This window comes from Nannobrachium achirus, assembly GCF_963921795.1.
Source record: "Nannobrachium achirus genome assembly, chromosome: 9".
Taxonomy (NCBI): domain Eukaryota; kingdom Metazoa; phylum Chordata; class Actinopteri; order Myctophiformes; family Myctophidae; genus Nannobrachium; species Nannobrachium achirus.
In genome coordinates, this window is record NC_137818.1 from 4,383,789 (window position 1) to 4,455,877 (window position 72,089).

A 72,089-nucleotide genomic window follows, 5' to 3' on the forward strand; every position below is an offset into this window, starting at 1 on the left:
TTTCTGCACATATTTTGTACTTATCGGCCTTTACGCACCTTTCTAAGAGGATTGTCCGTGTATTGTGACGGGCGTAAACTTTTTCTTATGTCTGCTCGGGATCAGACTTGTATGCCTAAAACCTTCCTTAATATGTTAATAAAATGCCTTATTCGTAATGCATAATCGATTACAATAGTGCCAAACCTCAAATAAAATACCAACATTTTATAAATATTAATTATTGATTAAAATGATTATTATTAAATTACATGAAATTAAAAAGGTTGAGAATCACTGGAGTAGTAATAGAGGTGGTGTTTATGAAGGCAGGTGTACAGTAGTAGTAGGTGTTGTTATAGCTGGCAGCAGCAGGGGGCGTAGTTTTACTGCAGAGCCTCCCCAGCAGACCTGCCATCTGCAGAGTTGACCCCTTCTTATCAGACAGTGGCCTTTAAGCCTTTAAACACAGAGTTCATAGACTTCTCCTGACCAGCCTCACACTGACTGTTGAGCTGCACTGAACCCTATGATTGGCCAATGGATAGTGGATACATTATTTTACTTGGCTATTGTTCACAATTGCATTTAATAAAATAAAATACAAGTTTGTGCATTCAAGTACAGTAGGTGCAGTGCTTCTTTTTAGGACATGACTGTTGGTGAGCAGCATTCACCAACGGGGGGCGGGGGACTAATGGACTATAGGTTCTCTTAAATGAAAATGCTCTTTGATCAACTCTCCACTGAAACAAACCTAATTGAAGGGATATTGTTTTCTACAGTATGAACAATAACAGTTTTTTTCTTCTGTATACTTGGATACATCTCTGTATAACATGTGTACACAATATTTTACATACACGAGTGGTGACTTGCAAAACCACAAAAAAAGGGCCAGCTCCTTAGACAGAGACTAGAAAAATAACCTTAATTTTGTACATGCACATACCATCTTCAGCATGCAAGTTTACGTCATGGTACCCAGATGTCCTTATACTGTAATTCCCACCTGACCTGTTACTGTTTGCAAGATTAGCAGAGCGACAGAGCTGTTCCTGGTATGAATCCCTGTGTTGAAGTGCCCTTGAGCAAGACAATGAACCCCTAACTGCTGCTCCTAACCAGTAGGTTGATGTCATATAGTTCCTCACTGCCTGTGTGAACGTAATGTAGGCCTACATTGTCTTTGTCGTGCTTTTAAGGGTCAGATAGACTAGAAAGGTGCTGTAAAAATGATGTCCATTTATCATTTATAGGCAGAGTCATATTGTCAAGCCTAGCATTTGATCTTTTTAGGGACAAGGACACTTGACCTTTGGTCTTGTAAATGTTGTGAGGACTGTGGACACAAAGGCCAAATGCCAGGAGAGCATCAGTATCAGTTAAATAAATAAATGATTGATATTTACAAATTACCAATCTTCTTTACCCACTCAGTTAAAAAGTTCATACTCAGAGTCACTGGACTGGTTTAAAGATGGGAAAAAACTGTGAAATAGATTTATCTGTAGCCTAATTCTGTTCTCTGTCTGATGGCCTTATGGTCCTGTAACTGTTGGCCCAACAGCATAGTGCATGATTAGTGCATGTGATTGTATGTTCCGTTTGTCACGTACGCAGGGTTTCAAGAGTCACATCAACCGTCTGAGTTGCCCTTGCACCTGGCAGAGGCAGACCTTAGATTCTGCTATTTTTTATTTGCCTGGTTCCAGCCCATAGACCCGCCCACTCTTAGAGTGGACTGTTTCCTTTTTGACACCTTTTCATCAACCTACGCTCTTGTAAGGGCCTATAGTTCTGTGACCACAAACGTCCTGTTCTACCCCAGCAGGGTGTAGTCTCTGTGAAGACGACAGGAAAGAGACACAGCCAGCGTGCATATTAGTTGTTGTACGAAAGGCTACTTTAGGACAACAGCAGCCAGCAGTTAAAGGCACCTCACATGCCATCAGACCCGACCCCATCTAGTCTCTCTGTTCAGTAGAATGTGTTGGTTTTCAACATCAAGGTCCATTATTTGAGCCGGTCGCAGCATTTGAGCCACAATTGTGTTTTTTTTGTCCTCAATTCCAGTATTGATGTTGGTACCATAGGAGAGATAGCAGGCCAGCATTGATCAAAATAACAATTCTTCCACATTCTCTAAATGTTGAGGCTTCTTGTAAATTAAGTAATGCAGATGTTTAACAATAATCTAACTCTTGAAAGCTTAACATGATACTAAATGGACCCATAAGGGTTTCATATATATATTTATTTTAAAGTGGGCAGAAGTCCAAACTGAGGCATTCATGGCCTCCATTAAATCCCTGTCCATTGTGCCCAGTTATATTCATATAGTTATAATGTATATAATGTTTATAATGTGCAATGGTAAAGTAAGTTCACAGAGTGCAGATCAATGAAAACACAGGGGGCCTAAAAGGTAGATGGTGATCTAAAGGCTGTGCAGGACTTTAGCCTAGCTCTATGGTGCAGGATGGTAGCAGCAGGATGTGGGGAGCTCAGCTTGGTGATTCTGAATACACTCTGTTTCCTGTCTTAAAGAATACTTTATAAACCACAAACTGATCACATGCATCCTTGTCAAAATGAATAATACTATCATTATTATCTAATTGTTAGATAAAATGTTTTACTTTTCATGCAATGTATAAATAGCCTACTCTGTTACAAGTATAAAAGTCAGAAATTTAAAAAGTACAAAGGTTTTGGCATCAAAATGTACTTAAAGTACCAAAAGTAAAAGTACTCATTATGCAGAATGGCCCATTTCACTCGTTTTCAAATGTATAAACAATAAAACATCTTTTGATAATAGCAGATCTACAAGCTCACAATGCGTTGCGATGCGACCTTGTAGATTGGCTATTTTCAAATGGCTGAAATGTATACGATTGAAGTACAGTACTTAAGTAAATGTACTTAGTTACTTTACAACACTGTCTACAATACCACAGTGTCACCACCAACATGATATCTACTCTCTACAATCTGTTTCAAAATAACAATAACTTTATTGTCCACTTGTTAGATCAAGATTACAGCTTCAGGGGAGGAGAGAACTTTTGTTCACTTTCCCCGCCTGTGTGTGTGTGTGTGTGTGTGTGTGTGTGTGTGTGTGTGTGTGTGTGTGTGTGTGTGTGTGTGTGTGTGTGTGTGTGTGTGTGTGTGTGTGTGTGTGTGTGTGTGTGTGTGTGTGTGTGTGTGTGTGTGTGTGTGTGTGTGTGTGTGTGTGTGTGTGTGTGTGTGTGTGTGTGTGTGTGTGTGTGTGTGTGTGTGTGTGTGTGTGTGTGTGTGTGTGTGTGTGTGTGTGTGTGTGTGTGTGTGTGTGTGTGTGTGTGTGTGTGTGTGTGTGTGTGTGTGTGTGTGTGTGTGTGTGTGTGTGTGTGTGTGTGTGTGTGTGTGTGTGTGTGTGTGTGTGTGTGTGTGACACACACAGTGTTTTAAAGTCAGACTAGAACAGGCAGCAGTTCAGACTCAGAGTAACAACAGTGAAGACCAATGTAGAACAACACAGATATTGGACAATGTGAGTACCATAACATTTAACCCATTAAAACCTGGAATTATTAAGTTGTGAAAATGTGTGCAAATCTTTGAATATACTGTATGTATTTTTAAAGCAAACATTTGCAACTCTAATTTTGCTTCTGGGGGTTCCTGGAACTAAATATTTTGAGATGGGGGTTCCGTGGCCAAATACATATCATTTTGGGAGTCCTTGACATGAAAAGGTTTGAGCACCACAGACATAATATATATATATATATATATATATATATATATATATATATATATATATATATTTATATATATATATATATATATATATATATATATATATATATATATATATATATATATATATATATATATATATATATATAAAAGGATTTAGAAGACATTTATAGAATCATGTCAAAAATTAGACTTCCACAAATTATCACAACTTTTCAAAAATAGCAGATCTACAAGCTTGCAACGGCACTCTGTGACGCGCTGTGATCGTTTATAACTATGATTACATTTTTTGCTTTTAAGTACTGAATTATTCATGATAAGCCATTTGTATACATTTGTAAATTATTGTCACATTATTTTCAAGTAATAATATTTATAAGCTATTATAGTGCATAAATTAACTAATAATAGAAAAACTATTTATAACAACATTGTAGAAAATTTAAGATTGATTTGTGGTTTATTATAGATGATTCATTAAACATGTATTAATAAAATAAAGTTTGGTCCGTACTCTGTACACTAGATCATGATCCAAACGTTTCTGGCATCACGTATGTATATATAATGTATATAAAGAGTTTGTCTATAATTAGGTATTCATATTGCTTATAAATAGTGTATAACTAGTTATAAATAATTGAATAATCATTTACAAATGTATACATATGGCTTTATTAATTAATTAATCAATACAAATTGTAAACAGTTTTCTCATGATTAGTTCAACCCAGAGTCTCAATAAATGTCATGTTTTTTGTTTGTTTACTCATTATAGTATAGATCAGGGGTCGACAACCTTTCTGACCTGAAGTGCGGTGTTTTATTTTCTTGATAGTCAGTGTGCCATATCAAGTTTAAGTTTAATCATGAACAGATTTTGATTGTCCATATAGGTCCATATATTGTCCATATAACCTTTATTTTTAATATTTTAATTAGACTCATTAGAGCAATATCTATCTCCCAGACTCCCTCCTCAGTCAGAGTTATCAGTTTGAATGAATGTAGAATGAATGTGCAGAATGTCATCTTAACTTTAAAAGAAACAAACATCTCTCTCACACTTAATGCTAGTGTGCCCCAGTGATCACCCTCCTCTGTGCCAATTAATGTCTTCACCCGTGCCTATAAGGACACAAATGGCAACAACATTTTACTGCTAGTGCTTCAAAGTATGTTTTTCTTTAGGTTAGTTTACATAAAAAATTATGCTATTTTCAGTGTTTTTCATTTTGGGATTTGGATTCAGGATGTGTAAGAAATAAGAATGGCTTAACATTTTGATGAGACATTATTTCATTCTGGTACCTGGCAGAATCTTGAAATACACATTTCTAGGATTAAAAAAATAATAACAGGTGGCCCATGCGCATGGACCCCTCTTTCCATCTAAACTATTTTCTTTGCTAATAATATTTTGGATTCATATTGATGTTTAGCCTACTGTATATAATCACATCCCATACTGTATGTGCATGCATGCAGTGAGTTTAAACAGACAGAGAGCTCAGCTGGGCTGGCAAACTGAGCTCTGCTCTCCAGACATGAATGTCACTTACTGATCACCCTCTTTAGTAGTGAACCTGATCATGTCCAGCCTCCACTGATTAGCATACTGTTGTTGTTTTATGTCCGTACATTTGTTGTGTCCTTGTTTTTTTTTTTAATATATTGTGCTATGTGTGTTGATCCAGTGGTGATCCAGTGGTGATCCAGTGGATCACAGAGGACTCAGTAGGATGGAGGAGTCTGGGAGGAGAGGCAGGAGGAGGATGGAGGTGACCGGGGTGTCAGACAGAGTCACAGAGGAGGAGGAGGAGGAGGAGGAGGAGGAGGAGGAGGAGGAGGAGGAGAGAGGAGAGGAGGAGGAGTACGTCAATGCAGACACAGGACAAGGCTCACAGGAGGAGAAAGTTGATCAAGGTACTGTAGCCATGAACACACTTACAGTACAGTACACTGTTCCTCTCTCAGGTACCTTTGGACATGCACATTTACTGTAAAAAAGCTGCTTAGTTTGTAAGCTTGCTTTATTTTTCTCTAGCTCTATTTTGGTGTGAATGCAGCATATGTATCCATTATACTAAATCACTTAACAAACTCTTATTCACTGTTCTTTTAAATAGCCTAAACATTGAAAGCTGATTAATATGAAAGTATTGTATTGTTCTAATATCCTCCAGCTGCCCAGAGAGAAGTCCGCATCCAGAGATCACTCAGCATGGAGAGAGACATCGTAAGGAGCTGTGCAGTGATTCTTACTCTGCTGTGTGCTCTGATAGCAATGAGAACCACAAACATGGTCCTGCAATGTGAGTATGAATTGGTCAAAGAAAGGTCAAACTCACTCACTAACAACAATACAATGAGTCAGGATATTTAGAATAAATTCCTTACCAATAAATGTCTTCACCAATGTGTTTGTATAGGAATCTACATCTCACAAAGACTTCATTCAGTTTCCCTATGGTCAATCTGTGGCAGCTGCTGAAAGTTGGGGTGCCATGAACTTATACAGGAAAGAAAAAGAAAATAATCTGCTTTAAGTAGCATCTGAGGGGTCCAACTAAGGTTTTTCATCATTATGAATCCATTGCAACCATTTGTTTTGAACAAAAAACACACACAAAAAAGTGGCTATTAACTTTTTAACTGAAGTTATCTGGGTTGTAAGGCCAGATATCTTGGACAATATAATGTCCATTTAGACAGGATTGGTCATATTTCACAATGTCAATATGTAATACTAGTAAGACGCCTCAGGGCGACAATGGTAAGACGGAATTAATTTCCCAGTGGATTCCTCACAACTCGCGTCAGGGCAACCATCTCCCAGAATTGCACATTTCTAGTTATACATTTTGCGACCTATTCACATAAAACACACTTGACTGAGTATTCCTCCATGTCACTGAACTTACACTTCACTCACTCTGACATTTTGTCTGTAGAAAACTACAAAGGTCATCACAGCATTATAACCCAGACCCTGATGTCACAGATATGTTTTTAACTTAAAGCAAAGTACAGTTGTCTTCTAAAATATTTTTTTCCACACATATGCTTCACTTCTTCATCTGTTATACCTCAGTTATATCTCTCCACCACAACCATCACTACAGCCACCCAATCCACCCTCACCAACTGCCTCACAGACATAAAAAACTGGATGCAAAGGAACTTTCTTAAACTAAACTGCAATAAATCTGAAATCATCATCATCGGCCCCGACTCACTCACCCGTTCCACCCAGGATTTTTCACTCACCATCGATGGCTCCCTTGTCAAAACCTCCTCCCGCATCCGTAACCTAGGTGACCATTTTCGACCCCACCCTGTCATTCCTCCCCCACGTAAACAATATCACCAAAACAGCATTCTTCCACCTCCGGAACATCGCCCGTCTACGTCCCTCCCTGACTTTCTCCGCTGCCGAAACCCTCATCCACGCCTTCATCTCCTCCCGACTAGACTACCGTAATAGCATACTATATGGCATCACCTCCAAAACCATAAATAAACTTCAATATGTCCAAAACTCAGCCGCTCGCCTCCTCAACAGCACCCGCTCCAGAGACCACATCCCACCAGTCCTCCATGACCTCCACTGGCTCCCCGTCAAACAACGTATCCACTTCAAATTACTCCTCACCACCTACAAGGCTCTGCACAACCTGGCTCCCCCCACCTCTCCGACCTCATCGAACCATTATGTCCCAAAACGCTCCCTCAGGTCCAGTAAGGATGGCCTCCTCAAGGTCCCCAAGTCCAATAAAAAAACCTGTGGTGACAGGGCCTTCTCTGTAGCTGGCCCCACCCTCTGGAATGAACTCCCCAAACCCATCAGAGATGTCCCCCCTCCCTGCCTTCAAAACCGCCTTGAAAACCCATCTGTTCAAAATCGCCTTCCCCAGTTGACCTTTTTGAAATGTTGTTTTTATTGTTCTATGTTTTTATCTCTTATTGTACTCTCTTTTCTTAACAATTTTTCTTAATAAAGTTGTCGCTTTTAGTTTTCCCTCCCCCTAAACCCCGTAGGCCACAAGTGTAAAGCGTCTTTGAGTACTCAGAAAAGCGCTATATAAGTCCCAAATATTATTATTATTATTATTATCTATGTTTATCATGGCTATTTGTGTCCTTTGCAGATCAATCAGCTGATAATCGGTTAAAGAACAACTACAACAACGTAATCCAACTGATGACCAACCTGACGCTGGAGAAAAACCATCTAGAGGCCATCATCACCAACCTGACCCAGGAGAAAGTCCACCAGGAGGCCATCATCACCAACCTGACCCTGGAGAGAGAGCAGCTGAAACATGATGTAAACCAGCTGAGGAAACAGACGTCAGGTGAGAGATTAGACTGTAATCCTTTTGAAGGAATATGAATTTGTGTGTTATGAATCATTATTGATATTTTAATTATGTGCACGCATGTGTGCACACACACACACACACACACACACACACACACACACACACACACACACACACACACACACACACACACATATTCCGGGAATGTGGCTGGCTGACTGACTGGCTGAGGTTTCCTTATTATATAGTAGAATATAATGGTATATTAATTAACAATTAGCAAACATCTATTTAAATGAGAGATCTAGGTATTATTTTAAGTTTAATAATTAAAGATGAATATTACCACACAAGGCATTTTTAGTTTGTTTTGTGTTTATGTGTTAAGGTCAACCCCAGGTGATCGGGCCTCGAGCCGTGCTGGCCAAAGTGGGAGAGGACGTGATCCTTCCATGTCACGTTGAGCCACCAGTCAACATTGAGATTCATTGGGTGGTGTGGTCCAGACCTGACCTGAATCCAAAGTTTGTTCTCCTCTACCGAAGAGGACGTTACCTTCAAGAAAATCTTAACCCGTCGTACAGAAGAAGGGTGTCTCTGTTAGACGAAAAGTTGTTTCATGGTAACATCTCGCTGAGGCTGTCCAGGGTGAGGTCCTCAGACGAGGGGACCTACACATGTTTTGCTCCAGACTCAGGTCTGGAGCAAAACCTGAGCGGCATTGAGATCCAGCTCCTTGTTTGTAAGATTTAGTGGTCAATAATAATAATAATATTCAATTATGAATGGGAAAACAACAATGAAGGAAAGAGCAGGACAAAATAAACCTGCTTATCATAAAAGAATAGAGCCTGACCGATGCCAGATATTTTTGTCCAATGCCGATACCAATTTTGTAGGTTTATCCAATATTGATATTGAGAAGCAGGTTTTTTTTTAAACTATTTTCATACCAATGACGAGCGCTCGTCATTAGTCCCATAACAACACGGTGAGCTAACCCTGTGTAACTGAATCCTGGACTTTTTGACAGTCAAACCCCAGGTCACAATTTACATGATCTATGTAATCTATGTAATGCTCTTTGTCACAAGCTCACTTTGTCATGCTTGGGTGGCTCAAGGTGGAAGACAGAGTAGGCTACAGCAACTTGCATTGGTCTGGTCTTTAATATAGGCTACTCAAAGGAACAGCTCTCATGTCTAACCTACTAACTATTACTAACTACTCTATTAGAGGGAGTGATGCCCATGGGCATAACATCAGTGAGAGCTCATCTGACCCATTAGTAGCATCATTAGTAATAGTATAAAAAAGAAGGAACTATATTATTCCTCTCATGCTTTGATTGACTAAATCAAAACAACACTTTAAATGATTCCTGCATGTATTTCAGTTATTTTCAATAGATTTGTATTAATTTGAAAACTTGAAATGGGACCTTCTGCATAATGAGTACTTTCTACTTTTGATACTTTGAGTACATTTTGATACCAATACTTTTGTACTTTTGTAGTACATTTTGAATTCCGGACTTAAATGTAACAGTCTAACAGAGTATTTCTACATTGCAGTATTGATACTTTTACTCAAGTAAAAAATGTGAGTCCTTTTTACACCACTGCACACATGCTCTGATCAGAACCAGCTCTTTATTTGACCTTTAGAGAGGTGTGTTTGGGTGACCTCTGTTTAGTTGATCTCCCATTTCTGATGACTTCAAAAATATTTGCACTGATTTGCATAGTTTTACCAAATAATTACAAAACGGTTACACATCTCCATTCAGAAACATTGCCATTCAGAAGATTGACTTCCATTATTCTAAATGGAGGTGTCACCTAAACCTAACCCTAACCTCAGTGGGGGTATTTCTGAATGGGGATGTTTCTAAGTGGGTGTGTTTCTGAATGGAGGTCTGCCCCCGAACCGGATTAAATCACATGCACCATTAAGACAACTAAGAGTAAATTAATATCTAAGCTCAGATGAGCTAATGATCAGATGCCATCCATCAAAGAAACAGAGTCTGGCTCATTGTCACATACACCAACACTGCCACCTAGTGGCAGTCCTGTGAACAGTCAAGGAGTAAATGCTTGGACTTAATACTTATATCAGTAACATGAAGGGTGGGCACAATGACTGACTGGGCAGTGGGCACCAAAACATTCTGAGCACTGGGGAGAACTGGGCACAAGATAAATGTGGGCACCAGGCTTTGGCTTGGAAGTAGTGGGCACAAGGAAATGTGGGCACCAGGGGAAATCCAGGCACCAAAACAGGAATACTTTGAAGTGTTAGGGTTCGTGTGCACATAAGGCATAAGGGAAGACTGGGCACGTCCTATACGGTGCCCAGCCTTCCTGTGTTACACACAACTGAACATGTATTCTTAGGCCAATGTGTGAAAGGAGTTCTCCACACTGTGATGTTTCTTAAACAAAATGCGGAATTATGTTCTCTTTCCTTGCCAAAAGCCAAAATGGCTCCAACTTAGCTGTGCCCAGATTTTGTATGTTTTTCTTTACTGTGAAATGAAAAAATATATATATATTTTTTTTTTATTATTTTACACAGAAACAGACACATTCGTTGTGATTCAGTGGCAAAAATAATTTTGTCAATCAGACAAATGGTTCCAGAGATAGAGCTGAATGAATCAAAAAAAGTGTCCATCCACTAGAATGAACACACATTTTCTCAATCAGCCAAATGAGGGAGCCAACACACAAACAGAGAAAAGCATCTCTCTGATCTCAGTTCATTTTGACGTTTTTAAAAAAAAAAGGGAAAACTTTTCAAAAGACGTCACGTCAGATTCTAATGTAATTCTTGCTGTTTTTCATCCTGCCAACCAGTTGATGAGATCACAGATTAAGGCTTTAACCTTTGCTTTTATTAAATATCAGACACCACTTAGGTTTTGGAAGAGGCTTTAGAACACGTGTTCTATTTCTAGTTTGACCATTGAATCTTGTACAAATAAATGACTGGTGGATAACTTTAATCCTTACATCTTCCTTGTATGTACCTGTACACAAGCAGCACCAATAAAGAACCTTGAAGCCATACAACAGTGTTATTGTAAACATCTTTAATATCAGAATGTTATGGCTGAACATGGATCTACAGTATTTACAGAGCTGTGGTCCTAGCAGAACTTCCAGAGGTCTCAGCTGTTTGGAGGGCCAGTAAGAGCTTACTGTCCTGGACTGGGATCGTTCTAGAAGGGTTATGTCTGGTTTTGGGGGGAAGTTATCTGAATGTAGCTCACTGGTTCTCAACCTATAGGGTGCAGTGAGGGACCCCCAGGGGTCCTTGAGGGGGTCCCACCTCCCACCAAGCTAAATGACGGTTAGGAACCAAATGGACCCTTATGGATCTGTAACTCTACGAGATTAAACCAAGTTGAATTTAGAGTAAAAGGAGTAGGTTCACCCCCAAAATTACCTTTTTTTCTTTTGATTACTCATGCCATGGAGACTTGAGTTCAATAATATTTATTTGTATTTGTCGCAATCCTAAGACAAAATATTGTTTTAGTAAATGTACTCCCATTGATTCTGGATGGGGACCCGAATGCATTTGGGTCTCCATCTGGAATCAATGGGGGTATGTTTATTATAATCACATTTTTATCTTAGGAATGTGACAAAAAACTAAAATATATTATTGAACTCAAGTCTCCATGGCGTGAGTAATCAAAAGAAGAAAAAAAAAATGTCATTTTGGGGGTGAACTACTCCTTTAAATTAACACTTTAGGAAAAGGTAGATTGACTTCCCACAGATTGAAACTTGTAACAAATGGGGTTCCATGAAACTATAAAGGTTGAGAGTCACTGATGTAGTAATAGAGGTGGTGTTTATGAAGGCATGGTGCAGTAGTAGGTGTTGTTTCTAGCTGGCAGCAGCAGGGGGCGTAGTTTTACTGCAGAGCCTCCCCAGCAGACCTGCCATCTGCAGCAGAGAGTTGACCCCCTCACACACCTTCATGTGGGTGTAGCCGATCTCCTGCAACACAAATATATACATAACAAAGAATTAATGTGTGTTTCCTCATCATATAAAGATAAATACTCACGTTTATGGGTGCAACGGTTAAACTAAGGAATAAAAGAAAACAAATCGATCTTGGCAGAAAAATAAATTTGTCTTTCACATTGCATAAAGGGTCACATTGTGGCACATTGTAGATCGGCTATTTTCGTGCGAGTAAAATAAGGCTTCATTGGTTAATCAGACAAACCAATGTAAGCGATTATTTAAAGAAAAAAACTATTCAAATTTTCCTGTGTCACTCTTTGATGTATAAAAACAGCTTTGATTAATCTAAAAATATATATAGAATAATTGCAAATAAAATGATAGTTGCAGTCCTAAACGGTTTCCCAAACCTTTCAGGACGTGACCGCCCAAAATTTCACATTTGAATTGATCGATGGATAGATAAATATTGTGAAAATAGCCGAACTACAAGCTCAGAACGCGTTCGTCCCCCAAAATAATTTGGGCGAACCCCAAGGTTGAGAACCACTGCCCTAAACCAGTAGCTCTCAACATGTGGGACGGGACACCCCAGGTGTGCAACTTTGTTTTTTCAACAGTAAACAAACCAACATAAAGTTTAAGTGTATAGAGGGTATCTGCACATTTCTAAAGTGACAATTTAAGGACTTTTTAATACCTCTGAAATGACAAATCAAACATTGGCCAAATTGTCAAATATTAGAGGCAGAAATTGTGAAAATAGCCGTAGATCGGCTATTTTCACAACAGAACTGTGTTATACAAAATGCAATTCCTCAACTCTTAGTGCTCATCAGGGTGGGGGGTCCCCAGTTAAAATATGATTATTCAGGGTTTCACAGCCTGAAAAGGTTGAGAACCACTGCCCTCAAGCAACGACAGTGTTCAGATCATGCACCTTGATGAACTCCAGCTTGAGGTACTCTGGCATCTGGAAGGTCTTGCAGACTCTGAAGATGTTCCCTATGATGTCCTCAGGGGAGTACCCCAGCCTCCACAGCGTCTCCATGATCTTGTAGGCCTCGTCGATGTCTCCCTCCACGCAGTGTCCCAGCATGCTCTTCACCAGCAGGGGGTGGGGCTCGTCACACACCTTGAACACGTTCTCACTGTTGATGTAACCGAAGCCCGCGTGGGTGGACTGGAGGTTGTTGAGGGCCTGGACACACAGAGAGACACAGACACAGATAGATAGGGAGGTCAGAATTACATTTAAGTTGACGATTCACTAGTGGCGTTTCCAAAAAGCCTCTTAACTCATACCCTGCCAAGCCCGAGGAACCCGAGAATTTTGGGATGTCCCTCCCTGCCACGCCCGAGGAACCCGAGAATGGCCGCCATTTTGAAAAAAAAAAATTTTTTTTTTTTTTTTTTTTGGACCCCAAAAACGTTAGTAGGCATGATAGCGATCGCGAAATTGCTTGTTTAACCCCCATACAACCCCCATACAACTCAGGTAGCAGACCTCCAAGCTCACAACAGTGTAAAACATAGTGGCTGCTATCTCATGAATGCCTGAACGGATTTCCATTCGGATTCTTTTGTTTGAAAGCTGTGAGCAATGTGGACACACGTGGTGCATTATCTAGGCATGGGTGTGCATGATCCGTGCACTATGAATTACATGGAAGTCTATGGAGACAGTTTGGCAGGATTGGAGTACGAAGGTATTGTTAAATGGCAGCAAATGAGTTAATGCGCATTAAGGCTTTTTCACATAAATCTTTTTATGGAAACACTTCAAAATTCGAATAAACGTATTATCCGCAAAAACTTTAATGCGCTTGAAGCGAATTATCAGAATTATATTATTATTATTATATTCGAAAATAGGAAGCAAATCTCTTCCTATTTTCGAATACGTTTATGGAAACATGTTTTTTAGGCTTTGTAATTAACAAATTGCACATGGAAGATATGTCGAATAACTGAAATATACAAAGAAATGACTGCTTTGTAAGCCGTTGTAGATCATCTATGTTACTTTGTATATTCTATGGGGCAGGTACAGTATGTATGAATGTATTCAGGTTGTATTAAGAGTTACAGGTTGGGTAAATATTACATACTGGAATGTTTTGTGTTAAAACACAAAACATTCTGATAATCTGATAATCCCATCATGTGGGATGGATCAAGCAACTGTCCCCACGCAGTCGCATGTCTCGCTGTGCAGTGAAGAAGATGTCTGTCCTGTCTGTCTGTCTGTCTGTCTGTCCTACCCGCCTGATATCTAAACGTAATGACAATCCGGCAAGTCCTGGAAAAGACGCGCTGTGATTGGCCAGGTGTCATTTGAATGGCAGCCTTGCGAAGCCCCTCCCCTACGCGAGGCTTTTCCTCCCCTACCAATACAGACTGAATGCCGTTCCAAGCACTGGGGGACATTCTGTAGGCCAATCAGAGGCGGGACTCCCTCTTTCCCAGAGGCACTTGCTTTGGGTAATGTAAACGTTTGTCTCCTCATGCCAATAAAGCTCCTTTGGATTGGATTTAAGTCCCAGAAAAAGACACGATGTGATTGGTCAGTAGTCACTTTGAGTGGCAGAGTGCCTTCCACACTTCTGCACTTCCGCCAGTCCTGTTTTACCAGTCGCTCCAATGAACTGCAGCGGCGGAGGAGGTATCTAGCTTTTTTGAAGCGGTGAAAGCCGCTTCCAAGGAGTGGCTTTGTGTGTCCCGTTCATGTCCATATATGGTCATTCCAGTGCAGAATGAACAGGTTTTATCTGTCCCGTACATGCGTGTCCCGTTCATGTCCATATATGGTCATTCCAGTCCAGAATGAACAGGTTTTATCTGTCCCGTACGTCCAGAATATGTGTGTAACGTCTGTCCCGGTCTGATGATTGGATGATTAAAAATGTCCAATGAGACCATACTTTGAGGATTGGTCAAGCTTCACATGACAATTCGGCCCTCCAGATAAAATCATTCATTCATTCAGAATTGGAAGAATGTATAGATCACAGAGTTCATAGCTCTAGAACACATAGAATAAAAGTTCACCGCTTCACTTCGAACCGAGGTCTGATTGCCAGACCCATGAAATGGGTAGGCCTACATAAGCAAATGTCGGTCCGGGTTTTCTATATAAAGGGTATATATGATGATGACATGATGATGACATGCCTACAAAAGGCATGATGTCATAAATGATGATGACAGACAGGGGGTCTGGCACAACCAGGTTGACCTGGTCTAGTTTTTATATCTATGATCCTACCTGTCTCATGTCCCCCTGTGCAGTGAAGATGATGGCCTCCAGTCCATCATTGGACACGCTGAGAGTCTCCAGCTCCACCACCTCCTGCAGGCGGGCCAGGATCTGCTCGTCCCTCAGCTTGGAGTAGCGCAGCACGGCGCAGCGAGACTGGATGGGCTCGATGATCTTGTCCGAGGCGTTGCAGGCCAGGGCGAAGCGTGTCGTCTTGGAGTAGATCTCCATGATCCTACGCAGAGCCTGCTGGGCTCCGTCTGTCATACTGGACAGACAGACACACACACAGAGAGAGAGGGAGAGAGATCAGAAAGAAGGATAAGATATTAGGGACATGAGTGAATCACCTCAGCCTGATGGCCTCAAGAGTCTAGTATCTCCCTCAGTCCATAGGTATATCCCTTTGGATCAATGGTTAAGATATTGGACTTTCACGCAGGAGACCCGGGTTCGAATCCCGGGCGTTACAGACAGACTGGTTTGTGGGTAACTACATACAGAGTGGGGTTGTGAACAATTATTGTCCCTGAAAAAGGAACCATTTTCTAAATGGGTAAATGTTTAACTTTTAAGAAAAAGATTAGCAGTACATTCTTGAGGCCGAAATTTCTTTTTGGCACAGTATAGGACTGGACAGTAGATGCACCGCCATCTTCATAACATAGTTCAGACATTGTTGCGATTAAACTACTTCTCTCCAAACGGGAGCATACACATCAGCCATCTGTACCATTATACAGTAGAGACATCTCTGTTGTGTTGCAATTAAATGGTTTTCATTTATGACATTTCTCATTTATTGAGCAGATTTCCAATAAATTAGAAATTGCATCTGAGCCAGTCTTTTTTCATCTTTTATTTTGGAGTGACACTTTTTTCACCTTGGTGGTATTGTATCTATAACTGAGCAACCAAGGGCAGCTCACCTGCATCTCTTTCTCACCAGAATGAGAAAGACATGTCTCACCTGTCAGCCTCGTCCAGGATGATGATCTTGTGTCGTCCAGGAGGCAGGGTGACTTTCTGCTGGGCGAACATCTTGATCTTATTCCTCACCACATCGATGCCTCTGGAGAAAACATACAACATGTCATACAATATAACATGTCATACAATACTACATGTAGATCCTTCTGGAGACATCACTGCTTCATAGAACAATGACCACAATAGAAATAAGCTCTTGAGCTTTGTTGCCTTTTATTATTTTGACAGACACTATACTGTATGTTGTTGTGTTGAATACTGCATGTCACTGCTTCATACAACCCATCATTTGAAGCATTCCTGAGTTTCATAATCCATACCTACAGTATCACTTGTTGAAGCATTCATGCATGTAATCATTCATACCTATTATTTGAACTTTTGAAGCATTCATATCATAATCCATACCTGTCATTTGAAGCATTCAGCTCCAACACAGCATCTTTCATTGAAGCTCCCAGCAGAGCTCTGGCCAAGCACAGGATGCTGGTGGTTTTACCAGTTCCAGGGGGACCTGACATCGTACAAATATATTAAACACACTGCATTTTATTGACACAAAGTTGCTCATAACATGACAAAGGAGGAGTCTTTCTTGTCAGACACAAAGACCAAGCTTTCCGTACAGCTGTGATGTTGGTGAGTGTACCATGGTTTACTACAATCAGACAGGACCTTTCTGTGTCATGAGTGGGCTGTCAGTCAATGGAGGGATAGCAACTTAGAAGCAGATAGAATTTAAGTTCCTTAAGGGTTAGTTGGCTCACAGATAATAACACCTTTACATGACGGACACTGTCTAGCACAGTGGTTCTCAAACCTTTTCATGCCAAGGAGTATTAAGTGTTATTGACATGTATTTACTTCGTGCCGTACTGCGAGCCTGAAGATCTGCTATTTTTGAATAGACAGCCAACGTATAAATGGAAGTGGTTAAAATGATATTGTGAGGCTGTATGAACTCATTTGGCTGGGGAACCCCCTGGTACCCTAGCTCTGGTCCATAGGAACCCCCTGGTACCCTAGCTCTGGTCCATAGCGATAGCGTTAGAAGTTCTCCTTCTAGTGCTATAGACCAGAGTTACTACTGGAACCCCCAAACTGCCCAAATGACCCCTGCCCTGGGGGTCCCCGGACCCCACTTTAATTAGCACTGGTCTAGCAGAGATTGTTGGATACATGATGTAATTACATGCTAATATATGATCATGTTATTAACCTGCTATAATGATGTTAGGAACATTGTATTATTATAATAACCTGCTATAATGAACCTGCTATAATGATGTTATATATTATAATAACCTGCTATAATGATGTTAGGGACATTCCCCTCTCGTGCAAACACCTCCAGCCTACAGACAGTCTCCTGGCTCCATTATATTATATTTAATAACTTATATTATAATAACCTGCTATAATGATGTTAGGAACATATATAATATAGGGACATTAATAACCTGCTATAATGATGTTAGGGACATTATATTAATATAATAACCTGCTATAATGATGTTGGGAACATTCCCCTCTCTTGCAAACACCTCCAGTCTACAGACAGTCTCCTGGTTCCATATATATTATATTATATTATATTATATTATATTATATTATATTATATTATATTTAATAACATATTAATATAATAACCTGCTATAATGATGTTGGGAACATTCCCCTCTCTTGCAAACACCTCCAGTCTACAGACAGTCTCCTGGTTCCATATAAATGATATTTAATAACATATATTAATATAATAACCTGCTATAATGATGTTGGGGACATTCCCCTCTCTAGCAAACACCTCCAGTCTACAGACAGTCTCCTGGTTGCCCACCACCTGGTTGAGCAGCAGAGGTCTGTACTTCTCCACCCAGGGCAGGTTGTAGCTCTTTACTGCAGCCTCCGCTTCTTTCATCTCCACCTCCATGGTATCCTTCACCTCCACCTCCATGCTGTATGGATGTTTAATGTTTTAATGTTTTAATGTGATGATCTGGTGGGGTTTATTGTCTGTCTGACAGGCTGCAGCGCGCGAAACTAGTGCTGAAATTTCCCTCCAGTCCTGCGACACAAAACAGGAAGTGCACTCAGTAAGCTCTCGTGTGATTGGTTCAGGCCAAGATCACGTCCGCCGATTGGGTGGGAGGAATCGTGACGTATGATGATGATGATGATGATGATCAGTGGTTCTCTCAACATGTGGGTCGGGACCCCCAGGGGGGTCTCCAAAGTATTTTGGGGGGTCCTCAGATGATTACCTTAATGTGCAACATTGTTTTCTCTCTCAACAGTAAACAAACCAACATAAAGTTTAAGTGTATAGAGGCTCTCCCCTATGGGCTCTCCATTCAGACATGTTGCCATTCAGACAATGACTTCTAATTGTCTGAATGGCAACACTTCCATTGAGGTTAGGGGTAGGTTAAGTTTAGGGTTAGTGTCTGATATCTGCACATTTCTAAAGTGACAATTTAAGGACTTTTTAATACCTCTAAAATGACAAATTAAACATTGTCCAAATTGCCAAATATTAGAGGCAAAAATTATGAAAATAGCAGATCTACATGCTCACAACGCCCCATTGCGAGGCTTGTGAGCATGTATATCTGCTATTTTCACAATAGAACCGTGTTAGGCCTATACAAAATGTGTTGCCTCAACTCTTGTGCTGTCAGGGTGGACCAATAGCCTAAAAAATCATTGGTTTTCACACAGTAGAAAAATGGAAATAAAAAAATAAAAAATATATGTGTATATAAATTACTAATACAAATAATACAATTATCCTACTAATTTGCTCCCTTTGTCTACCATCAAACAACTCCCTCTGCCTTTTGATTGAACATTTGAAAATTGTATTCTAAAGAAATAGAAATAATTCAATTCAATTCAATTAAAAACATTTATTGATCAGTTTATGTGTTTATCCGCTGGCCTTGTTTTAATTGATTGATTGATTGGTTGATTGAAGACTTTTTTTTAGAAGTTTGCATAGGAAAAGGTAGTTTCATGTACAAATCACTGGTACAAGGTCAACTAAAAGGATACTCATGTAAGGGAAGCTTATTTCCAGGGAGAAAACTTATAGCCTATAACATTGAATGACACTGACAGAAAGATAGAACACAGTACTATGCAGAAGATATCATCAGAAAAACTGTCATCTATATGATCCATCTAAAAACCCACTGCACTTCAAGCTACTCTGACTTCAGAAGGTTGACATTTCTCTATTATAAATCCTTGTTTTGAGTGGTCTCCTGTAATATTGTAATATTTTGAAATATGGACTTTTGATATTCATGCCATGAGCTGTAGGCCTATGCCATAAAAATTCAAAGTTTTAACACAAAAGGGTTGGAATAATTCACAAACTGAATGTTCAATGTATTTTGAATATATGAAAGTTTCAAGAAATGTCCACTTGTCTTTTACACAATATTCTATTGTTTTAGATGGATCTGTAGATTGATAGCCAATAGATAGATAGATAGATAGATAGATAGATAGATAGATAGATAGATGTAAATAAACAAATACATACATAATAAATAACAAAAACATGAGAGGATTTGTCATTAAAACGAACTCTTTTTAGGCAGGCCATAAAAAATGACAGATCTACCAGCTATCACAGTTGTGGATCAAGCTTGTTGACAGCTTGTAGATCTGTTGCAGCGCGACACCGTCCTACCAACGCCATATAAATATTAAACCATCATCACTTCCTACTTCCGCAAACACACACATTACCAATCATTACCACACACACACACACACACACACCACCACAGTGTTTAATATCAATCTGTTAGAGCAGATCAATGCTTTCACTGTCCCTCCTCCTGCTCATCTAATGGAGCTTTGATGTCCTCATGATGACCGCAGCCTCGTCCAGCCAGGAGCCTCCGGGGCTCCACAGCCAGCGGAGGGAGATTGACTGTTTACTCCGGGACTGTGAGCTCAGAGCCGGGGACACTTGGTGAGTCTGTCCGCTCTGTGTTCTTCTCATCCACTTGACAGCGCTAAGGAGGTAGCGGCGCTGCGCCCGCCTCGGTGACCTATCGAATACTGCGACTCGTCGGGTTATTAAGTGTCATAATCTGCATGGCATCTTGAAATGGAACAAGAAAATGGATTATTTTCGTGTACTAGAATATTGCCATTTTCCAAGCTTTGACAAAATCGGACAAAAAGTGTTATCTGTGAACTCAAGTCACCCGATTCGACGGGTCACCGATGTCGGTGTAACACCTGTTAGCATGGAGCTCGTTTTGGCACAAGGCTAACTGTTTACTTAACGTGCAACAACACTGGTTGTTTTATCTTGGTTCAGATGAGAGGAGAACTGTTGACATTTAAACTGTTAAACTACTGCTGTTTGTGGTAGTTTTGAGAGAAAGTCCCAACCTCAGAAGAAGCAAGTTGTTATTTACATGACAACATTGTTGTTTCTTGTAGCAAACATGATGTTGGTCTGGGCTTTGGGAGATGGAAATACCATCACTGTCACTATAATGTTATTGTTGCTGTGGTTGTCAATACAAGGTCCTGTTTGTAATGACAATTATTTTTTATCCTTTTATCCTTTTGGGCTTCTGTAAGTGAAAGTGAAAAGCAGGTTAATGTACAAGAGTAGTGGATGGTCATGTATAATGTGTTAGTCAATGAATAAATCATGTTGTTTAGAGCAGTGGTTCTCAACCTGTGGGTCGGGACCCCCAGGGGGGTCCCCAAATTATTTTGGGGGGTCCCCCAGATGATTAACTTAATGTGCAACATTGTTTTCCTCATTCAACAGTAAACTAAACACACCAACATAAAGTTAGACTGTTAGAGGGTACATGCACATTTCTAAAGTGACAATTTAAGGACTTTTTGATATCTCTGAAATGAGCAAATGACAAATTAAACATTGGCCAAATTGTCAATTATTAGAGGCAGAAATTGTGAAAATAGCAGATCTACATGCTTGTAGATCTGCTATTTTCACAATAGAACTGTCTTATACAAAATGTAATGCCTCAACTCTTAGTGCTCGTCAGGTGGGGGGTCCCCAGTTAAAATATGATTATTTTGGGGGTCGAGGCCTGAAAAGGTTGAGAACCACTGCTCTAGAGAACAGAGAACAGAGAACTGCTAATTCTCAGGAAACAGCAGGTTTAACAGTTTCTATAACCCCAGCATCCATATAATGTACATACATGCATTGCATTGTGAGCTTGTAGATTGGCTATTTATTTAACCTTTTGGGTGAAGAGATTTGGTGTCGAGTAGCGATGGGACGATAATCGTTATTATTGTTTATCGTGATAAAAACACTCACAATAATCATATTGAGGAGATTGAAATTTATCGTGAAATTATCCTCCGTCATGCACTGCGATCGATTCACCTTTTATTTGCCAAGCTGCATATTCGGTACCACTTAAACTTTTTTTCACTCTCTACCAAATCTCTTTGCCAAAAAAGAGCCGATCTGTAAGCTTGTACAGTAGATATGCAATTTTTCGGCAAATGTTCCACCCCAGGATAATGGATATGGGGGATATTATCGTGATAATATCGTAAATTGGCATTTTCTTGGTCACAATAATCGTGACGTAACATTTTCATATGGTCCCATCTTTTAAGTCCAAGTCCAGAGCCAACTGGGGTCCAGTTTACCAAGTCTGTCCAGAGGGTTTAAGTGGTTGTGTTATGTTGTGAGCACACATTCCATTGCGAGTCAGTAGTAATTAACTGTGATGAGTAGGACAGCATTTCTGCCCTGTGGGAGAATGAGGGAGCATTGTATCTCAATGAATCACAGGGAATGTCACGTGCAATGTAATACACCACACACTTACTGCCATCAATACATACAGTATAGCAGCCTGGCTGGGATCAACTCCTTTAGCTGTTTTGTGATCCGGTTCTGGAGCGGATGAGGATCAAGCTTGTGCCCTGGCCTGTGCTCCTCCAAAATGACTCCCCCTTTCAAATGTTTTAGGAATCTGACAAGTTTCTTCAAGTAGTTCTCGCTGGGAATACTGTTTGTTTTGGTATGTCCTTGCTTTATTCTAGCTCTTAGTGACATGGCAACACCATGCTTCACAAATGATTGGACATTCATGTGGCGGCACAATGACATGGTGGCGCCACCCTACCAGAGATATAAACGGATCACGATTGTCAGTTAGGAACGAAAACCAGTCTTTCTACCGTATGGAAAGCCTGTCCACAGTGTTGTGGATATTAGCAGAGAAAACGTTAGTTTACTGTAGAGATTTGTTTTTAAAGAATAATGGTGCATATTCTGCACAACCTTGATTTGGTGAGTGATTTGAGACAGCTGAGAGGGAGGCAGTGTAGTTGAGACAGACGGTGGGAAAGCTGAGTAGGATAGACAGTGTAGGAGAGACAGACAGACAGACAGACAGACAGACAGACAGACAGACAGACAGACAGACAGTAGGACAGCTGAGAGACAGACAGTAGGACAGCTGAGTGGGAGACAGTGTAGGAGAGACAGACAGTAGGACAGCTGAGAGGGAGACAGTGTAGGAGAGACAGACAGTAGGACAGCTGAGAGGGAGACAGTGTAGGAGAGACAGACAGTAGGACAGCTGATAGGGAGACAGTGTAGGAGAGACAGACAGTAGGACAGCTGAGAGGGAGACAGTGTAGGAGAGACAGACAGTAGGACAGCTGAGAGAGAGACAGTGTATAGAGACAGACAGTAGGACAGCTGATAGGGAGACGGTGTTGGTGGGCATTTTAAAACATTTTATGACTTCCTGTGATTGAATTCCTTAAGCAAATTAAAATGCAAAATAGTGACAGATGAGATTGGTTATGTGATATTTGATATGAAGCAACTGTATTTGATCATTTGTTGCTCATAAGATATGAGTGGAATCTGGTAGGATACAGTGGTGTGTACCCACAATGCCACACACAACTGATAGGCAATCATTTATTTAGACAACCTTTCTCCTCAACATAACACAGGTTTCTATTCAACTATCCACATAGAACTATCATCATTAACAGTGCTTAACAGGGGATGAAACAGAGACTGTTGTGGAGTCATGGAGTTGTTTATGAATACCAGTGTGATGACACATCTCTGAGCCTGCAGTTTCACTTTTGATTTCTGAGTTGATCTCCAAGAAACAGACACGATAAATGAAAGTGGACTTTATTTTTTATTTTTTATAAAGCAGGACCTGTCTTTGAAATGTACAGTATGACTAGGTCATATTGAACTAGTAAATAATAAAATAGTTATATCAGAATACAGTGATGTCATTACGTGCGCATCCCGCATCAAAAACTCATTCAAGTCACCCAGGGACTCATTCATGTCATGGTCCTGGGGTCCCGGGGATGCGCCTCCATTAGAGTCCATGTTAAAATAATTTACTGCGTCGCGGTAAAAGAAAAAAAAAAGAAATTCCACAGACACCACCATTGTTCATGGGTGAAAGCATCCTACTTTACCCTACGTTAACACAAATAAAATCCACGTAGAAAGTCTTAAACAGGCGATAGAAACGTCAATGTTTTGATTCCACCGACGTCCGACGCCATTTTGCGCGCGTAAACATTATATTGAGGACTCATAAAACTTTTCTGGGACCCATTTGAATGACCACCTGTGGGTCCCGGGACCCATTACATTGAAAACCTAGTAACATCACTGAGAATATACATTTTATTATTTATTTTGACTTTGACTCTTGTCAGAACAGTTGGTATTTCATTAAAAATATATATATTGCTACTTGCTGTGGGAATGCAATATGACATGTTCATGTTGTATTCTTGTATATCATGCCTATTGTAAAGCAGTGATCCCATTTCTCCTTGAGGGCAGACATGTTCTGAAGTAACTCAGAAGTTTTTACTCTTCCTTTCTTGATTTTCGTTTAATACCTTTTTTTTCTTTTGCCCTTTTTCTGCTGTGACTTATTATAACTTTTGGCCAGGGCATGGTGTGTTTGGACTGATAGTTTTTCTCTGTGTAATCTGTGTATAGTGGATTAATCCTTGTATTGCTGTACACAACAATACTTTTTCTTTTCCTTTCTCTTTACCTGTAACTCTGTAACCTTAACCTCTGTGGCGACTGAATTTCCCCAGTCGGGTAATAAAAGTATCTATCTATCATATAGGGCCAGTTCTCTTGATTGTGGCGGCAGGTTAGCATTCACCAGCTTAGCATTCACCAGCGTCAGACTAATGGGACGTCGGAAGTTCGGAACAATGAGACGCCAATGTGTCTGTACAATTTCGCTGTAAATTCTCCCTTTGGTAAATAACAACATTCTGAATGTGTACAGTTTGTGATGAAGCCAAACGCAACATAAGGTGCTTTTCAGTGTTTTTGTTATTATTATTATTTTTTTGCAATGGCAGATTTGTCTGGATTGGAACCAGGTTAGTGATATACACTACAGTATAGGCTCGTGTTCATGTCCAAATGGAAATAAGAAGTAATAGTAGTTGGTCGGGAGTGGCTTATTGTCTTTATCAGCCTGTAACACATGGTCTTTTCCCGTTACAATGCACTAGACTAGACCAGTGGTTCTCAACCTGTGGGTCGGGACCCCATGGGGGTCCCCAAATTATTTTGGGGGGTCCCCAGATGATTAACTTAATGTGCAACATTGTTTTATCACTCAACAGTAAACAAACCAACATAAAGTTTAAGTGTATAGATAGAGGGTATATCTGCACATTTCTAAAGTGACAATTTGTGGACTTTTTAATACATCTAAAATGACAAATTATATTTTGGCAAAATTGTCAAATATTAGAGGCTGAAATTGTGAAAATAGCCGATCTACATGCTCACAACGCCTCGCGGTGGTGTTGTGATCTGTGATCGTGAACATCCTTGACCTTTAGGAAGTAGTTTGTCAGGTACATGGGTATCTGGAGGTGTAGTGTATCTTGTACACCAGGCCCATTGCACAATGCTGTGTGTACTGTAGCCTATAATGTATATTCACATGATAGTTACCTACTCCTCCCGCGGGGGAAATTCGGGTATCGCAGCCCAACCCAGCTGCTTTTTTTCAGCTTAACCCAGCTGAACCCTTATGAGGCAGCCCACAAGGAGCGCAAGGGGGGGAGCAGTGATAGCTGGAGCGGGGGATCGTACCTGCGACCTCTGGGGTCTCCGGAGTCCTAGGTATGGACACTAACCACTCAGCCATCACAGCTGGACTGTATAAGCAGTTATTGCTTTGTTAACATAGAGGAGAGAGGAAGCTGAGGCTAGAGAGGGGAAAAGATGTGCAACTCATGACTGTGGCAGGAATCGAACCAGAGGACAATGCAACCATAATGTGGTCGCATTAGGGATCAAAACAGACCAGGGCTTTGTGCGGCCCGGGGGCCGTATGTATGCAGCCCTTTGGTTCACTTTGACCGGCCCTTGTAGGGTTAATGGTAAATTAGAAAATAAACACATTTTCAAATGTTACCTCATGCATGGACTAAAGCTGCATTTCTTTTATTTTGTAGTTTTTTATTCACGTACATATGGACGCAATGCGTACATCAGCAGTGCACGTGTGCGTGATCATTGGATGTCGTCTCAATAATAGTAGGTGGTCAGACTGGTCACAAGTCATGACAACCAACCTGCCTTACCTTGCTAAAGTGGCTTAAAAAAAGAGAGGTTGATGCTGAATGCCGGGTTTTCAACAAAAATTTGACTACTAACCATATATTTACTGAAGTCTGAGGTAAAGCCGTGTGTTTAGTTTGTGGGGAGCACATCTTGCGGGGAGCACTGCCTTTTGGCCCGGCCCTCCACAATATTTTCTGTGGCCCCATGGAAAAAATAATTGCCCACCCCTGGCTCAAAAAATTAACTTGTTTACTTGGTAGCCTATGTAATAGACTGTCTTTATTGGTAGCCTATGTAATAGACTGTCTTTATTGATTACAAACAGTCATCAACAGATGAGTAACATAAAATGATGAATGGCAATGTCCTGCCGCCAGGACTTAACCCATTTAGGCCTAGGATTATTGACTGCTTTAACCATTGAAAAATAGCAGATATACAAGCTCACAGCACGGCAAGTGCCGCGCTGCGAGCTTGTAGATCTGCTATTTTTGAAAAATCATGATTTTTCTTTGCAAGTCTTTAATAACTAGACCAGGTCAACCTGGTTGTGCCAGACCCCCTGTCTGTCATCATCATTTATGACATCATGCCTTTTGTAGGCATGTCATCATCATGTCATCATCATATATACCCTTTATATAGAAAACCCGGACAGACAGACCGACATTTGCTTATGTAGGCCTACCCATTTCATGGGTCTGGCAATAACTAGAAGCTGGGCGGCCCAGCGTCTAGTCGGCGACCTGGCCAACTCGGAACAATGTAAATAGGGAATGAATGCCCCGCCCTTTAATGCAAACCCCATTATACCTGTTTTCATAGGACCCGTTTTGACCATCTGTCTGCCTGTGTCCATTTATGCCCATATATGGATATATCTGTATCTGTCTGTCTGTCTGTCGGCGTCCATTTTATGTCCATATATGGAGATCACTGCAGTTATAGTTCTGGGTCCATTTTATGCCCATATATGGAGATATCTGTCTATCTGCGTCCATTTTATGCCCATATATGGAGTATCTGTCTGTGCCTCCAACTGTGTTGCAGACACAGTGCCGGTTCCCCCTTTAATGCAAACCTCATTATACCTGTTGTCATAGGACCCGTTTTGAACATCTGTTTGCCTGTGTCCATTTATGCCCATATATGGAGATATCTGTATCTGTCTGTCTGCGTCCATTTTATGCCCATATATGGAGATCTTTGACCATCTGTTTGCCTCTGTCCATTTATGTCCATATATGGAGATATCTGTATCTGTCTGTCTGCAATCCATTTTATGCCCATATATGGGGGCATTCATTTTATGCCCATATATGGAGAACGCGCGTGCCCGTGGGACGAACGGTTCTCGAGATACGCGGATTACATACATACATACACACTCACACACTCACAGAGATTTTTTGTTGACTCATGTGGCGTACGTGATGTCAGAGCCTTTTATGAAGTGATGTCACAATGAGTCAGAGCTTTCGCCGATTTCCTCCGGAACAGCCTGATGTCAACAATCAACCCCGCATAAGGAGATTCCGAACGTTTCGCGCCGGTTCGGGAAAACCGCGCGTCGGGTCGGGTCGAGACCCGGCACTGCACTCCGTGCCGCGGCGGGGAACGCGCGTGCCGAATCTGAAGCCGGTGGGACGAACGGTTCTCGAGATACGCGGATTACATACACGCAGACACGCAGAGACTTCTCGCATTTATAGATAGATAATAATCTTTATTGTCCCCGGAGGGAAATTTGTCTTCACAGTCTGTTCAAACAAGAAACATGTAACACATAGCCAAAAAGACAACACAACATATCACATAGACAAGTCATCAACCCCACTATACACAGAAAAAGACCCTCTTAGCGACGGGGGCGATTGTTTAGCAGACTGTTAAGTGCAGCAATGGCTGAGGGGACAAAACTCCTTTTAAACCTAACTTTGTGCCACGCCAAGGTTCTGTATCTTCGCCCAGATGGCATTAGGTCAAAGTGGCGATGCAGAGGATGGTCAGTGTCACTTGTTATTGAGAGTGCTAAGCGTGTAATGGCCTTATCGTTCATATCAGACAGTGTGGGTGTGGGAAGTCCAATGATCTTGGAAGCAATATGGGTAATACTGTAAAGTTTGTTTCTGTTAGGCATGGACAGTATGGTGAAGAAACATGCAGAGCAGTACAACAGAACAGGTTGAATAATGCTTTTGTACAGTAATAACAGAAGATGGGGGGCAACGGATAGTGATCTTAGCTTACGGATATATCTATTTAAAAGCGAACCTTTGTAACTCAAATATTTGCTTCGGGGGGGGGGGGGGGGGGGGTCCCTGGAACAACATATTTTGAGATGGGGGTCCGGGGCTAAATACCTGTAATTTTGGGGGTCCTTGACATGAAAAAGTTTGAGAACCACTGATCTAGAGGAAGGATTTAGAAGTCGGGTTAAAGATCGGGTCAAAGATATTCATAGACTTGCACACATTTTCACGATTTTTCAAAAATAGCAGATCTACAAGCTCGCAGCGCGGCACTCGGTGCCGCGCTGTGAGCTTGTATATCTGCTATTTTTCTAAGGTTAAAGCATACAATAATGGTTAAAGTGGTTAAAATCTAACGCGACTCGGGCGCGTTCCAGGTATTTGAGAGTTAAAATGTGGTCTCCTGGTTCTCTGCCTTTTACAGGAAAACGTTTAGGTCTAATGTCTGTGTCTGTCTGTCTGTCTGTCTGTCTGTCTGTCTGTCTGTCTGTCTGTCTGTCTGTCTGTCTGTCTCAGGTACCTGATAGAGCATCGCTGGTATGAACAGTGGAAGGAGTTTGTTGAAACAGGAGACCAGAACTCTTCATCGTTCCCGGGACAGATCGACAACGCAGAGCTGTTTGAAGGTCAGTCTCATCGTTATCAATATGAGAGCTGTTTGAAGGTCAGTCTCATCGTTATCAATATGAGTAGACCGGCAGGTCGCAGTTAGTGTGAAAACGTCCAGCTCATGTCCGTCCGTTCGTGTGTCACGTTATACACAACATTTAGTTACCCATCGACTTCACTTCCTCCCTCCCCTTCCATCCATGAAGGCAGGTCAGAAAAGGTTGTAAGTAACACATTTGGTGTAACAGTCACTCACATGGGCCTGTGGCTTTCACAGGCTTTTAACAGGCTGTTTAACCCAACGCTGCTCATTCAGCTGCTTTTCAGCGCGACCTGACCTGACTGTAGCTTCTCGGACACTTAGGGAGTCTACTTGTTATTAGTAGTAGGGTTGAACAAGAGTAACCGGACATTGCAGAACTGAAATTGGTTCCATCTAGGGCTGTCACAATTATTACAGAATCGTCTAATCCCAATTATTTGACATAAACGCGTTTATTTTTCATAATCGTCAAAATATTCTTTTAAAGTAAAGAATAGATGCGACGCGTTGTGAGCTTGTAGATCTTCTATTTCCACTATCAATGTTCTTTTTTAAGTATAAAGTTGTCAAATATGTCAGTAATTTCTTTGTATATTTAAGTTATGTGTCATATCTGCCATGTGCAACTTAAAAGCCAAACAGAAATGTAATTGTCAATGACAAAAACACAATAGACCGTATGTCAAATCCCGCCCCATTTTGCTCTTGTTACTAAGTAGAACAAATTTACCAGGGCAGATTCTTTTATAGTGGAAGTGGATGGGGGGAAAAGATTTTTCATAGAGAGTGACAATTAATCGTCATGTAAAATGTCATAATCGTGACAGCCCTAGTTCCCATCGCATGTGGAACCGTTTCCGGAGCGGGTTTTATCCCAGTCAGAGCTGCTATGTGGACTTTCACGTCTGCTCTACAATTACAATACTGGAGATTATCTTAAACGTTTTAATTTCAAGGACCACCATAAGTCTGAGTGTTGACGACCTGTAAGGGTCCATCTGGAACCCCTACTCTATGTGTTTAATATAATTAACACTGTCTCTGCCACGTATTATTTTATAGCAGAGACAGCACAATTAGGTCTGTCATGATTATGACATTTTACATGACGATTAATTGTCACTCAAATGATTGCGATTAACGATTTAATTGTGTTTTTGTCGTTGACAATCACATTTCTGTTTGGCTTTTAGGCTTTGAACTGAAGTTGCACATGGTAGATATGACACATAACTTAAATATACAAAGAAATGACTGACATATTTGACAACTTTATGCTTAAAAAAGAACATTGATAGTGGAAATAGCCGATCTACAAGCTATTTCCACTATTTTTTGACTTTTTAAAAAAATATATGAAAACGTTTCAACATGGGAACGATTATGGTGATTATGAAAAATAAAAACGATTATGTCAAATAATTGCGATTAGACAATTATGTAATAATTGTGACAGCCCTAAGCACAATACTTTGTCAGCTTTTTTTGCCCCTTTTTTTTGGGGCATCCCAAGTTGTTGAAACCCCCTAACGACCAGTCTGTGGGTCTGTCCTAAGCTGCCAAATATTAAAAACAAATAGATTCATGGGTTCTGTATTTAGTAGTGCCCCCCCATCCAGTTATTACACTGGCCCGGGGCGCAGTCCGGAGAAAGAGAGAAAAACATAGGATAAGACAAAGAAGACTACTAGACTAGGACAACAAGAACTCAGTCACACTGTCAGTCAGTCACACCAGGAGGGAGAAGAAACTGCACGCACGCACGCTCGCACGCACGCACGCACGCACGCACGTACGCACACACGCACGCGCACACGCACTCACACACAAATAGGCGGCACCTACAAAGTGGCTTCATCTTTCAAAATTTGGAAACCAATTTGAATGTTTTCAAAGTCTGTCCAAAACAAAGATGCAAATGAATACTGTAAGTAAATGCAGAGGACACATTATGTGGAAGTTTACAGTGAGTGACAAATGCCTCAAAGCGACTAAAGGGGACAAAAATGATGATCAGCCCAGGGTAGGCAACCTTTGGCACGGTGCCAACGTTGGCACAGGGGAGGGTGATCACTGGCACACTGGCAGAAGAGAGAGAGAGGATTTTTTATGTCAGAATGTGTGATGGCGTGTCATTAAAATTGTATGTTGACATGGCACACTGACTCTAGAAAATAAAAACATGGCACAAAAAGGTTGCTGACCCCTGAAGCGTACCTCGTTAGGGCTGTCACGATTATGACATTTTACACGACGATTGTCACTCAAATAATTGCGATTAACAATTTAATTGTGTTTTTGTCGTTGACAATTACATTTCTGTTTGGATTTTAGGCTTTGAAGTTGCACATGGCAATCATGACACATAACTTAAATATACAAAGAAATGACTGACATATTTGACAATTCCATACTTAAGAAATAACATTTATAGTGGAAATAGCTGATCTACAAGCTCATGCGATGCGTTGTGAGCTTGTAGATCTGCTATTTCCACTACTTTTTGAAAGTGTTTGCAACTATATCAACGTTTCTCAGCATGGAAACGATTGTGACGATTATGCAAAATAATTGCGATTACCTCAAATAATTGCGATTAGACGATGGTGATAGATGTGTTGTGTGTGTGATTCTCAGACCAGGACTCGTACCATCTGAAGGAGCGTCTGGTGGAGAACGAGGACTTCCTGCTGGTGCCCGCTGAAGCCTGGCACAAACTGCTGTCCTGGTACGGCATGGTGGAGGACCAGCCTGCACTGGAACGCAAGGTAAACTCTATACTACTGCCGGCGTCTCCAATTGGGAGGGGGTCCTCAGAGTTACTACCGGGGGGCCGCCAAATCTTTACGCGAACATGCGTTGTGAGCTTGTAGATTGGCTATTTTCTAGATTTCGTGTAGAGGGAAAAAAGAGCACAGAGCCAGAGGTCAAGTTTACTAAGGCCCCATATACTGTACACGAAAACGATACACTGAATAGTTTACGAAACGTTTCCAAAACGTTCACTGTACAAACGGAATCGTCTTAAGAAATACAAGTGTCCACATGAATGCACTGAGAACACAACCATACCACTGAAAATGCTGTAGTACATATGCCCGGTGGCACTGTATATGCCCGGTGGCACTGTATATGCCCGGTGGCACTGTATATGCCCGGTGGCCCGATGCCTGGTGGCACTGTAAAGCTGCCACAAAGCAACTTTCTTTTTGTCATGTTCACTTGTTGTGACGGAGGTAGTGTGGGAGAGAGGAGTACAGTAACAGTTTACTGTAAAAGCCCTATAGCACTCTGTAGCACAAACGCAACATGTGTTATGTTGTTGTTGGGACTCTTGGGAGGGGAGGGGAGCTCGGCGCATGATGCGGGTTAGGGAGAGGTTGTGCTGCAACGTCATAGCTTCAGGAATGATGCTCATTGGACTGTACACACGGAGACGCGACACCTCTGTCTTCAGATCCATTCACTCTGGGAGCCGGTTTCAAAGTCTCGAGCACCCAAAACGCTGTCTCCGTGTGGCAGAAAGGTCTAAACGATTAAGAACCGGCACTAAAACACCCAAATTCGTTCTCGTCTGGAGTATAAGTATTAAGCAAACAGTAAGTACCGGTAGTTAAATATCTGAAATTACAAATAGATCCATGCCTTCCCACACAAGCCGCCACAGTCTCATAAATCATGTTTTGTGGTGAGCATTTGACACAACTGCCAATCAAAGTGACTCTACTGGCCAATCACAGCACACCTTTTCTGGGACTTGGCAAAACACACAACAGCATAACATCTGTTTAGCAGAGTTTTGCGGCTTGTGTGAGACAACGATGGCATGGATGCGTGTGTAATGACAACTAATAATGATAAAATAAAAACACTTTTGACCACAACAAATAGTGTAAAGGCGATAGGCTTACAGGCTCCACTCTATGCTATGAGAGCTGCTGGGTTCTGCTGGGGAACTGGCCTAATAGACCCCATAGAGAGTAATTTGGGATCAATATAAGTAGGAAAATGAGCCTAGATGTTATTTAGTCTGGAGATGTCCTTTAAGTCCTCTTCTGACAGGAGTTCCTTTCCTGGGTTGATCCTGCTCAGTCATGCTCATCCTTCCCTGGTGACAAACGTCCTTGATCCTTTGTCAGCAGAGCGTGTCGAGTCAGAAGAAAAGTGACGCGACAGAAGAAGTCGCCCAACTTGTCACCACGTTCATTATGATCTGGGAGTGACAATGTGTTGTACAGTAATGGGATGACGTTAACTGTGTGTGTCTGGCACATCAAAGGAGGCTTGAGCCCTTGCCTTTTATCTATCAGTAAAAAGTGCCCTCTCCAGACCATGAATGCAGTTTTTACTATGGTGAAAGAAATGCAAATGTCCCCTCTTTCACATGCCATACCTGAAGGCAGCATTCAAGAGAATTGTCTTGTCCAAACTCTCCTGAACTTGAATGCAGCCTCTTATGTTGAAAGAATTGCCCTCTCTGTGTAGAAATCAAGCACCGAAAATAGTCGACCTCCAAGCTCACACCGCGTCACAACGTGTCGCTGCTTGGAGGTCGGCTTCGATATTTTCACCAAAAGGCCTTTTTAGAAAATTCAGCCCTGCTTGGACGGTCGGGGGGGAGAAACCACACTGACACCCTGCTGCTCAACTTGAGCAACTTGTATTAAAGATCTGTCTTTCTTGACACAATTATTATATTATAAGCCTGCAATGCCGTTGTGGCCGGGTGAAGTTAGTCTCGTTAGGAGCAACGTGAAACATGCGCCAAGGCTGAGAGGTCCCCAAAATAACACATTTGGGGAATTGATTGTCTGTATAATGCTGCACATACTGTATATTCTTTCTTTTTCTTTTTTTCCCCCAACTTTCGACTTTCCCTGATGGGAGTTGACTTATGTATTTGTTGACTTTTTGGTTAATGCCCTTGTGTGTGTGTGTGTGTGTGTGTGTGTCTAGGTGGTAGACCTTCCCAGTACGTTGAAGGTAGAGGTGTACCCCGTGGAGGTCTTCCTCAGCCTCCACAGCAACATGGACCAGGTGGTCAGTGCACAGTTCAGCCGGGCCGACCGCATACGTAAGTCTGGGTAAAGTCAGTGATGTCACTCAGTGACATGAATCTGGGGGAACCTAATGTGTGTGAATGTGGTGGAAACAGAGCTACACTTCCTAACTAACCACCTGCCCACTGTACCAAGACATCAGAGACACATACCTACTGGGAGAAATACAACAATGTGTGAACGCAGCAGTAAGAGTTGTGAACTGCTGTGATAAAAGAAGGCTAGAGAATGGAATACCACCACCCTAAGGTCTACAAACCATTGAGTGACATCTAGACCTACTGCTACCGTTAAACGCATTTAAATAATGAGGCTTTTTTGTATACTATTTAAATCGTATTGAGAAAGTGACTGCAAAAGATTGCTGCTATTTGATTCAAAAAGCTTTATACCCAGAGATTACGACACAATGTGACATAGCTCTGTTTACACCAGGGGTCAGCAAACCTTTTGAAATCAAGTGCCATGTTTTTAGTTTCTAGAGTGTCAGTGTGCCTTGTCTTGACATTGATATAACGATCACTAGACTCAGAGCAGTAACCCACACATCTCCCCGACTCCCTCCGTCATCAAAGTTCAGAGTTTTAATGAATGTAGAATTATGTGCAGGATGCAATTTGCTGCAAATTAGGTGACTTAGGTGTTTTAATTGTCCACGTTTAAAACAATAATTGATTTCTCAATAACTGATTTCTGCCAGTGTGCCAGTGCCTCCCCTGTGTCAATTGTTGTCACCCTTGTTGCCTACCTTGATTTACACAATGCTGTACCCCTTCTAACTGAATATACCTTCACGTTTTCATCATTCTTTATTATATTTAGACGCTTGCTTTGGCAATGTAAACATACTTTTCACATGCCAATAAAGGGGTGTGTGCGTGTGTGTGCGTGCGTGCGTGCGTGCGTGCGTGCACGTGTGTGTGTGTGTGTGTGTGTGTGTGTGTGTGTGTGTGTGCGTGTGTGGTCATACAGACTCCATCCAGAAGGAGGTGTGCAGGCAGTTCTCCGTAGCAGAGGGCTCAGAGTGCAGGCTGTGGATGAAGAGTTCAGACACCTGCTGTGAGCGACTGAGGAACACCCAGATCACCGTGCTGGACGCCTGCCTCTGCTCTGGAATGGTCTGGCAACACACCTCCTCTCCTCTCTTACAGCTCATCTGCTCTGCCTGCTACACGAGCCACGTGATGCGAACGCAGCTGTTAAAAGTTCTCAGTCCTGTCTTGAGGATTCTGTAGGGGATATTTATATTTATAGATCAGTGCAGATCCGCAAAAAAATAAATAAGGGCGAAGTGTAGTGATGGTCGTGGCGTGAATGAAAATAATAATAATAATAAACTTTATTTGTATAGCACCTTTCATGACATGAAATGCAGCTCAAAGCGCTTTACAGAGCAGAAGATGAAGCACAAGTGCTTAACAGAGAAAAAATAAATAAATAAAAATAAATAATTAATTACAATGATTACAATAAAGCAGAAAAATAAAAACATAAAAAATTGAAGAACAATTTCAGAACTGTGCCAGTCAAGTGATCTTCAAACTAAATGGCAGTTATTTCAAAATATGAGTATTTGAATGGCCAGACTAGCATAGAATACAAAGATACTTCTATAATATGAAGCATGGATTCATATGCACACACGCATTCAGTGAAGGCAGGCTTCAGGGAAACACCACAAATACTGGTGTCCGCTGCAAAATCACATATTGGGACATACAGTACACTGAGTACAGTACATGGTCTGAAAAGAAACGAATGATGAAACCTAATTAAAATACATTTGTGGGCAGTGTGGGTGAGCTGTAATACTTATACAATGTTTACGTCTGTTATTAAAGTGTTAGTTCAGCTATTTTTGACATGAAGCTGTGTGAAATACTTGCCATTAAAATAGTTGTTACAAATGTATTAATTCATTACCAGAGTCCCGTGGTCAGAGTTCTGGTCAGTTTTAGATGAATATAAAGTAGTTCCGGTGATTTGGCAGGGGCTCATGGCCCAATCATTAAAAATAGATGAATCCACAAAACTAGCGTCATTTGATTTCTACCAAATAGACCAACTTTTTTTCAACTTTGACCCCTCTGTCACATGGCACTATTTTTTGTGTCCAGTATCACTACGCCACTGCAACGTATTTCCCCCAAAAAAGGTGCTTTGCAGTCAGCTGATCAGAACAAAACCTCGCTCTATATGGTAGAAATAGGCCAACAATACAAATTACGCTAGTTTTGTGGATTAATCTATTTTCAATGATTGGGCCACGCCAAATGGCCCCCACCCCATTTGGAACTACTTAATATTCATTAGAAACTGACCAGAACTCTGACCACGGGAATCAATTAATACATTTTTTACCACTGTTTTAATGGCAAGTATTTCACACAGCTTTATGTCAAAAATAGGTGAACTAACACTTTAAGTGTGTGTTTTAACATGTGTGTGTGTGTGTGTGTTTGTGGCAGACTGTCATAATGGAGATCAGGAATGCTGATGGTACCTGGCCCAGCTCCAGACCGCAGATCATGTAAGACATGAGAGATTAATATGTATTTTTCTATTTTTATTTTATCGTTTCCGCCAGGCAGAAAGCGTGGCCGAGACTATGTTTTGCCCCTGTCCTTCTGTACGTATGTCCATCCGTGCACGGCTGCGCGCGCGTGTGTGTGTGTATCCGTCCATCTGTGAACAGCTAATCTCCGGCACCAACCGAGGTGAAACTGTGCACACAGTCTCCCTGGAGGCCAGAGCAGAACCTCTGCCCCTCTTTTCACATTGGGCTGTTTTAGCGGGGCCTGCCCATAAGTCCGACATCTCTTTTTTTTTTTTTTTTTTAAAGATTTGTTTTTGGGCTTTTATGCCTTTATTGGATAGTACAGTAGACTGACAGGAAACAGGGGAGAGATGGGGAGAGACATGCGGCAAAGGTCGTCCGGATCGGGAATCGAACCGGCGACGCCGCCAGGCATCAATGCCTATATGGTATGCGCTTAGACCAGTAGGCCACCGGGCGCCCCCAAGTCCGACATCTCATTGCTCTGACTACGTGGCTATGCATGCAGTTTGCAAGTTTAGGGTTCGGGATAGGGTTGGTAATGGGACCGAGTCTGACCAACGCAACATCGGACTAGTAATGTCGGAACAATGACACAGTTTTCTGATATCTCTCCTACAGATTTTGTCCAAACTTCACTTAAATCGGTACATAGTATCTCTCTCTATAGTCATGTGATCAAGAGGGATATGTCACGTTTTTCATATTCCATCCTGATTGGCTTCCAAAGTTTGCAGGAGTGTTCAGTTTTGAACAAAATGCCTCGAATCATGAATCATGAAACTTTGCACGCACATTATTTCCCACTAGGCCGAGGGAGAAATGCTACCATACATCTGTCTGGCTGGCTGGGCTTTTTGCAGAAACCAAAAATTGGAAGAGCCAATCAATCAGCATCTACAACGACTGAATTCTGAACATTACTGGCTCACAATAACATACCTGACCTGTGCTCAGAGGAGCAGTGTTTCTAGTTTTTGTATTATATATGAATAGATGGGGTTAATTGTGTGTGTGTGTGTGTGTGTGTGTGTGTGTGTGTGTGTGTGTGTGTGTGTGTGTGTGTGTGTGTGTGTGTGTGTGTGTGTGTGTGTGTGTGTGTGTGTGTGTGTGTGTGTGTGTGTGTGTGTGTGTGTGTGTGTGTGTGTGTGTGTGTGTGTGTGTGTGTGTGTGTGTGCGTGCGTGCGTGCGCGTGTGCAGGAGGAACTCAGCAGAAGACCAGGACTCTTATAAAGGCCAACCAGGAGTGTGTGGACTCACTAACCTGGGAAACACCTGCTTTATGAACTCTGCTCTGCAGGTACAACCGCACGCACGCACGCACGCACACACACACAGTCACACACACACAAACTCTGTCTGCAGGTATAGAGGATGCACAGAAGACGTTTACAGACCACATTACACTGTAGGAAAAAAAACAGCGATTCAAGCATCGCTGCCATCCTGAAAATACAGTGGGCAAACTTCTCAAAATTGTGTTGTGTATTTAGAAGTCCTGATAGACATGGGCAGAAGAGTGGCGTTCCCTTTGTCAACTCAGATGAATTTGGTAACTTTGTACAACCTTAACACAAAAACATGCCGATCTACCATCTCACAACTTAGAAATGGGTCTAAAGTGGTCAAGATGCCAAGACAGAAACATAAGGTAACACATGCTTAGGATGCATGTGGTCGTCTGTCCAGTTTTATAGAGGGTAGGGGGGGGAGGTTGGCGAGGGGAAGTAGAAACAGGTGTTAACAGGATGAGGTGAGCTGGACGGAATGTGGGAGTGACCGGAGTGGTGGAGAGAGAGAGAGAGACGAGCGAAACAGGAGAGGTGTCATAGGAGATCGAATCTTCTACATCCGTGTTTCTCAAACGTTTACACTTCAAGGTCTCCCCTTAACTCTGACAGAGCCATTTGTACACTTTCAGAGTTACAGACTTTCCCTAAAGGAACCCACAGGGTCCCTGGAATCCACTTTGAGATCTACATGATCAAGTCAGAAACATGTCCTTAGAGCAGGGGTCTTCAACAGGGGGTCTGCGACCCCTAGGGGGTCCTCAGAGTTACTACAGGGGGTCCTTCAAATCTTCCAATCCTTTTTATATTAACAACTTGAACCCTACTTTTCCATATTCTGAGAACTGTAGCCAAAATAGCAGATCTATCTGCTATTTTCGGCAAAGAGGTTTGGTGTAGAGGGGAAAAAGAGCAGACTAAGTTCAGAGTGAAAGGTCAAGTTTATTAAGTATTGACGGTTCAAGAGGTTAAATATCTGAAAACACAAATTGACATGAATCCAAAATACACTGATGATTGTGCTGTCAAACAATTTGAAACTATATGGAATCTATGAACAGGTTGTGGGGGTCCCTGCTTCATCTCACTCTCAACTAAGGGGTCCTTGGCCTGAAAACGTTGAAGACCCCTGCCTTAGAGCTTACCTTAATTAGAGCTTACCTTTCTAATCTCAAAGTTCTGTACTTGATCTCCATTCCCCGGCACCGCCAAACTAATCGTATGAGTAAATCCTGATTTGATTTTTATCAGAAGAACAATTACTGACATTGAAGACCATTTTAATTAGATTACATCAGAGATCACAGTAGTACATACTGTTACTGTACGAGATGTCCCTGCAGTGCATGTGGGAGCGTGGTAAATAACACACTGATCCATGGACAGGGTTCATAAATGAAGGATATTGTTTAACATATTTTCTACTGTACATTAGAGGGACAGATTGGGTGTTGTGGGTCACATGTACATTATGTAGAGGAGCTCCTTGTCTCAGTGTTCATATGTGAGTTCAACATTGAGTTCTTCATCCAAGGACACCTCATTGTTTAGAGGCATATGAAAGATACATCCCCTGGAGATGAAGTGTTTTCTGAATGTACTGTAGTGTTTAAAAGCTCCTCCCATGGCAACAGTGATGGTGATGTAAGGAATGAGTGGAAGTGAGTATTTAGAGAAGTCAAGCTTAACGTGTTTCCACAAGAGCCTCTGGCTTTCATTGATCTTTTGGCCTTTTAACCACTTAAGACCAATTTCCACCCTGTCAGCCTGTCGGTCACTAATATCCTGCATTCAAATTGCCTTGTGGGTCGGTGGATCCATGGTAGATGTCACAAACATCCTGACTTGCGGACGCACTCAGCTGTTCCTATCGGCACCAAACTTAACTTGGCATGAACACTATTCAGGGGTCTGCTATGACAGTAGTCACAGCAGGGTGGCCACAGGCGCAACGTTGCTCCAATCTGCACCAAACTTGGCTGAAACGTAGTTCAAGGTTCTAGCATGAGAATAGCATTGCACACATTTGGGGCATTACAGCAGCTGTTTATTTATCTTATGTTTATTTATTTGACGGGGACAAAAATCACATTAGACGAACCAGATGGATTGTTTAAAGTGTATATACTGTAGTACGAGTGCTTGTTTTCAACCCCTGTCCACAGGAGGCTTTTCCAAAAAGTAATAACACTAGTCTAAATCCCAATCAACTGCAACAAAATAAAATGTATATACCAGTTATAATGAACTAACATGACCAAAATCAGACCCCAAATAAACAATCATTCAAATAACAAGTTGGAAGTCCAGTCAGTGTTCCAGCAGTGTTGGCTATAACGATGTAGCCATTTCTCTGTATAGGAGATATAGGAGCAGCTTGTTGTCAAATATAGTTCTGCTAAAACTCTGCTTGTCTCTGCCTCTGTGTGTGTCAGTGTCTCAGTAACACCCCCCCTCTGACGGAGTACTTTGTGAGGAGTGAGTACGTGGAGGAGCTGAACTTCTCCAACCCCCTGGGCATGAAGGGAGAGATCGCTGAGGCCTACGCTGACGTCATCAAACAGATGTGGTCCGGATGTCACTACTCTGTGGTCCCGCGCATCTTCAAGGTGGGTGTTGGAGACCATGATGTATTGTTTTTTTATCATCATTGCTACATGACTTTCCACAATAATCACAAAAGGGATGCAATATCAGAATGGCCAAGATTTATATATGGTATGCACATGCATAAAGTGAATGGCAAATAAAGTGGCAAAGTGAGTTTAATGTTGTTTAATGCAATCAGATATAGGAGTTTCCTGTTTGGATGTATGGGCTGTCACGGCCAGAAAGTATTTTTTTGTCACTCAGTAGGCGTTCCTGCATAACTTCCTGGTATGATGATGATGTCACACACACGACCGTTGATCAGAGGAATAGATGTTTTTGGGTTAGGGTCAGGATCTGATCAGATGATTTGATAGGGGTGTTCTGATCAGGATCTTTGGTCATGATATGTTATAGAAACATAAAATATGTTATTACAGTCTTGATATGTTATATGAAATGTGAAAGCGACAATGGAAGGCTCGTCTGAGGACGACCGAGAGAGAGAGAGATCGGGGATAGTGTGTGTGTGTGTGTGTGTGTGTGTGTGAGAGAGAGAGAGGGAAGAGAGATTACTTAATCAGTAATATTCTGAGGCAGCGTGAGGATGATGAAGGGTGTTTGTGTGTTGTGTGTTTCCAGACCAAGGTGGGTCACTTTGCCTCTCGGTTCCTGGGCTACCATGTTGTACAGTATGTCAGGGTTTCCCAACGCGGGTGTCGTGATGCCAGTCAAAGGGTGCCATAGAATAATTTGATGATATTTGGAATTCATCAATATCACTAAGTTGAATCACTTGGACCCTCTTTGCTTAGTAAAACACACCTGATTTGCACTGTACTTGAGGAGTTCTTTTTCCATCTACCTCTCTAACTCTCTTCACCAAAAATAGCAGAACTACAAGCCCCCTGTTTTATGTTGTGTGTTCCCATGCAGACCAAGGTGGGTCACTTTGCCTCTCAGTTCCTGGGGTAACATGTAGTATGTTGTATGTTGTGTTTCCAGACCAAGGTGGGTCACTTTGCGTCTCAGTTCCTGGGGTAACATGTAGTATGTTGTATGTTGTGTTTCCAGACCAAGGTGGGTCACTTTGCGTCTCAGTTCCTGGGGTAACATGTAGTATGTTGTATGTTGTGTTTCCAGACCAAGGTGGGTCACTTTGCCTCTCAGTTCCTGGGGTAACATGTAGTATGTTGTGTGTTTGTGTGGTAACATGTAGTATGTTGTATGTTGTGTTTCCAGACCAAGGTGGGTCACTTTGCGTCTCAGTTCCTGGGCTACCAGCAGCACGACAGCCAGGAGCTGCTGTCCTTCCTGTTGGATGGACTGCATGAAGACCTGAACCGCGTCAAGAACAAAGAGTACATCGAGCTACGAGACGCAGACGGGCGACCCGACCAGGTGTGTGTGTGTGTGTTATAAGTGGTTTCCCTTTTTAAAGGACAACTTTGTTTTTTTACAACAAGGGTTCATATTTTAGATTGTAATTAGAGAAAATAAAATATAAGTGTTAAAATGTTTTAATCTACTGCTTTCTGTAGTTTTAGCCATTTTATCGATTTTGATTTCAGTGGCTGGGGATATGCTTACAAGTGGCTAAATATGTCTTTTTAGACGCAATAAGCTAACGATTTCTTCATTACTGTTTACAGTAACACTGTCACTACTACCCCCATAAGTCACATCTGCCCATGAAAGATTGCGGTGTATCTTGGGAATGGGCTTATTGTGTCTAAAAATACATATTTAGCCACTTGTACGCATGCCCCCACCCATCTAAAATATGAACCTTGGCTGTAAAAAAAACAAAGTTGTCCTTTAACATGCTTTTATGCGATTTTCATGTTGGCTCTATGGACAAAGTAATTATCAATACAGCAATCAATATATAGTCCGGGCATGTATGTTGATGGAATCGTGCACTTTATGAAAGAAGCATGAAATTTGGCACACAGTTAGAACATGACATATGGAACATTTTTGGCTATAGGGACATCACAGATTTGTCTTGGAAAACTTGTGGGAGCCAATCAAAGTTGGCGTCTCATAGACTTTACTATAGCCTAGTAAAATAATACAAAAAAATAAATCTGCTTTAAGTAGCATGTGAGGGGTCAAACTAGGGGTTTTTCATGACTGCAAGCATTTGTTTTGCACGAAAAACATTTCATGTTTCTTTCATAAAGTGCACGATTTTTGTGCACAAAACGCTCGGACTAATATCTATATAATATCAATATATTGCCCAGCACTAGTTGTTTGAAATGGAATTGTTAATTTATAACTTGTTTGAGCTTTAATAAAGTTCTGTAATGGTTCTTTATTGGCTGTCGGAACAGGAAGTGGCGGAGGAGGCGTGGCGTAACCACCGGCGTCGTAACGACAGCGTCATCGTGGACACGTTCCACGGCCTGTTCAAGTCCACCCTGGTCTGTCCTCAATGCCACAAGGTCTCTGTGACCTTCGACCCCTTCTGCTACCTGAGCGTCCCCCTGCCTGTCAGCAAGGAGCGAGTCATGGAGGTCTTCTTTGTGTCGCTGGACCCCAACGCTAAACCTGTACAGGTACTGATATTATTATTATATATTATACCAGTGTTTCTCAATCTTTTTTGGCTTGAGTACTCCCTTACCCAGACAACAACATAGGCTATGTGATGCTATCATAACCCCCCTATAACATAACAAATAGGAAATGGAGGGAGAGTTTCAAATGGTGCCTCCTGAGCAGATTTATTTTCCACACTGTGACCGTAACATTCAGTCCAGTTTTCATGTCAATAACTTAGCATTCAACACACATTCAAACTTACATTCAAACACATCCTAGTTGCCTGGTACCCCCTGCAGTACTCCATTTGAGAAACACTCTATTATACCACTGGACCCCAACGCCAAACCTGTACAGGTCCCCTACATTTTTTTAATTAAAATATTATTATTTTTTGGCCCCTGCCACTTCGATTAATGTGACCTGATTGACTTCAAGAAGGGCCTATCAGCTCCCTTCATGGCTTCTATTGAAGTAGGCAATGCAATATACTTTGTTTTCAAGAGAGTTGCGTGCAAGCATCAGTAGTTTTATAAAGTTGCGAGGCATAGATCCAATAGACCCTCCCCCCACACACCAATTACCATTCCCAGGGAATTTGTCTTCTATGTAATGCCAGCGCTGCTATTCCAAGGCTTGGGAAGAATTGGTATAATACATGTCGGGGTGAATACTGAATAGATCTTGTTGAGCAGATATGATGTGAATCTAATTGTGTGTGTGTGTGTGTGTGTGTGTGTGTGTGTGTGTGTGTGTGTGTGTGTGTGTGTGTGTGTGTGTGTGTGTGTGTGTGTGTGTGTGTGTGTGTGTGTGTGTGTGTGTGTGTGTGTGTGTGTGTGTGTGTGTGTGTGTGTGTGTGTGTGTGTGTGTGTGTGTGTGTGTGTGTGTCAGCATCGAGCGGTGGTTCCTAAAGCAGGGAAGGTATCAGACCTGTGTGTGGCCCTGTCGGAGATGACCAACGTACCAGCCAATCAGGTGACTTCATCATTTATTACTGTACATTTTAGTTGTATATTTCTTTCTGGTCTGTTACAGCTCATCTGATGTTTTTGAGCTCCTACACTTGAGAGTGTCCGTGTATTATTATGTAACACTAAGATGCCTTAAAGGCGAGGGGAAACAACAGACTTAGAAAAATAGTCAGTGTAAATCAACAGAGACTAGGGCTGTTTTTTATTTGAATGCACATTTGCACAAAATACAGAAATGCAACAGTATAAGTACGACTAAAACATGAAAACTTAAGGCTCTTCACAGCAAAAGCAGAGGAGATCTGAACACTGCCACAGCCTTGAAATGAATGGAGCACCGCTCAGTTCACACTGGTGTGAACTTTATCACAATCTGCAGCATGAATTATGTAGAACTGTTCAAATAATGTTCAGACGTACTGTATGTATACAACTCACATTACAAACAACATAACTAAGCTCTTCTTTGTGTTTCTCTCTCTCAGATGGTGGTGGCAGATGTGTTCAACCACAGATTCTATAAGATCTACCACACTGACGAGGCCCTCAGCTGCATCCTGGACAGAGATGACATCTTTGTGTACGTAGAGAGTACTGTAACACAACTACTGTAGATGTGACCTCTAGTTTGAGGGACCATTAAAAGACAATTAGAGCACCGAAGTCTGATGGAATTTACACAGTCTGGAAATGATTCAGTTGACTCGTATTTCAGGAAGCAAGTTGTGAACTTGTGACGTAGGCGTCGTCGTTGCTGATTGGATGTTGTTCCAACGAATCAGAGTTATCGTAGCAACGTCATCATAAACACACTCAGCACACTGGTGTGTTTGACCAAAGACCAATCGGAAGCCACGGATGCGTGAAAGCCGCTTCTTTGTCCCTCCTCCCCTTGGAGATCGAAGGCTTTCCAGATTGTGGTGCGTAGAGACAAAACAAATCGTGGAACGGAGCGAACAATCTGCCACCCAGGTTAACAATGTTAGCCAGAAACAAACTTTCTCAAGTATGAGCGACTATCATAAACGTACAGAGCTACACCTCCCTGACAATATTGCGGGACAGTTTGTTTCTTTTTGGACCACTTATTCTCCATAGAGAAATGACTTCCGTGACCCAGACAGTGGATGAATGAGTGTCGTCAAGACCCGGGCGCTCTATGGAGTAGTTGGTTGTGTGTGAGAGTGACTGATTTAATGTATGCTTCATCGTATGACTGTGTCACTCCCCTAAATGTATCTGTGTGTGTATAGTTATCAGTTATCCAGCATGGCCAGTGGGGAGGCGGTGATGCTAGCGGTCTACCTCAGAGAACGTTCCCACTGCAGAGACTTCTATCTGACTCTATGTGTGTGTGTGTGTGTGTGTGTGTGTGTGTGTGTGTGTGTGTGTGTGTGTGTGTGTGTAGTTACCAGTTATCCAGCATGGCCAGTGGGGAGGCGGTGATGCTAGCGGTCTACCTCAGAGAACGTTCCCACTGCAGAGACTTCTATCTGACTCTATGTGTGTGTGTGTGTGTGTGTGTGTGTGTGTGTGTGTGTGTGTGTGTGTGTGTGTGTGTGTGTGTGTGTGTGTGTGTGTGTGTGTGTGTGTGTGTGTGTGTGTGTGTGTGTGTGTGTGTGTGTGTGTGTGTGTGTGTGTGTGTGTGTGTGTGTGTAGTTACCAGTTATCCAGCATGGCCAGTGGGGAGGCGGTGATGCTAGCGGTCTACCTCAGAGAACGTTCCCACTGCAGAGACTTCTATCTGACTCTATGTGTGTGTGTGTGTGTGTGTGTGTGTGTGTGTGTGTGTGTGTATATAGTTATCAGTTATCCAGCGTGGCCAGTGGGGAGGCGGTGATGCTAGCGGTCTACCTCAGAGAACGTTCCCACTGCAGAGACTTCGGCTGTGGCAGCAGCTCACTGTTCGGTCATCCTCTGCTGCTGGCTGTGGAGAGGAGTCAGTGCAACACACACGACCTGTACGGTATCTTCCTGCAGAGACTGGCGTAAGAACACACACACACACACACACACACACACACACACACACACACACACACACACACACACACACACACACACACACACACACACACACACACACACGTCATCGGCATGCGGGCTTGTGGTGGACATATTTGTCAAAATTCATATTTTGCCACTGACATAAAAATTACCAGTAACACAAAGAGCTAGCCCTGAATGACCATAAGAGGTCTGTAACTCTGAGAGAGTACAAATGGAACCAAATGGACCCGTCCTTGCACATTAAACAGTTGAGAACCACTAGTACTAGTTGGACTCCTAATATGCCATAGTGTTATTTAGTAAATATGTGAAGAAAACCTCAACACTTGACATTCAGTAATTGGTTCTTATGATCAAAATAAGAACATTTATAATGGTGTGTTTAAAAAAATTAAATCTAAAATATGCCCCAGACAAGAGCGAGTAGTTGCCACGGACACATATGTCCGTGTGCAGACATACAGTATGTGTACAGAGTACATTAATTCACTAATGTAAGTCAACAGTAACATAGAACCAGCATGAAGCTGATACAGTATGTGTTCAGAGTACATTAATTCACTAATGTAAGTCAACAGTAATATAGAACCAGCATGAAGCTGACATACAGTATGTGTTCAGAGTACATTAACTCACTAATGTAAGTCAACAGTAATATTGAACCAGCATGAAGCTGAAGATGAATAAATGAATGAATTAAGGTGTGACCTCTGACCCTGCTAGGCGCTACGTGCGACCTCCTGACCCTTCGGAGGAGGTAGAGGAAGGTGAGGAGGAGGAGGAGGATGGTGAGGAAGAGGAGCTGTACAAGACTCAGACCAACGGCGTCAGTGACGGTACGCTACGCTCTCACAGGAGCACACATAACGCTACACTGACTGTAATGGCAAAGTGCCATCTCGTTGATGTCCAGAACGTTTAGGTTTGCTTCCATTTAAAAAATAGCCAAAATAGCAGATCTTCAAGCTCAAAACATGTCTCGATGCAAAGTTATTTGATGCCATTGTTGATTGTTCATCACAATGTCTTGTTGTGCCCTGCCCACTGTGATCAGACATCGCCCCCCATCCCCGAATACACACATTTTTACCATATTAAATGTTTTTGTTTAGACATTAATGTGGCAATGGTGCAACACCTTGACATGTTGTACTTTCAAGTCTACACAATTAAGAGAATGTAGAAGAATTGTTCTTTTAATCAACCTTTGTCTGTTGTCTCTCCTATACCTTATCAATACTGTGGGCAAAATTCAACGATGACAGAATATTCCAAGTTTTTGGGTCTGGGAGGCTATGTCTGGCTCAAAATAATGCCCAATAATTGATGGGCTTTTGTAAGAAAAAAGGTTGAAATCAACTAGCATCTCGCTTCCTACACTATTTGTTACGTTCAAAAGTGTTGAAAAAATCTGTTATTAGTTGTCATTACACGAGCCACCACAGTTAGACAGATGTTATCCTGTTATGTGATTTGCTAAGTCCCGGAACGGACGTGCTGTGATTGGCCAGTACAGTTACTGGCAGTTGAGCCGAACTCTCACCACAAAACATGATTTATGAGACTGTGGCGGCTCTTGTGGGACAACCATGAAGGCGTTGATGCGTGTTTAATGACATCTAGTAACACATTCATGAAAAATAAAATAACTTTTGACTGCAGTGTACAATATGTAAAGCAATAGGCTTATAGGCTCCGCTCTGTGTTGAGGGCTGCTGGGCTCTGCTTGGGACACTGGACAACAGGGGCATTTCTGCCTAATGGACCAAATGGACAGTCTTTTGGGATCAATATAAGTAGGAAAATGAGCCTAGAAGTGATTTAGTCCAGTGTTATCCTTTAACAATTGATATATCATTGGTGTTGGGTGGAAACTTCATGTCCATATGGATATTTCCACTACTTTTGTGTGACACTAGTATGAAGTAGAGGGTATTAATAATATCTATATTTTTAAAACAACAGAAGTTAAAATGAGGAGATAAGAGCTTTCTGCCTGACAGCAACAAAACATTCACATGTGAAGTGTCAGTTAACCCATTAAGACGGGGAATTCTTTTATACTTTAACTATTGAAAAATAGCAGATATACAAGCTCACAGCGCGGCACCGAGTGCTGTGCTGCAAGCTTGTAGGTCTGCTATTTTTTTTTTTACTCAGGAAGATTTGTGCAAATCTTCGAATATATATATTTTTAAGGTGAACATTTGAAACTCAAATTTTGCTTCTGGGGTGGTCCCTGGAGCTAAATATTTTGAGATGGGGGGGCCGGACTGGTTCAATGTTTATTTAAAACGTATTGAAATGATTGCACGTATTGAACCTGGACTTTTACATCCGTGAACGTGTAGGCTACTCTGCCTCCCACCTGGCTTGAAAACCCGTTTTTCAGAGTTCAATTTTTTTAATTTTTTTTGGGGAGATGGGTAGCTGAAAGTTGACCACAGATGATACACTTCCTTGTGGTGGTGGTGGTGGTGCGTACAATATACCAGAGGGCCAGTTATAATAGTAAATAAATATCACATCCCGCGGGCCAAAGATAATTAATTCACAGGCCTGATTTGGCCCCCGGGCCTTGAGTTTGACACATGTGATTTAGGGGGTCATTCTTGACATGAAAAGGTTTGAGCACCACTCACATGGAAATATGTGTTTTTCAAAAACCTTAGAAGGATTTAGAAGACATTTGTTGAATGGTGTCAAAAACATTCAAAGGCTTTTTGATTTTTCAAAAATGGCAGATCTACAAGCTCGCAGTGCGGCACAGAGAGTGCCGCACTGCGAGCTTGTAGATCTGCTATTTTTTAATAGCTAAAGCGACAGCAACAATACATTCATGTGTTTGTAAATTATTTTCATAAAGACTGATTTCCCATGATGCACCACAACCTGTCCCTTCCCTCCTCAGAGGAGGAGGAGCAAGAAGACGGGGAGACGGCAGGCCCCTCCTCCTCCCAGGGTGACGGACAGGCCGACAGCCAACCGGACGGCTCGGCCGCCGCGACCAAGCCCCGCCCCCACCTCAACCACACGCAGCCTTCATTGGACAGCGCCGAGGAAGCCACCACCAGCAGCGTATCGCAGAGTGACTCTGACCCCGCCTCCCTCTGCGCCGCTGTTAGCACCGACGCTAACGCCAGCGCCGGGACCGCTAACACCGGCGCTAACATCAGCGGCAACGCCTCTGCCAACAACGCTAATGCTATCTCCTCCGCCGCGGCGGCGGCTGTGGTACCACTGTCAGACCACCAGGTGGCCCCGCAACAACAACAACAACAACAACCAGAACCCTGTGAAATCGCGGAAGAAGAAGAAGATGATAAAGAGGAAGAGGCGTGTTCACTGCAGGTGGACAGGAAGGTGTGTCTCGTAGGGGGGGGGGGGGCGAGAGGGAAAAATACGATATCATATTCCTCCAAGCTGTATCACGATACACAATCTTATCATGATTTCTTTTTCATGTTGGTTTTTATGGTTACTTAACAGTACAACCACCTATAACAGGGGTTCCCAAACTTTTTTTGTCTCGGGGCACCCCTATAAATATCTTTTTCATCCGAGGCGCCCCTACATTATTATATTCATAATTTTCACTCCCAGCACCTTATATTTATAGTATATTTTAGTGATTACGTTTCGAGGAAAGTGAGATAATAGCCATTTTGGTTAGAACTGACTGAAAATAACTTTGTACTTCAAGTTTAAAATGATACTAAATATATTTTTAAATGTCCAAATACATTTCAAATATTATCAAATGATCTCGCGGCACCCCTGGACTGCCGTCACGGCACCCCAGGGTGCCCCGTCACCCACTTTGAAAACCCCTGACCTACAAGGTAACAAAAACTAAAAGAAAAGGAGTAACAGACCATTTAGACCAGTGGTCCTCAAAGTGGGTTCCAGGGAGACTGCGTTCTTTTTGAAGTATGTAACTCTGACAGTGTACATACTGTATGAAACCAAATGGGTCGGGTCCATTTGTATACTGTCAGAGTTAAGTGGAGACCTTGACATTTTAAAGTTTGAGAACTACTGCTTTAGACCAAAATGCAGGTTTTAATGAATTCTGCAATGAATCTCTGTATTAACAATTCAACAGGGTTTTTACAGGGTTCCCTCATAGTACCACGATTAGGGCTGTCACGATATGACATTTTACATGACGATTAATTGTCACTCAAATAATTGGCGATTAACGATTTAATTGTGTTTTTGTCAATGACAATTACATTTCTGTTTGGCTTTTAGGCTTTGAAGTTGCACATGGCAGATATGACACAAAACCTAAATACACAAAGAAATTACTGACATATTTGACAACTTACTACTTAAAAAATAGCATTGATAGTGGAAATAGCCGATCTACAAGCTCACAACGCGTCGCGATGCGACGCGTTGTGAGCTTGTAATTTTTCAACATTCACGATTATGACGATTATGAAAAATAATTGCGATAATGTAAAATAATCACGATTAGACGATTATGTAATAATTGTGACCCCTAACCACAATATATATATATATATATAATATATATATATATATATATATATATATATATATATAAAGGAATATCTTGGAGACATTGTATCAAGGATATTTATCACCATGTGTCGCCCACCCCTAGTGTCGCTCCAGGAAGAGGAAGTGCCTGTTCTCCATTCAGGCGGTGAACTCCAATGGGACAACGGAGCGGGGGATGGGCGAGGGAGAGCACGCCTTCTCCTTCAGCTGTGAGTCTGTCTGTTTTTCATAGTCTGTAGTATTCAGTCTGTCTGTCTTTCTGAAGCCATGTTTCCATAAGCTTATTCAAAAATAGGATAAATTCGCATTAAGACAAAGCGAATTTAGACTGTTTCCATTTGCGGGTGTCATTCGAATTAGCGACGGTCGCATGAGTTGATCGGGCTGATTTTTTCAGACCAAACCGAGACGTGAGCACTGCACGTCTGACTGCTGTGACTCGATTGCTGCACAGTGCACACTCATCCTGCAAGTTTCAGCGTCCTCTGGAAGGTGGCCGATCTGCAAGTGAGCTTGTAGATTGGCCACTTTTGGCACGCAACACCGTGTGATGAGGAAGGGTTAGCCACGGATGGCTTGACTCCGGGAGGTGAAAACGGGAGGAATTTACACACGGTCCGTGTCACTCCGTGTGTAACAAACAACCGGTTTGTTTTGTGGGCTATAAACGCTATACAATGGACGTTAAGCGGCAGGGGAAAGTGTTAAGTTGGAGGACGATATAATCATAACCTATTTGCATTTATTGTCTGACCCGTTTCCATTCACAAATGCGCATTTAGTTTATTCGATAAAGCCTCAAAATCCACCTCCTCCAAGCGGATAAAAGTTTTTGCGGATAATGAAAGTTTATTTGCATTTTGAAGTTTCAGTCTGTCGGCACTCTTTCATGCAGATCCTTCTAAAAAAAAGTAAATTTTCTTGAAACTTTCATATGTTCTAATCTAGATACATTGCTCATTCAGTGAATTATTTCAACCCTTTTTTTTGTTAAAACTTTGAATTTTTATGGCATAGTCCTACAGCTCATGAATATCAAAAGTCCATATTTCAAAATATTACAATATTACAACAGACCACTCAAAACAAAGATTTATAACAGAGAATTGTCAGCCTTCTGAAGTCAGAGTTGCTTGAAGTCCAGTGGGAAGTTTCCTCAGTCAGTTATGATTTGGGGTGCTATGTCATCTGCAATGCTTTTTTTACACAATGTTCTATTTTTTCGAGAAGGATCTGTAGTCTGTAGTATTAAGTCTGTCAGCACTCACTGAGAGGACCATTTGTAGGGTTAGTGTGGCCTCTAGTGGCTCCAATCGGGATGGTACACCTTCATAAATCATCAAATCTTTTGTACGGCCAAAGATGATTAATTTAGGAAGACAAATTGGGCCCTATTTTCGTCCATGCCTTTAACCCTTATCCCTAAACTTTTTCCATTTTTTACTATTTTGAAAAACATTTTTAAATGTTTCAAATGGCTGATCTACAAGCTCACATGTTGATGTAGATAAAATGTTTTTCAAAAAAGCAAATACGTTTATGGATGTATGGCCCCATGTTCTGACGGCAGTTCTCCTGAACGTCCTATGATTACTATTACTAGAGGGTGTTGTTGGGACAGAGAAAGGTTTTTAACAACATAGATTTACTCCTGATTTGTGAGAAAGGAGACGCATACAAGTGCAAATAACTAATCTGCATAATATATTAAGGGGATGCATCCTAATGTAACTAATGTGCATATCGCATAATAAAATACTACTACCTAACTACTACTATCTAGACCGGGCAAAAATCCTTGATTATGCAGACAAAAAAATATTCATTATGCGGGCAGAAATCCTTGATTTTGCGATGAAATATGCAGGAGTTTATGTGATTTTATGCAGTGACATAGAGGAAAGTTAAGGAATATGCGAAAAAAAGTTGCAAAATGTGACATGCAACATATGCAGAAAGTTGCAAAATATGTGAAAAGTTGTGAATTACACAAAATATGCGAAGACACGAAAGATGCGAGGGTTTATGTGATTTTATGCTGTGAAATATATGTGCGGAAATATGCGGTTATGCTGCCTTTTTGAAAATAATTTTTCTGGAGGTTCTAACTCTCTCTCTGTCATGTCTCCTGCTCCAGCCCAGCCCTATGTGGCCATTGACTGGACCCCCGATATGAAGAAGAAATACTACAATGAGAATGAGGCAGAGGTAATTAAATACTACAATGAGAATGAGGCAGAGGCTGTGGCTGTGTATCTGCACATTTCTAAAGTGACAATTTAAGGACTTTTTAATACCTCTAAAATGAAAATTAAACATTGGCCAAATTGTCAAATATTAGAGGCAGAAATTGTGAAAATAGCCGATCTACATGCTCACAACAGCTATTGAACCGTGTTATACAAAATGTAATGCCTCAACTCTTAGTGCTCGTCAGGGTGGGGGGGACACCAGTTAAAATATGATTATTTTGGTGGTCGTGCTAGCGGTCTGCATTTCCTTGTTGCTCCTTAACAGAAGTTACAGAAACATTTCAACTCTCTCTCTGTGTGTGTGTGTGTGTGTGTGTGCGTGCGTGCGTGCGTGTGCGTGTGCGTGTGCGCGTGCGTGCGTGCGTGCGTGCGTGCGTGCGTGCGTGCGTGCGTGCGTGTGTGTGTGCGTGCGCGCGCGTGTGCGTGTGCATGCGTGTATGTGTAGAAATACGTGAAGCATCACAGCATGGACGTCCCTCACCAACAGACCACGGTAGAGCTGCAGCAGTGCATCGACCTTTTTACCACCGTAGAGACTCTGGAGGAGGAGAACCCCTGGTACACACACACACACACACACACACACACACACACACACACACACACCATCCGGGTGGACATGGTCACAACAATTACATTAACCACTTGAATCCTAGCATCCCTGTTCCTACAAGTTTATTGGGGCTGTTTTCAATGCCACCCTAAAATGTTTATGTCCTTACACACATACTAATACAAACATGGGTGGATGGATACCTTTATTATCCCACGAGGGAAAACCAGTCTCCCAGAGGCGGCACCACAGTTAAGGTTACAAAGTTACAGTTAAAAGTATGAAAAATAAAAAGTACTTTTGTCTACAGCGAATAAAAAATAAAATAAAAAACTAAGCAAATAAAGCATCAATGATACAGAACAATCATAAACTGAGGTAAAACACTAACAAATAAAGTGTCCATAACAGTCATTGCTTCATACTGTAAGTGGGGAAATCCCGCTAAGTCAAACGCCGATAAGGCAAACACAAATGTACTGCCCGGGTCTCCTACCGTAGTGATCTTCTGCTGTCCCGTTAAGGAAACAGAGTAGCCTCCTTATTTTTAGCAATACAATGGTTATATGTCACAGTTATTGTCCACGACATTGCAAGCGGCGCGAAGGCCAGCGGACCTTGGTCCTGCTCTTCGCGCCCAAGCGCCGCAGGCGCGAGTGCCCACGAAGAGCGGGCCAGGGCCGGCCGCGCGAGTTACGTAGCCGTGGTGAATGCAATCGTTATATTACGGCCTGGGCAAGCGCACGATAAACGCATGAATGGAATGAAACGCGATGCAGGTGAGCTCACATTTCACCATAACAAAAGGAGGTTTTAAAAAAAAAAGGAGTTTGGCTTATCGGCGTTTGGCTTATCAGGACGTGCCCCTGTAAGTGTCTCATGGTTATCGTGCTTGTGTGCAGGTACTGTCCAGTGTGTAAGAAGCACCAGCTGGCCACTAAGAAGCTGGACCTGTGGTCTCTGCCTGAGGTTCTGATCATCCACCTGAAGAGGTTCTCCTACACCAAGTTCTCCAGGGAGAAGCTGGACAGCATTGTAGACTTCCCACTCAGGTACACACACGCACGCACGCACGCACGCACGCACGCACGCACGCACACACAGTGCTTCTTAAACATTCTTGACTCAGGGCACCCCTTTAAATACGTTTTTCATCCACAGCACCCCTGAATTACACTGTTAATTTATAGAATCTTATGTCATATTACAGTATGCCCTGGATATCCTAGTAAACTTTTCGGCTTATTTACACAGGAACCACTATGTATCTCATATAACATTGAATGACAGACAGATACTGTAGAATACAGTACTCTGCATAGGATTACATCAATAACAAAATAAGAAATTACAGTCATACAGAAGAAAATTCAATCAATAAATCAATAAATAAACAATTATTTACAGTGGAAAGGGAGAAGTAAAAATGGGCTTAATCTATTTCAAGGCTTGAGTAGAAGCCGCCTGTAAGACCGATTTTAAAGGAAGTTAAGCTTTTACATTTAGGCCGAATACATTATCATTTTCAGGGTCCTTGGCACGAAAAACTTTGAGAAACACGAGGGCTTTTTCTAGAGTCAGCCTTAATGGTTTAAACAGATTTAATTGAATCCAGATTCTTATTCAGGTATAAATTAATCCTGACATCTAATTGTGTGTTTGTTCAGAGATCTGGACTTCTCTGGTTTCCTTCTGAGGAAGAACCTGACCAATGGGGAGCCTCCAAGCCGATACGACCTCATCGCTGTGTCCAATCACTACGGAGGACTCAGGGACGGACATTGTAAGACTTTTTAAGATTGTATTCATTCATTCATTCATTCATTCATTCATTCATTCATTCATTCGTTTGTTCGTTCGTTCTTTGCTACTATATCTCTCTCCTCAAACCACAACCTGGCAACCTGTGAACAATTAAATCTTTCCCATTTCTTTCAACAAAGATGTTTCTTCATTATACTGTATGTGAAAGTAGAGGATCAGGGCAATTAAGTAATCGTTGCTTAGATTTTATTTCACTTCAATCATGTTCCTTCTACAGCAGTGCAAATGTATTTTCAGTCAGTTCTAACCAAAATGGCTATTATCTCAACCTTTTCCTCGCAACATAATCACTAAAATATCATCACTGTCGGGCAGAAACCTTGTATCTCCAAGTTTCAAATGTGTACGTCTTTTGGTAAAGCAAAGCCCTGCTTCATCATACAAGACTGTCGCACGAAACTAGTGAAAACAGCCAATCTACAAGCACACAGTGCCGATGCGAGGCGTTGTGTGCTTGTAGATCTGCTGTTTTCACTAGTTTAGTACATTTTATAGATGGTAAATACAAAACGGTTTTGAACATACAAGGTTTCCACCCGACAATGACGATATGCTATAAATATAAGGTGCTGGGAGTGAAAATTATAATGTAGGGGTGCCTCGGATTAAAACAATATTTATGGGGTGACCTGAGACAAAAAAGTTTGGGAACCCCTGATCTACAGTCTGAAAGTGAAACGGTTCAACTTGAGCTGCCATTTTGACAGTCATGCCAGGGCTCTTACTCCTCTTTGTGAGCTTGTAGATCAGATATTTTTTTAAATCTTTGGAAATTTCGTACACATCCTCATTTCCAATATCAAAGGTCATATGCGTAATAATGGACTATATGATATTGTATGATTCGTATTGTGGTTATTACTGGAATGTTTTGTGTGTGTGTGTGTGTGTGTGTGTGTGTGTGCAGACACCAGCTATGCCAGGAACAAGGACAACGGTCAGTGGTATTACTTTGATGACAGCAAGGTGACCTATGCCAGAGAGGACCAGATCGTGGTGAGAAAACGTACACTATTTATTATTATGATAAAAGGTGATGTATGCTGTTTCATAAACATATTAACCGTTCTACTGCCATATTTAGTATTTATTTATTTGTGCTGGTGCCATCAAAAAGTAGCTTACCTTTGCGATGTTATAGAAAATTATCTATGGATGATTTCCAAACATTAACGTTTTCAGTGGACACATATACATGTACTGTAGCCAAACTGACGGCAGGGGGAAGCCTTATGCAATGAATGGATGTGAAATGGCCCTACCCTCTTTCCGTCGTTCAGAGCGTAGAAATGCATAATCTAGATCAGGTCCACAGAGAACAGCCAGGAAGTGAATTGGACATCATTGATTTTTACGTGTGGTGGAGATTTGAAAGCAGCATTATGGGAGATGTTTTTACTTTACACACCTGCGCGACCCCTCATCAGCTTACAGTGCTCAAACAAGGTAAAAGAACGAGTGTTCGTATTGGCAACGCGCCGCCGTCAGAATTGGGACGAGTGTTAGCGTTCGAAGCGGTAAAAGAGTTAATATTACTATAAAACTTTTTTATGAGTTGCCTTTCTCCTCTCCTCTCCTCTCTCTCTCTCCAGACTAACGCAGCATATCTTCTCTATGTCTCTCTCTCTCTCTGTCCAGACCAACGCAGCATATCTTCTGTTCTACCACCGGCAAGACAAGATCCGCACGCCCAGCGTCCCCGCCCCCTCCTCAGCCACGCCCCCTGCTAATGACATCACTTCCTGTCAGAGCAACAGCACAGAGCAGGGCGGGGCCGCCGTCTACTCCATCACCATGGAAACGGACTGAACCCACCAATCAAGACGCTTGGTTTTATTTTTTCCGTTCACTTTGATTTGATTTTCTTCCTCTTTTTTTCTCTCTCCGTTCGTTTTTTTTTTTTGCGATCTCCTTCAGTCCGCCTGAAGGAGACTTGGGCCCAGGTGAGGAAAGGAGACGAGGAAAGGAGACGAGGAGAAGTGGACGAGGTCATCGCGATCACGCGTGATGTTCACCGCGTCTTGTGATCACTTTGTTGAACCCATTTAGAACGGGTACACATTATTGTGTCACAGCGCGGCACCGAGTGCCGCGCTGCAAGCTTGTAGATCTGCTATTTTTTTTAAATCGTGAAAATCAGAATTTTGACCCGATTCTATAAGTGTCTTTTGAATCCTTCTAACGTTTTTTTTTTAAACCCATGTTTCTATGTCAGCAACCTGGCTGGCCATCGTCAAAGAAAAGGTCCTTTTCACTCAACTGGAGCTCAGTTAGTCTGTTCTTGAGAGACTACTATGTCAGTGGTTCTCAAACCTTTTCATGTGAAGGAGCCCCACAATGATATGTATTTGGCCACGGACCCCGCATCTCAAAATATTTAGTTCCAGGGACCACCCAGAAGCAAAATTTGAGTTACAAACGTTTGCTTTGAAAATCAAAGATTTGCACACATTTTCACGATTTTTCAAAAATAGCAGATCTACAAGCTCGCAGCATGGCACTCGGTGCCGCGCTGTGAGCGTGTATATCTGCTATTTTTCAATAGTTAAAGCAGTCAATAATAAAGGATTGGGGTTATTTAGGATTTTAACGATTCCGGTTTCTTAACTATTTCCCCCCCTCAATATAAGTTTCCATAAACACAAATTCAGTCATACGGTTCCAATTCCAAAATGTGATGTGGAACAGATTCCAGTTCCAGAAGATCCCAACCCGATCCTCAAAGTAAAAATCCTCCTCCTCCACTTTGACCGAGGTTCCACTAATCTGGATCTTCTTCTAAAGTCAGATCTTCGTGTATCCGCATAGAAAAATATCTAGGTCCTCCACACGACAACAATATCTAGGTCTAAAACAAATCCATGCCTACACAGATCCACATTTTTGTAAATCTTCAGTTGTGTTATCCGTTTACAAAAAGAACCGGTTTAGCAGCCGAAATGTCCAGCTTGGTGTGGCTGCAAGCCGCGATCGCATAACAAAATGTTCGATCCGAAAAAGATCCATATTCATGTAGCCGGCGCCTTTGAAGCGATGCTGAATCTGGGAACATCTCCCCGACTAGAAAGTAAGGAGTCATTATCTGCTGTATGAACTACTGGGTACTGTGCTTCTCTCAAACTATTCCCCCACCCCAACTTAGAGAACCACTGACTGATTAGTTCATACATATTAACCCATTTAGGCCTAGAATTATTTAATGCTTTAACCATTGATAAATAGCAGATCTACAAGCTCACAGCTGCGAGCTTGTAGATCTGAAACATCTTGAAAGTTATGTGCACATTTTTCAATATATATTTTTCAAAGCAAACTTTTGTAACTCAAATCTCTGCTTCTGGGGGGGGTCCACATATTTTGAGATGGGGGGGGGGTCTGCGGCCGAATAAATGTAATTTTGGGGGTCCTTGACGTGAAAAAGTTTGAGAACCACTGATTTAGAGGAGGGATTTAGAAGTCGGGTCAAAGATCGGGTCAGAGATATTCAAAGACTTTTTCAAGATTTTTCAAAAAATAGCAGATATACAAGCTCGCAGCGCGCGCTGTGAGCTTGTATATCTGCTATTTTTCAATAGTTAAAGTGGTTAAAATCTAACTAAATTACAGATTAGTCACACAATATACCTTGGTTAATTCATCACAGATAAATCACACACTTGACATTCCTGTTCTGGAGAAGGCGTTTCACGAACAATGGGAGAAATCTGTTGGGACCTCGCAGCCTCCCTGGGACCAAAGCTGCCTCGCTGCAGTGGATTGTGGGTCGAATCCGTGGCAGTTTGTTTATTTACGACAAACCGAGCGTTTTTAATGGGAGAAGAGTTTTGCTTTGTATATTTTGGGTTTTCGTGTCCTCAGCTATTTATTTTTTTGGATAAATAATTTGAGATGTTCTACTTTACTATATCCCCACATACACACACACACACCCACACATTCAGGCCATGGCTATACGGAGCTGGATTTTTCAGATATCCACTTAGAAAAATATCTAGATCCACACGAGAAAGATATCTATGTCTAAAATAATCGGAGTCCCCAGACCTCCACTAGGGGGACAAGCACACACACGGGTTCCCTGTCTACACGGATCCAGTGAATCGGATATTTTTCAATCTCTCCACTTATTTATCCGGTTTAAAAAATATCCAGCTTCGCGGCCGAAATATCCAGCTTCATGTGGCTGCAAGCCCCAACCGCACAAAAAAATGTCTAGCTTCAGAAATATCCAGCTCTGTGTAGCCATGGCCTCAGTCTCTCTCTCTCTCTCTCTCTCTCTCTCTCTCTCTCTCTCTCTCTCACACACACTCACACATTGGGTCTGCAGATCTTCCATTGATTACTATAAGCTTCTGTTTTTTTGTTCGATGATAATATTGATTACATTGATGATATGATTGACTATATTGATGATTATATTTACGATCTATCGGTGCAGGACATTAAAAACAGAGATTTATTTTTCAGATTTAAAGATAACGTTTGTATTCCTGTTCTGCCAGAAAAAGGAGGGGTGAAAAAGGTTCTATAAATAACATCCCTACGATGGCTGGACGCTGTGTTTGTGTTAAGATTTCTTTGTTTGGTCGGTGGTTTAGTGAACATTAGAGTGATTATTTTAAATTGGCTGTACAGTATTTTTCTATTGAAATAAATGTATTATAATAATTGTTTTTCTCATTCTCTAGCTTATATCTGCCTGGGGCGGGGGTGTCTGTCAAATATCAGATGAAAAATATTTTTATTGTACACTCTGGTCTTTTTTGATATAAATAAATCACATTATCATAATTAACGATAGTGCCTGTACTGATAGAACACTTTATTCACTGACTTTTTACATTTTTTTTTTGAGCGGTGGTAAACCGCTCCATAGAGTGGCTGTGTGTGTGTGTCTGTAGCCTTTTCTCCTCACGTTTTTGCCATAGCAAAATGTGTGTGTGCAAGCACAACCACAGCTCACTTCACATTGGGTGTGATTTTATTTTTATACTGCTGGTTTTATCTCCTACCAGGACCTCTGGTACTGCTGGTTTTATCTCCTACCAGGACCTCTGGTACTGCTGGTTTTATCTCCTACCAGGACCTCTGGTACTGCTGGTTTTATCTCCTACCAGGACCTCTGGTACTGCTGGTTTTATCTCCTACCAGGACCTCTGGTACTGATGGTTTTATCTCCTACCAGGACCTCTGGTACTGCTGGTTTTATCTCCTACCAGGACTTCTGGTACTGCTGGGTTTATCTCCTACCAGGACCGCTAGTACTGATGGTTTTATCTCCTACCAGGACCTCTGGTACTGATGGTTTTATCTCCTACCTGACAATTTGGATTTTAACCTCAAGGAGGTTTGTGTGTGTGTGTGTGTGTGTGTGTGTGTGTGTGTGTGTGTGTGTGTGTGTGTGTGTGTGTGTGTGTGTGTGTGTGTGTGTGTGTGTGTGTGTGTGTGTGTGTGTGTGTGTGTGTGTGTGTGTGTGTGTGTGTGTGTGTGTGTGTGTGTGTGTGTGTGTGTGTGTGTGTGTGTGTGTGTGTGTGTGTGTGTGTGTGTGTGTGTGTGTGTGTGTGTGTGTGTGTGTGTGTGTGTGTCTATTTCAGACACAATAGGTCCTAAAACGTATTAAAAACTGACAACAAAACAACACAAAGATACAGTGCCAGTACCAGACAATTAAAAACATAAACATTGCCTCAAGTGTTTCCAGAAGCAAGATGAATACCTTGTATAAATGTGTGATCTCTGTTAAGGCCACGATTAAGACATTCTTTGACTCCACAAGTCTACATACATCTAAACTCAAAATTCCTCAATACAGCATGAAAGGTGCATGGGTACATTAACGGTCACTAACATTTCACTTGCACTTGTCCATCTTGGGAGTTTCAGAAATATTTGAAAAGCATCAGCATTATGCCTCCTGAAGTTTCTTCATTTTTGCATTGCTATAATAACAGCACCACAAGTGGGCTGTATAAAGTAGAGTGCAATACGTTTTAAAACGTGCTACTGCATTTTGACATCATCTGTACACACAACACATGTGACATCTTCGTGCCAGCATGTTGGCTTCCCCATATAGCTTGCAGCACTGGTACTGGCTGCACATCATCGTCACAGAAATCTGTATACTGTATGCTTCATCTCGCTCTCAGCTAAAGGGTCCAATTGGCCTGAAAAAACATAATAGACCCCCGCTGGTGCTCAGCGAAAACAGATGGTATCATATGTGCACTTGGGAATCCAGTCAACTAAGTGTATGGACATGAGTTTACTGATCTTATCTCACTCTTTGTGTGCACTAAGAGAGGAACGTTGCGTATGCTACACATGCCTGCCTGCCTGTCACCTTTGGAGCTACAGAAAGGTCCTGTTAGCTTCTCCGTGGCCTGAAGACTCTTCAGACTTCACCTTAGCCCATAGCACTTTCTTAGATTCTATGCATTTGATGTATCTTGGTGTACTGATGTATTACCTTGCTTTTGTAAACATTTTTTTTTTGTAAATTGCTCTGGATTAAGAGTGTCTGCTAAATGCCTGTAATTTCTTATATATTGTATATTTAAGATATTTCTCATATCTGTCCTTTGCATTTTGTGTTTAAAAGGGCAAACAGATTAAATCATAATTAAATCAGTAATAACTGATAACGTTTGTATTCCTGTTCTGCCAGAAAAAGGAGGGGTGAAAAAGGTTCTATAAATAACATCCCTACGATGGCTGGACGCTGTGTTTGTGTTAAGATTTCTTTGTTTGGTCGGTGGTTTAGTGAACATTAGAGTGATTATTTTAAATTGGCTGTACAGTATTTTTCTATTGAAATAAATGTATTATAATAATTGTTTTTCTCATTCTCTAGCTTATATCTGCCTGGGGCGGGGGTGTCTGTCAAATATCAGATGAAAAATATTTTTATTGTACACTCTGGTCTTTTTTGATATAAATAAATCACATTATCATAATTAACGATAGTGCCTGTACTGATAGAACACTTTATTCACTGACTTTTTACATTTTTTTTTTGAGCGGTGGTAAACCGCTCCATAGAGTGGCTGTGTGTGTGTGTCTGTAGCCTTTTCTCCTCACGTTTTTGCCATAGCAAAATGTGTGTGTGCAAGCACAACCACAGCTCACTTCACATTGGGTGTGATTTTATTTTTATACTGCTGGTTTTATCTCCTACCAGGACCTCTGGTACTGCTGGTTTTATCTCCTACCAGGACCTCTGGTACTGCTGGTTTTATCTCCTACCAGGACCTCTGGTACTGCTGGTTTTATCTCCTACCAGGACCTCTGGTACTGCTGGTTTTATCTCCTACCAGGACCTCTGGTACTGATGGTTTTATCTCCTACCAGGACCTCTGGTACTGCTGGTTTTATCTCCTACCAGGACTTCTGGTACTGCTGGGTTTATCTCCTACCAGGACCGCTAGTACTGATGGTTTTATCTCCTACCAGGACCTCTGGTACTGATGGTTTTATCTCCTACCTGACAATTTGGATTTTAACCTCAAGGAGGTTGTGTGTGTGTGTGTGTGTGTGTGTGTGTGTGTGTGTGTGTGTGTGTGTGTGTGTGTGTGTGTGTGTGTGTGTGTGTGTGTGTGTGTGTGTGTGTGTGTGTGTGTGTGTGTGTGTGTGTGTGTGTGTGTGTGTGTGTGTGTGTGTGTGTGTGTCTATTTCAGACACAATAGGTCCTAAAACGTATTAAAAACTGACAACAAAACAACACAAAGATACAGTGCCAGTACCAGACAATTAAAAACATAAACATTGCCTCAAGTGTTTCCAGAAGCAAGATGAATACCTTGTATAAATGTGTGATCTCTGTTAAGGCCACGATTAAGACATTCTTTGACTCCACAAGTCTACATACATCTAAACTCAAAATTCCTCAATACAGCATGAAAGGTGCATGGGTACATTAACGGTCACTAACATTTCACTTGCACTTGTCCATCTTGGGAGTTTCAGAAATATTTGAAAAGCATCAGCATTATGCCTCCTGAAGTTTCTTCATTTTTGCATTGCTATAATAACAGCACCACAAGTGGGCTGTATAAAGTAGAGTGCAATACGTTTTAAAACGTGCTACTGCATTTTGACATCATCTGTACACACAACACATGTGACATCTTCGTGCCAGCATGTTGGCTTCCCCATATAGCTTGCAGCACTGGTACTGGCTGCACATCATCGTCACAGAAATCTGTATACTGTATGCTTCATCTCGCTCTCAGCTAAAGGGTCCAATTGGCCTGAAAAAACATAATAGACCCCCGCTGGTGCTCAGCGAAAACAGATGGTATCATATGTGCACTTGGGAATCCAGTCAACTAAGTGTATGGACATGAGTTTACTGATCTTATCTCACTCTTTGTGTGCACTAAGAGAGGAACGTTGCGTATGCTACACATGCCTGCCTGCCTGTCACCTTTGGAGCTACAGAAAGGTCCTGTTAGCTTCTCCGTGGCCTGAAGACTCTTCAGACTTCACCTTAGCCCATAGCACTTTCTTAGATTCTATGCATTTGATGTATCTTGGTGTACTGATGTATTACCTTGCTTTTGTAAACATTTTTTTTTTGTAAATTGCTCTGGATTAAGAGTGTCTGCTAAATGCCTGTAATTTCTTATATATTGTATATTTAAGATATTTCTCATATCTGTCCTTTGCATTTTGTGTTTAAAAGGGCAAACAGATTAAATCATAATTAAATCAGTAATAACTGATTTATTATCAACTAAAATATCATGATCGGGACAGCCCTAGTGAGATTGTAAAGTTTCAACAGTCGTGTGCGTGCGTGCATGCGTACGTATGCATGCATGCATGCTGTGGTGCAATAGTTCAGTAGTGCCATAGCTCCACCCCTTGCCAGACTAATCTGAGAGAAACCAGGAAACAGAGAGGTGGTTATTCTGCTTGTCCTCACAGAGAGACAGACGATAAGATTCACCTTCAGGTCAAACACACAGCTTCCCATTAGAGGAGGACAGACTGTCTTTACACAGCTACAGGAGGGAATACAGACCCAGACCACTGGAACCTACTGCTTACGCTGCTGGACTTTTCAGTCCAGAATTCAGTCATTCTGGACCCCAACACTGCCTATTCAGCATACACCCTGTCTGATGATCTGACCACTGTGAGATATGGAGAGAAACAGCAGCTTCCTGACAACCCTGAGAGGTTTGACCACCATCGTTTTGTCCTGGGTTCTGAGGGCTTTAACTCAGGGACTCACTGCTGGGATGTTGAGGTTGGAGACAATGCACCTTGGTCAGTAGGTGTGGCAGCAGAGTCCATTCAGAGGAAGGGAGACAAAGGGGGTCAGTCCTGGAGAATATGGTTAAATGAAGGTAAATACGCATCATGCACCTCAGTAGGGTCAGGTACTTATATATCAGTGAAGCACACACCTCATAGGATCAGAGTCCAGCTGGACTGGAATGAAGGAAAGCTGTCCTTCTCTGATCCTGATACTAACACACACATACACACCTTCACACACACTTTCACTGACACACTCTTTCCATGCATTTACACTGGTAATACTCTGAAGATATTACCAGGGAAGGTCAGTGTAACACTGGAACAACGTAGTTAGACATGATGATGATGATGATGAAGAAGACGACAACGAATGGAGTCTTTAAGTGAGGAGTACCTGTCAATTTTAGAATCTATATGATTGTGTTCAGGAGTATTACCAGTGTAAATGCATGGAAAGAGTGTCGAGGAAGAAACATCATCTATAGGCCTACAGTAAAAGTGTTAATTTAACTCTGAAGAGTTTAAGTAGAACCAAATGGATCCTATGAAAAACAACATGACATAATAATCATCTACAAAATCCAAGTATTCATTTAACTTTGAAAAGTGTACAAAATGGAACCTAATGGACCTGTAATATGTTAGGGAGTCTGGGTACTTTACTATAAGATATATTAGACTAACAATATGATTATTTTACTGTTGTACTTCTACATAGTTTAGTTATTAAATATAGAATCACTAATTTTTTTCTTTTTTTGTAATTATTACATTTTGTTGTGTTACACTGATGTGCTGTTTTCTAGTAAACAACAATGGTGATGTTCTTAAACATTATATTGTATATTGTTCTACATTTGTTGCATAATGTCTCAATGATCATGAATGACCCCTACAGCACACAGGTGTGTGTTTTTACTTTTCACGGCAGATTGAGGATGCTTTTTGTACCCAAAACATGTACTGTGTCTGTATTCTGTAACGACTTTACACCCTTTTCGGTAGTAGTACCTTTTCACTATGACACTACCATTAAAGAATAATATTTTTGCATCTGCCAAACCTCTGTGGACATTCACTTTGTTATGTTAGTGTGCACGTGTTCCTTCTGTCTTATCTCAGTTTGTTGAGTGACAGGAAGCTGAGAGTAGAAACACATACTTAGGGCTGTCACAATTATTACATAATCGTCTAATCGTGATTATTTGACATAATCGCGATTATTTTTCATAATCGTCATAATCGTTTCCATGTTGAAAAAATTTCATGTATTTAAAAAAGAGTCAAAAATAGTGGAAATAGCAGATCTACAAGCTCGGCTATTTCCACTATCAAAGTTATTTTTTAAGTTGTAAGTTGTTACATATGCCAGTAATTTCTTTATATATTTATTTGTCATATCTACCATGTACAACTTCAAAGCCCAAAAGCCAAACGACAAAAACACAATTAAATCCTTAATCGCCAATTATTTGAGTGACAATTAATCGTCATGTAAAATGTCATCGTGACAGCCCTACAGACATACTGTGCAACACATGACTCTGACTGGAATCAAACCAGAGATTCTGACAGGAAATTAGGTCTACTAGCCAGGATAAAAAATCTACCATAATCTGCTCACTGCAAATACCCACAGTGGCCAAATCAAGTTGGGCTCCCATCGACTTTCTATACAGGAGGAAAATACCCAGAAAAAAAGTAGGATGTGATGAGTCATCACTTTTCATCAGTTTTGTGGGCGTTTTCTGGGGCCAATGAATGTTTTTTGTGCAAAACAAATGCTTGCAATGGATTCAGCATCATGACAAACCCCTAGTTAGACCCCTCACATCCTACTTAAAGCAGATTTTTTTCTGGGTATTTTCCTCCTGTATAGAAAGTCGATGGGAGCCCAACTTGATTTGGCCACTGTGGGTATTTGCAGTGAGCAGATTATGGTAGATTTTTTATCCTGGCTAGTAGACCTAATTTCCTGTCAGAATCAGTTGAAAAACTAAATAACGCAATTTTTTCCAACCTCAGCTTTATTTTTACTGGACTATTAGTCATTTCATCCTGCAGCCGGCCCTGGCACACAGCCACATATACACACATAAGGCCCTGGCACACAGCCACATATACACACATAAGGCCCTGGCACACAGCCACATCATATACACACATAAGTGCTGCTTGACACCACAGTTATGGTTGCCGATCTGAGGAAACAGTCTAGCACTGCATATTATTGTGCAATATATGTAATATAGGCTACATTACATTTTCAAAGTAATTTCCCCAGCTTTGGAATGGTCATCCATGGGCCTACTGTTCTACTGATCGCATCTTGTTGGAATCAGTGATGGAAAGTGCAGTAGATTAGAGTTTATCATGATTGATTATTTGTGACGTTATAGAGTAGATCATGTATTCATTGATTATATTAATATCTAGGTGACGTCTGTATGATGATACTAATACTTGATAGTTAGGAGTCGAGAAGTCTTCAGAAGGCCTCAGTAACTATTGTTTTGGTAAAGCCTATCTTGTTATGGTACAGCTTGTTCCAGAGGCCTTGAAGCCACAGTATAACTCTAGTGTTTGACCATTCTTCTTGGCAGAACTCTTTTACCACTGTCCAGAGTGTTAACTGTATTTCTGTCCATGATATCATGTTATATATAAACTTGACCACACACCACCTAATATAATTGTCTTGTCTCCTCATTCTCTCATGATTATTGATTGATCTGAATTCCACCACAAAAGTAATCAAATATATTTTCTAAAGTAGTCCTACGGTACTTAAATACAATTTTGAGGTGCTTCTACTTTACTTGAGTATTACTTCTCGACTACATCTCAGAGACAAATATCGTGGATAGGCCTATGGGATCATTCCACAACAATTATTTGAAAACTTGAGTTACTAGTAACTTTGCAGATTTACATTATTATTACAAAACTTGTATTAACAACATTAATCCCTGTTGTGTCGTGAGTAGAACTAATGTGAGTTGTGTGTGTGCCATGCTCGCGCAAAAGCTTGTGTGTGATTAGGCCTAATATTATTATTTTCTTCCTTTCGCTAATATTCGCTTTTTTGTTTTTGCTCACACAAACTAGAAATGGAAGTAACTTTTTTTTTTTTTTTTACAATGTTGATAATGATTATGCAATACAAGTAGCCTAATGGAAGCACATGTGAGGATATTGATAATAACTAATATAGGCCTAATAATATAATTGAATTGTGTGGGTCCCACTCTGCTTCTTCATCTCTTTCTCAGTCTCTTTCTCAGCTATTGAGAGACGCTTTGCCTGAAAATTGAAGACCCATGCTGCAGGCCTACACTACAGGGTTCAGCCCTTGGGAATCCAGTCAACTAAAGTGTGGGGTTGAAGTGGTTAAAACTAAACCAGTCAATCACAGATTTTGGGGGCGTGGTTCAATCAGAGTCATTTCCAGTTTCCACGTGGTTTGGTGTTCAGCTTGACTTGACAGCATCAACAGGTTCAAACTACCTGTCACATTCTCTGATGAGTTGAATGACAGATTGCTTGATTAACAGATAATATTCCCGAGCTTCCACCGAGAGACAAGACACTTCAGTGAAACAGCAAGGTAATGTGACTGACTCAATGACAGACAGGTGCATCATCATAATAATAATTAACCTAAAAACTACTCCACGGTGGTTCGTTCATTCATAACGATAATAATAAACTAGCCATAAATCATAACACTTGTAGAGTGCTTTTATTTGGGGACGTTAGAGAGAAAATATTCCAAAATAAAAGCACTCTACAGGAGTTATGATTTATGGCTAATAATAAACAACATCTGTTGTTTTGTTTGAGCTCAAACAATGGCAGCATGGTTGTGTTTAATGCAGAACGCAAACGACAAAAAGGAGTCGAAAGAAGACAACCTTTTCCACAGCAGCAGCCATTATGGCACCATGAGTGTTGATTGTTGTTGAGTGTTGATTTATAACAGTTTGCACAGGAAAGTAGCCTACAGTTCCATACAAGGGCCGCTATAAAGAGGATTTCAAACTCAAGAAATATCTTGTTTCCATCGGGGTGTTTTGTAGTTGCTCGATTCATCTAAAATCACAGGGTTGTCTTGTCAGCTATCACAGCAGGTGTAAACAGTTATGTTAATTAAAAACAGAGTCTGACTCTGGATGCTGCTGTTCTGTTGTGTTGTGAATGTTGGTCTCACTGCAGTTGGTGGGAAAAGTACTCAAATGTTGTACTGCATAGGCCTACTCTGTAAAACTAAAAGTCTGGGATTAAACATTTACTAGTAAAAGTACAAAAGTATTGGTATCAAAATGTGCTTAAAGTACCAAAAGTAGAAAGTGCTCATTATGTAGAATGTCTAATGTCTAGTTTTCAAAAGTATAAAAATCTTTTGCAAATAGCAGATCAACAAGCTCACAATGCATTGCATCTATTTTCAAATGGCCGAAATATATAGTATTGAAGTGGTTCATAGGGTTCCCTTTGTGGGGTCCACCCTATGTTCACCAGGTTCTATGTTCCCCAGGTTCTATGTTCCCCAGGTTCTATGTTCCCCAGGTTCTATGTTCCCCAGGTTCTATGTTCCCCAGGTTCTATGTACCCCAGGTTCTATGTTCCCCAGGTTCTATGTTCCCCAGGTTCTATGTACCCCAGGTTCTATGTTCCCCAGGTTCTATGTTCCCCAGGTCCTATGTTCCCCAGGTTCTATGTTCCCCAGGTCCTATGTTCCCCAGGTCCTATGTTCCCCAGGTTCTATGTTCCCCAGGTTCTATGTTCCCCAGGTTCTATGTTCACCAGGTTCTATGTTCCCCAGGTTCTATGTTCACCAGGTTCTATGTTCCCCAGGTTCTATGTTCCCCAGGTCCTATGTTCCCCAGGTCCTATGTTCCCCAGGTTCTATGTTCACCAGGTTCTATGTTCCCCAGGTTCTATGTTCCCCAGGTTCTAATTTAGGGCACCTTCTAATTTAGGTGCCCAGTTGCCCAGGTGTCTTCACCCCTAAGGGCCCACTCGTTTATGTGCCCACTCGTCCAAATGCCCACCAGATGCCCAGTCATAACAAAATGGTGTCCAGTTGTCCCTAGTGCCCCCTGTCCAGTGTCCACTAGTATTTGTAATTTCTCCCCATTATTGGGTGTTTTGAGTTGTTATTAATAATTAGAAATTAATGGTTCCTGCATTGTTGGATGAGTGGGGAACATAGAACCTTTTTAAGTTGAGCGGGGAACATAGAACCTTTTTTGTGGGGGTAAGTGGGGAACATAGAACCTGGGGAACATAGGTCCCTGTTTTGTAATGATCCACATCTACAACATCTGGATAAATTATAAAATACAGAGCTATTAAATGTTGTCCATAATGGTGCAGACCTGCCTCTCCCCTCTCTCCCCCCCCCCCAGCATGGCATGTGCCCCACCAGAGTGCCCCACCACCAGTGCCCTGCGTGTGGAGCTGACCTGTCCCGTGTGTCAGGAGCTGTACCTGGAGCCCCAGCAGCTGCCCTGTGGTCACAGCGTGTGCCTGCGCTGCGTCCAGGGCCTCGTCCGGCCCCGATGCCACTTCTGCGGCCAGGAGCCCCATTGCTCCACCTTCCACTGCCCAGAGTGCAGGGTCCTCTGCTGCTCCACCCACCAGCTCCACAGGAACTTCAAACTGGCCAACATCGCAGAGCATTTCCGCAACAGATGCCAGGGTAGGGGACGGGTGGGCGATATGGGAAAAATACACTATCACAATATTCTTCCAAGCTGTGTCATGATACACAATCTTATCACGATGTTGGTTTTTATGGTTATTTTTCTAGTTACTTAACAGTACAACCACCTACAGTACAAGGTAACAAAAACAGGAAGGAGTAACAGACCATTTAGACCAGTGGTCCTCAAAGTGGGGTCCAGGGACTCTGGGAGGTCTAAATTGACCCTTACAAGTATAACTCTGACAGTATACACATGAAACCTTATGGAAGGGTCCATTTGGTTTCATTTGTATACTGTCAGAGTTAAGGGGAGAACCTTGACATTTTAAAGTTTGAGAACTACTGATTTAGACCAAAATGTAGGTTTAATACATTCTGCAATGAATCTCTGTATTAACAATTCAACAGGATTGTTCATAAGGCTCCCTCATTGTATCATGATACAGTAAAATACAGTACAATATCTCTGTAAAGGTACTGTATATCGTGGAGACATTGTATTGTCTCAACGATATTTATCACCATATCACCCACCCCTATGCCAGAGTAGGCATGCAAATGCAGTATATCCAGGACCTTTCTGAGCCATCGTTCTATTAATTCATTCAATATGTTTTATTTTAGTTTATCCTCTAGTCTAGGCCTCTTGCCTGGCACCTCCAACCTCAGCATCATTCTACCCATATACTCCTCACTAGTCGCTATCCCTCCTCTGTACATGTCCAAACCATCTCACTATCCATCCTCTGTACATGTCCAAACCATCTCACTGTCCCTCCTCTGTACATGTCCAAACCATCTCACTATCCATCCTCTGTACATGTCCAAACCATCTCACTGTCCCTCCTCTGTACATGTCCAAACCATCTCACTGTCCCTCCTCTGTACATGTCCAACCCATCTCACTGTCCCTCCTCTGTACATGTCCAAACCATCTCACTGTCCCTCCTCTGTACATGTCCAACCCATCTCACTGTCCCTCCTCTGTACATGTCCAAACCATCTCACTGTCCCTCCTCTGTACATGTCCAAACCATCTCACTGTCCCTCCTCTGTACATGTCCAAACCATCTCACTGTCCCTCCTCTGTACATGTCCAAACCATCTCACTATCCCTCCTCTGTACATGTCCAAACCATCTCACTGTCCCTCCTCTGTACATGTCCAAACCATCTCACTGTCCCTCCTCTGTACATGTCCAAACCATCTCACTGTCCCTCCTCTGTACATGTCCAAACCATCTCACTGTCCCTCCTCTGTACATGTCCAAACCATCTCACTGTCCCTCCTCTGTACATGTCCAAACCATCTCACTGTCCCTCCTCTGTACATGTCCAAACCATCTCACTGTCCCTCCTCTGTACATGTCCAAACCATCTCACTGTCCCTCCTCTGTACATGTACAAACCATCTCACTGTCCCTCCTCTGTACATGTCCAAACCATCTCACTGTCCCTCCTCTGTACATGTCCAAACCATCTCACTGTCCCTCCTCTGTACATGTCCAAACCATCTCACTATCCCTCCTCTGTACATGTCCAAACCATCTCAGTCTATCTCCAAAACATGCATGCGCTGTCCCTCTAATGTACTTGTTCCTTGTCCTATCCATCCGTGTTACTCCCAGAGAGAGAAAAAGGGAATAGATTATTACTAAATACATAAATTATTGTTATTTTAATTAAAGTATCGATTATGTCATATAAGGTATATATATTACATTAATTTGTTCTAATATCCGTGTTGCACCCCTAGGCCAGGAAGCCACCTCAGCTGTCATAGGACCATCGTCATTATCATCATCCCGCTTGGTGCGAGTGCTGGACATTGTGCTGTGTGACTACTGTGCTCCGGCAGCATCCCGGGCTCGGAGGCCGGAGCCTGCGGTGAAGATGTGTGTGAAGTGCGAGGTCCTGATGTGCCGGGAACACCTGAGGCCGCACCTGGAGCTGCCGGTGTTCCGCGACCACCTGCTGACCGACCCCACCCAGTTCACGTGCCGCGATCATGGCCAGATATACAGGTAAAACACGCGTGTTTCAAAACACAGCAACATGGGTAAGGCTGGAGCTAGAGGTCTGCAACGGGAGCGCACTCCCGCAGGAC

The 72,089-nt window shown here is 41.7% G+C and overlaps 2 protein-coding genes across 3 annotated transcripts; one reads left to right on the top strand and one right to left on the bottom strand.

The window, feature by feature from the left end:
- Positions 1–11,676: 11,676 nt before the first annotated feature.
- On the bottom strand, positions 11,677–18,339 carry rfc2 (replication factor C (activator 1) 2). Of its 2 annotated transcripts, XM_080734088.1 has the most exons (7): positions 18,094–18,339; positions 17,595–17,637; positions 16,698–16,803; positions 16,270–16,371; positions 15,309–15,567; positions 12,981–13,241; positions 11,677–12,067 (listed from the first exon to the last, which is right to left on the bottom strand). In XM_080734088.1, the coding sequence occupies exons 1-7, from the start codon at positions 18,241–18,243 to the stop codon at positions 11,954–11,956; spliced, it is 1,035 nt and encodes a 344-aa protein (XP_080590214.1). In that variant the 5' UTR covers positions 18,244–18,339; the 3' UTR covers positions 11,677–11,953. The 2 variants fall into 2 exon arrangements, with proteins under 2 accessions (XP_080590214.1, XP_080590213.1); XM_080734087.1 differs by lacking the exon at positions 17,595–17,637 and having other exon boundaries at positions 18,051–18,339.
- Positions 18,340–20,061: 1,722 nt separating this feature from the next.
- Positions 20,062–58,441, top strand: usp11 (ubiquitin specific peptidase 11). Its single transcript, XM_080734082.1, has 22 exons — positions 20,062–20,274; positions 28,686–28,795; positions 31,459–31,589; positions 33,778–33,895; positions 34,854–34,999; positions 36,350–36,411; positions 37,639–37,738; positions 40,163–40,336; positions 41,559–41,717; positions 42,656–42,880; positions 43,758–43,841; positions 44,323–44,417; positions 45,640–45,825; positions 46,571–46,683; positions 48,759–49,210; positions 50,481–50,586; positions 52,515–52,585; positions 53,075–53,187; positions 54,085–54,234; positions 54,850–54,965; positions 55,914–56,002; positions 56,645–58,441. Exons 1-22 carry the CDS (start codon positions 20,168–20,170, stop codon positions 56,813–56,815), a joined length of 3,078 nt encoding a protein of 1,025 aa, XP_080590208.1. The 5' UTR covers positions 20,062–20,167; the 3' UTR covers positions 56,816–58,441.
- Positions 58,442–72,089: the final 13,648 nt, after the last annotated feature.

Excerpts from the sequence above, each read along its gene's own strand:
- rfc2 (XM_080734088.1), bottom strand. The coding sequence starts at position 18,243 with ATGGAGGTGGAGGTGAAGGATACCATGGAGGTGGAGATGAAAGAAGCG. Across the intron at positions 16,372-16,697 it reads CTGAATGCTTCAAATGACAG|AGGCATCGATGTGGTGAGGA; the intron begins GTATGGATTATG and ends TGTTTTCTCCAG. Across the intron at positions 15,568-16,269 it reads ATCCTGGACGAGGCTGACAG|TATGACAGACGGAGCCCAGC; the intron begins GTGAGACATGTC and ends CTGTCTGTCCAG.
- usp11 (XM_080734082.1), top strand. The coding sequence starts at position 20,168 with ATGATGACCGCAGCCTCGTCCAGCCAGGAGCCTCCGGGGCTCCACAGC. Across the intron at positions 33,896-34,853 it reads CAGCCGGGCCGACCGCATAC|ACTCCATCCAGAAGGAGGTG; the intron begins GTAAGTCTGGGT and ends GTGGTCATACAG. Across the intron at positions 42,881-43,757 it reads CCAACGCTAAACCTGTACAG|CATCGAGCGGTGGTTCCTAA; the intron begins GTACTGATATTA and ends TGTGTGTGTCAG.